At 43.1% G+C, this 72,089-nt stretch overlaps 1 protein-coding gene across 1 annotated transcript; it reads right to left on the reverse strand.

Moving 5' to 3' along the window:
- Positions 1 to 9,115: 9,115 nt before the first annotated feature.
- Positions 9,116 to 48,402, reverse strand: LOC142008287 (glutamate decarboxylase 1-like). The gene is made up of 15 exons (XM_074985469.1): positions 48,234 to 48,402; positions 46,528 to 46,692; positions 44,821 to 45,063; positions 43,060 to 43,150; positions 35,250 to 35,362; positions 34,189 to 34,304; positions 31,899 to 31,978; positions 26,428 to 26,482; positions 24,524 to 24,640; positions 22,934 to 22,998; positions 18,458 to 18,536; positions 14,888 to 15,037; positions 12,404 to 12,511; positions 10,964 to 11,053; positions 9,116 to 9,289 (listed from the first exon to the last, which is right to left on the reverse strand). The coding sequence occupies exons 1-15, from the start codon at positions 48,400 to 48,402 to the stop codon at positions 9,116 to 9,118; spliced, it is 1,815 nt and encodes a 604-aa protein (XP_074841570.1).
- Between the last annotated feature and the right edge of the window lie 23,687 nt (positions 48,403 to 72,089).

The raw sequence follows: 72,089 nt of genomic DNA on the forward strand, positions 1-72,089 counted from the left end.
CTATGCTGCTGAAATTAATGAGTCTAGCCATAGGCTACAAGAGAGGGAAGCCACTTGCTGCCTTCAAATTGCTATTGAAGCAGAAACACAATCTTCTCTGATGCTACTTCAAGAAATAAAATAATGGCCTGATAGCTTTTCTCTAGGGCTAAAGGGTACATAGTAATACACCACACCATGACAATAACAAGAGTGCAGGAGGTGAGTTTAATTTTTAAATGGGTAGCTTTTGTTTTGAGCCTCTTGGGTCACCATGAATAAAGTTTCCAGACGATGATGACTAATGTTACAATTTGGAAAGGTTGAACAACTTAAGAAAAAGAAAAAATCAGCTGAGGGAGCAACACAATAGCTGTGTCTACACGTGCACGCTACTTTGAAGTAGCGGCACTAACTTTGAAATAGCGCCCGTCGCGGCTACACGCGTCGGGCGCTATTTCGAAGTTAACTTCGACGTTAGGCGGCGAGACGTCGAAGTCGCTAACCTCATGAGGGGATTGGAATAGCGCCCTACTTCGACGTTCAACGTCAAAGTAGGGACCGTGTAGACGATCTGCGTCCCGCAACATCGAAATTGCCGGGTCCTCCATGGCAGCCATCAGCTGGGGGGTTGAGAGATGCTCTCTCTCCAGCCCCTGCGGGGCTCTATGGTCACCGTGGGCAGCAGCCCTTAGCCCAGGGTTTCTGGCTGCTGCTGTGGCAGCTGGGGATCCATGCTGCAGGCACAGGGTCTGCAACCAGTTGTCGGCTCTGTGTATCTTGTGTTGTTTAGTGCAACTGTGTCTGGAAGGGGCCCTTTAAGGGAGCGGCTTGCTGTTGAGTCCGCCCTGTGACCCTGTCTGCAGCTGTGCCTGGCACCCTTATTTTGATGTGTGCTACTTTGGCATGTAGACGTACCCTCGCAGCGCCTATTTCGATGTGGTGCCGTGCAACGTTGAAGTTGAACATCGACGTTGCCAGCCCTGGAGGACGTGTAGACGTTATTCATCGAAATAGCCTATTTCGATGTTGCTACATCGAAATAAGCTATTTTCGATGTTGGCTTCACGTGTAGACGTAGCCAATATAGGATAATTAACAAAACAAAAACCAGTATGAAAGCAGCAAAAGAAAATTGGATCAAAAACTGCTGTTTAGAGATTGAAGACAGCCTAAATGCAAACAACAGTAAAAAAGCTTTCAAAACTATTAAAGGGTTAACACAGACTATAGAACACAGAATAAGCACCATACAAGACAAAACTGGCAACTGCCTCACTGAAGAGAAAGACATTATAAACAGATGGACGGAATACTGCTCTGACCTCTACAACTATAACTCCAATGGAGATCCCAGTGTTCTGAAAGTTAACAACCCAACACAAGAAACAAACTTTTCCATCCTACGGGAGGAAGTTGAAGCAGCCATTAAATCACTAAAGACAGGCAAATCACCTGGCATAGATAACATCCCATCTGAACTTGTAAAAAATGGAGGCAGCAGTATGGTTGACATACTCATGATGGTTTGCAACAAAATATGGCAGAGTGGAGAATGGCCAACAACTTGGACTAAATCACTGATTATAATGCTTCCTAAAAAAGGAAACCTACAGTTATGTGAAAATTACAGGACCATCAGCTTAATTAGCCACCCTAGTAAGGCGATGCTGAAATTCATACCGAAGAGACTAACACCCCAGGCTGAGAAGATAATTTCTGAAGTATAAGCTGGTTTTCAATCAGGCAGGAAGTACCACTGAACAGATTTTCAACCTATCTGTACTCTGTCAGAAATATAATTTACATCAGCAAGACCTGTACCTCATTTTTATTGATTTTAAAAAGGCCTTCGACAGAGTTTGGCATGCAGCACTGTGGGCAACAATGAAGCAATTTAACATCAACAGCAAACTCATTGACATAATTAAAAATTTATACAAAAAGGCCAGTAGTGCAGTATTATTCAATGGTGCCATTGGTGCCTGGTTCCGAACCACTGTAGGAGTACGACAGGGCTGCATACTCTCTCCTACACTTTTTAACATCTTTCTGGAATGTATCATGATAGATGCTCTAGATGACCACTCCGGAACCATAAGTATTGGCTGTCAATCTATAACCAACTTACATTTCGCAGATGACATTGTTGGACTGGCAGGGAGTGAAAAAGAACTAGATAACCTTGATAAATGCCTAGATAAAACTTCAACAAAATATGGCATGGAAATAAATGCAGAAAAGACAACACTCATGACCAACAATCCTAGGGGTGTATCTGCACAAATATCCATAAAGCAACAGAAACTGGAATAAGTAAAACAATTTAAATACTTAGGGTCGATCATCTCTGATGCAGGTACAAAACCAGAACTACTTGCCAGAATAGCAATAACAACCGCATCAATGGCAAAATTAAAACCAATCTGGAAAGACAAAAACATATCCCTAAAGTCAAAAGTAAGACTGATGCAAGCTCTTGAACACTCCATCTTTTTATATAATTGTGAGACCTGGACTCTGACAGCAGAACTAGAGCGCAAGATCAAGGCCCTTGAAATAAGGCTATACCACAAGCTTCTTAACATCCCCTACATGGCACATATTAGTAATGAAGAGGTCAGAAACATCATCAACTCAGCAACAGGACCTCATAACAACCTACTATCCAGAGTGAAAAAGAGCAAACTAAGATGGTATGGACACACAACGAGATCATCAGGCTGTCCAAGACCATACTGCAAGGCACAGTCAATGGCAAAAGGAGACATGGCAGACAGAAAAACAATGGATAGACAACATTAAAGAATGGACAGGGATGAGCTTTGCCGCAACTCAAGAATTGGCACATGACCACCAAAGATGGAGGGACACTATCAAGGACGTTGTCATGAAGGTGCCCCAACGACCTCAGTCAAGGGACTGATGATGACCATAGAATCATAGAATTATAGAACACTAGGACTGGAAGGAACCGTGAGAGGCCATCGTGTCCAGCCGCTGCCCCAATGGCAGGACAAAGTACTATCTAAACCATCCCTGATAGACATCTATCTAACCTGTTCTTAAATATCTCCAGCGATGGAGATTCCACAACCTCCCTTGGCAATTTATTCCACTGTTTGACCACCCTGACAGTTAGGAACTTTTTCCTAATGTCCAACCTAAACCTCCCTTGCTGCAGTTTAAGCCCATTGCCTCTTGTTCTATCTTCAGAGGCCAAGAAGAACAAGTTTTCTCCTCCCTCCTTATGACTCCCTTTTAGATACCTGAAAACTGCTATCATGTCTCCCCTCAATCTTCTCTTTTCCAAACTAAACAAGCCCAATTCTTTCAACCTTTTTTCATAGGTCACATTCTCTAGACCTTTAATCATTCTTGTCGCTCTTTTCTGGACCCTCTCTAGTATTTTTGTACTGCGGTGCCCAGAACTGGACACAACACTCCAGCTGAGGTCTAACCAGCGCGGAGTAGAGCAGAAGAATGACTTCTCGTGTCTTGCTCACAACACATCTGTTAACGCATCCCAGAATCATGTTTGCTTTTTTTGCAACAGCATCACACTGTTGACTTATATTTAGCTTGTGGTCCACTATAATCCCTAGATCCCTTTCTGCTGTAGTCATTTCTAGACAGTCTCTCCCCATTCTGTATGTGTGAAACTGATTGTTCCTTCCCAAGTGGAGCAGTTTGCATTTGTCCTTATTAAACTTCATCCTGATGATGAACAGCTCTGAAAAACTGAGCAGAGGAAGGCTACACATAAAAACCAAGATCAAAATAAAATTTTGAGTGAACAGTAAAGCGGGGTCAACAGTAGAAAATTAGGTTCATTTAAGTGCATTCACTGGATGTGTGGAAAAATCCATTCTCCTGAACAGCATAGGTAAACTGGCTTAAGTCTCCATGTAGACAATATCAGCTATTACCCCTTACAGACATGGATTATCTACACCACCAGGAAATCTTTCTCCTTGGGGTAGGTAGTATCTACATTGAAACCTTGCAGTAGCACAGCTGTAGCCAAGACCCAAGAGGAGGAAAGAAAGCAAGTATGCTACGTAGTTTGTCTTTTTCTATCTTTGAAAACTAGAAAAAATAGAAGTCAGTTTGACCAGCTATGAGTAGAAGAGTGAAGAAAAAAAAAGAGGAAATTATAGTATTCTTGATGTAAAAGATCAGAGTTCTAGTGAAGTTTATGGGATTTAAAGACACTTCAGTACATTTTTAATGAGGTAATCCAGACAGGAATCCAGGAGTAAGGAATTCAGGAAAGGGCCCAGGGCCAATGTAATGTAGAAAAACCCTCCAAAAACTCCTTGGGAACTACTTTATGGAAACACTCTGTCTATAAGTTTCAATATTGTGAAGATTTGTTCAGTTTTCCCCAGGCAGTGAGTGATCTGTTCCCTTTATCTAGCTGGCATATTTTTATTAAGAAAGAAAATGTAATTAACCTTAAAACACAAGGTTTGTTGTTCTGTCTAATTTCAGTAAATTTAATTTATTCTTTTGTTGCTGTTCAAACACAAATAACTAGGTTAGTAAAAAAAAGTGTCAGTGTGAAGGATATTGAATTAACTTGATGCTATAGCAGAGGCATAACAAGATCAGAAGAGAGACCTATTAGATGCTAGATGAGTGTCCCATGGGAAGCAGTATAAATGTATCATTTTGCTAAATTCAAAACATACTGGCAAATATGTGTGTAGGGCACCAGGCTATACAGTCTCTGGGGAATGCAGTAAATGATGCCAGGTCAAATATCTATTATTCATTATCAACATTAAAACAATTTAACAAAGACTTACTGCACACATACACACCTAGCTTAGGTCACAAAACATACTTCTTCTGAAAGAATGGCCTATAGTCTTTGAAACAGCCTTCTGATATTTAAAAGATGAGGCGTAGCACTAAGACACCTCATCTTTTATTTTGACATTAAAAAACAAAAACCAAAACAAAAAAAAAACTATGAATTTCTCTGACAACTCCTCTACCCATGCCTGTGTACTCATGTGTCATGGGAACTGGTAGCCATTGCCTCTGTTTCTTTGTCAGTATTGCTGGTGGGGGCAGGGGTGTCCCAACAAGTCCTGTAGCATTGTCACCAGCATTTCCTGAGAGGAGACTGCAGTAGTGAGGCATCAAAGGCTCTGCACAGGGTCTTAAGAAGTGATAACGGCTCTCATTGGTGCAATAGGATTTGATCTGCCTGTCAGGCACAAACTCTGAGAGAATCTCTTTGCCTCAGTGTCCTCAGTCTGAACAGGACAAGGATTTTGCTACCCTTTCCTATCAGAGCCTCACTCAGTAAAATGCTCTCTTCCAAATTTTCCTCAGCCAGGCCTGAATGACTCTTCCCAATTCACCTTCCAAAGTAAGCCAAGCAAACCTCTAGGATAAATTAAACTTTGTCTCCTTCCAAAAAAAAGAAAAAAAAAAAAGCCCACACATCACCTCTCCTCAGTGCTATGTCCTTCTGTATTCAACATCAGTCTAGACAGTTCTGCTTTTGCTACACCTTTGTTACAATGTACAGTAGGTTCCCCTCTCTTGCACACTCACGCACAGTCCACTGTTTTAAACGGGTTCTCTGCTTAACAAAGGGAGCAATTCTCAAAGGCTGGGTCTACATGGCTCTCCACCCAGTGCTGCTGCCAGCAGAGCTTTGCAAAATGAGCTTCTTGGGATTGCAAATGGCATGCCATTTGCATACTCCCAAAGCTCATTACCATAGCCCTGTGAGAGTTCGGTGTCAGCAGAAAGGGGTGCTGACCCTGCAGAGGCTGTGTGGATGTGCCTTTGCTGGCTAAACCCCCCCTCTGTTGCCAATCCCTTATGCCTCAAACATTTGACACATCTGCCTGTGTGTCACAAATGTTTGAGGCATAAGGGACTGGTGACAGAGGGAGGATTTAACTGGCAGATGCACATCCACATGGCCTGTGCAGTGCCAGCCCTCTTCTGCTGACACCGAACTCTCACAGGGCTATGGTAATGAGCTTCAGGAGTATGCAACTGGCACGCCATTTGCAATCCCGAGAAGCTCATTTTGCATAGCTCTGCCGGCAGCGGCGCTGGTGGGAGCGCCATGTAGACATAGCCAAAGTTTTATATCAGATATAATTTCAGCTGCAAATCTGATCTTTCATTTTTAGTGGATTCCCTATTCTTCTGCACACTTTAAATGCACAGTACTATTGGGTTAAAATAACGCAAACAAAACAATACAGCACAAAGCTAAAAAAGTATGAAATAAATGCTTGATGTAAAACTAGAAAATTAAAAAAATCCTTCATAAAAATCTTAGAAAAGTGTTGTAACTAAACCTGTTACCAACACACACTCTATTAACTTCAGTGTTATCCCTAGTTTAAAATGAAAACAAAATTAGAAAGGAATAAAACACCCTGTTAGGTCATTTATTCCTCCCCAGGGGACCAGTGCGGGGTAGTTCTCTAGTGCAAATGCTCCAAAGTATTATTTCCACATGTTGATCCACTCACCTAAAGGTTCTCATGAACACTCATAATGGGGGAAATAAGTAAATCTGTAGCATTCCTTTATATTTACTTGCGACAGAGTCAGAGGGAAGTATAGCTGAATAGATCATAATCACTAAGGGCTAGACCATGACTTTGTCACAAGACCCAAGTTATTAGTAGCACGTAATTATTTGGCCCTAGTTACTCCTTGTTTGGATAGTGTGCAATGAGTAATCTGTGCCAGCCCTATAGACTGTGTAGAATACTTCCCTCTTGGCACCAGCTCACCTGGCATACTAGGGAACAGGACAGGACGGACAAGTCCACGCTAAAGCTTTAAGTATTTGCATCAGAGGGAGTGGTGAGGCTCTACAGAACATATTAGACTATAACAGCAATCTGTATTAGCGAGCAATGCCTCTTTAAAACAGGGAAGGAGGAGAATCCAGGGAACTACAATCCAGTCAGTCTCATCCGAGTCCCTCAAAAAATCATGGAGCAGATCCTTAAGGAATCCTTTTTGAAACACTTGGAGGAGAGGAATATGAGGAGGAACAGTCAACATGGATTCACAATTGCCTCGTGACGACTAGCTCTGTGGATATGGGGAAAGAGGTGGATGTGATACATCTTGACTTCTGCAAAGCTTTTGATACTGTCTCCCATAGTAGTCTTGCCCTCAAGTTAAAGAAATATTGACAGGGTGATGTGAGTGGTTCCCTCTTGGCTGGTCAGCCCTGAACTGAGCTAGCTTCCCTCCTTTCACCTGGCCTCCAGGCCTGACAGTGGCAGCAGGTGCAATGGAGTGGGGCTAATTGGGCAAACAGGCTCTGTTTAACCCCTCCACTGCCAGGCCTTCCTTTCACTCCATTACAGGTGAATAGACTAAAAGGTGGATAGAAAGCTAGTTAGATGTCAGGCTCAACAGGTAGTGATCAAGGACTCAATGTCTAATCAGCAGCCAGAATCAAGAAAAGTGGCCCAGGGCTCTGTCCTGGGGCTGGTTTTCTTCAACATCTGCATTAATGATGTGGATGATGGGATGGATTCACCCTCAGGAAGTTCACACATGACCCCAAGTTGGGGGTAGGGAGAAGTAGACACACTGAAGGTTAGGGACAGGATCCAAAGTGATCCAAATAAATTGGAGGATTGGGTCAAAAGAAATTTGATGAAGTTTAACAAGGACAAATGCAGAGACCTGAATTTAGGAATTCCACACACTGCTACAGGCTGGGGCTGGATAGGCTGAGAGACAGTTATTCAGAAAAGAATCTGGGGATTCCAGTGGACAATAAACAGGATATGAGTTAACAGAATGCCTCTGTTGCCAAGAATGCTAATGGCATGTTGGGCTGTATTAGTGGGAGCACTGCCAGCAGATCAAGGGATGTGCTCAGTCCTCTTAATTGAACATTGCTGAGGCCACGTCAGAAGCACTGGATCCAGTTTTGGGCCCTTGCTACAGAAAAAATGTGGACAATTTGGAGAGAGCCCAGCGGAGGGCAAGGAAAATTATTAGAGCGCTGGGTCATAAAACTTTTGAGGAGAAGCTGAGTGAACTGGGTTTATTTGGTCTGCAGAGAAGAAGAGTAAAGGGAGCTGTCAGAACAGCCTTCAATTATCTGAAGGGAGATCCAAAGAGTATGGTATCAGGCTATTCTCTGGGATGGCAGATGACAGAAGAAGCAACAATGGTCTTAAGTTACAGTGAGGAAGTCTAGATTGGATATTAAGAAATACTCTTTTAATGGGAGAAGGTGAGGCACTGGGTTACTTAGGGTGGTGTAAAAACTTTAGAGGTTTGTAAGGCTTGACTTGACAAAGCCTTGGCTGGTATGATTTATTTGAAGTTGGTCCTGCTCCAGGCAGGGAGTTGGACTAGATGACCTCCTGATGTCTCTTCCAGTCCTATTAGTCTATGATTCTGTCCTTTTGCTCCATTGCATGGGCACATAGGATGAGTTAGGCTTTTGCTCTAAACTGGAGGTGTAAAATTCAATGTAACAAGAGGAGAGTGAAGGAAAGTCTCTGCACAGATGTGTTGACTAAGGTCAAAACCAAAGTGAGAAATAAGAAACAATAAAAAGTGGAAGCCTCCAGACAATACTTCCTGTTGAGGCTATATTCTAGGATAATCTGCCATGAGTAGCTACAAAGTTTCACACACACTGTGATGAAAGAATCTGTGAGCCAAAGGCCCTTCTGGAGCTCCTGCCTGCATAATCTGAGCTCTTTAACTTCGGAAAAAAGAGTGCTTTATGCAGGTGCCCTAGGATCTATCAATGGAGCTGATGAAAACAAAGGTAAACCTTAATTTCAGTTCATCATGCTTCAGCTCAGAAGGCATATGTGACCCCAACACTGCTCTGCTAGAACATAAACATGGGGAGAGAATACACAGATAAGAAGAATGCATACAGTGACTCTCAAACGCTGTGAAACAATGAGATCTCATATGTGAAGAGTGTTGCATTGAAAATGTTGAGTTTTCATTACTCCAGGTACCTGTAGTATCTTCCTATCCTCAGAATAGGAGATGTCATAACACATGAAATTAACATGGAATGGCAAATATAACATTTGTAATGGTGCCCACTATATCTGCATAAAACTGATTCCATTTCATAGTACAGCATCAGTCATCACAAATCCTTGCCAAGCCTTTCAATTTCTTCAAGGAGGAAATCAACATCTGATTTCTTAGTAGCTGGGTTGGAAAAGACCATCCTGAAAAAATTCACTTTGTCCCCATGTGGCTGATAGTTAAGCATTGTCGTTCCTTCTTCTATCATCCGTGCTTTTATTTTTGGAGCAATCTGTATACCAAAAAAAAAAAAAAAAAAAAAAAAAATCAGCCATCGTAATTATTTTCCTTCTACATTTGGAAACTTTAACCATCCCCATGCCAGAAAGCCTTTGCACATGCAATGATTGAAATTTCACAGGACTTGCCATTGATATCAGTGACATTTCTGCTTGAGTAAAAAGACTATTTGTCCTTCTGTTTTTAATTTTATGATAAGATATGATATTAATGTTTCATTAAGTAAGACAAATTCTGAAGTCCTCACACTGCTTTTACTCACTCTGAACACAAGGAAAATTCTCATTCATTTCAATGACATTGGTCTTGTAAAGTTTTATTCATGCTTGTTCATTTGTTGTTTTGTGCTTTTAAAATTTTACATGCTTCTCTTCTGGGGCTTGTAAATATTGGTTGGTAACATGTCCAATGTAATAGATGAACAAAAATGTTAATTTGCACAAAAATATGTAGACTTTAAACTTGCTTAAGTTAAGGATGTTATCAGAGATTCTCAAAACCCATATGATGTGAATCCAAAATCAGAGGTTAGATTACTCTGTGCTTTTATTAAGAGGTTTTCTGTTGGTAGATTGTAGATTTACAGAATTGAAAAACAAACATACAAAACCCTGCCATAAGGATTAAAAATGGTTGTCACCGGAACAGCATCTCTGAACAGCCCCAATGAATGAGATTTTAAAACTGAAATTTGAAACAGAAATAACCCTTATTGAGGAAGAGTGCATAGCCTCATTTTGGATGACTGCTCAATTTGACCAAGATGTGAGCATTTTAAAAATCATGAAATGATTGTGCACAGTAGATTTTTTTTTCCTTTTAAGTGTTCCACTACATCAAGTTGCCTTGTGTATCTAGGTTCAGTAAAGTTAGCTTTGGTATCAATGAACACCATAAAATAGGTCAATTGCACCGGACAACGACCACCTCAAATACTGCAAATTCTGTAATGTGGGCAAGGTCAGAGGAATAGATTGCCTAGACTACACTATACAAAATGAATAAGTTATTCAATTAATGTAGCCCCTTTCTCTGTTTACAAAGGGACTTCAGTGAAATTTTCAAGAGTGATAAGTCATTTTAGTACTTTCAAATCCACCCTCTGAGAAGTCAACCCCATTACTTTGTCTAATGTTGGGCACCAAAATATTTAGGTCTGCTAGATTATTAGTCTTTTTGTTGTAAAGCAGCCTTTTATTTTAGTATATTGGAAATTATTTGATGAATGATTTCTGCAGCCATGCTTCAAACTGTGGAGTCTAACTGTTGATTTAGGTTCCATAATTTAATATTTGTGCTCTGTGACTTAGGTTTCATGTCATTGTCCTGAATCAGTGATTTCAAAACCTGAAAAGAACGTTGAAGGGGTCTGTGCTGATTCCTGTGAATGGAAAGTCACTCCTACAAATGTTTTTGAGAAAACAGAAATTATCAAAAATACGTTATTGGAATGAAGGTACATAATTTTTTCAGAGCTTGCTGTGCTCTGTTTCTGACACTAAGGACAAGGAAATGTCCATGACATTACATTTTTTCTTCTTTATCATTTGAGTCCTGATTAAACAACTAGATTGCATGAAAATATGGAATGTACAAAGGCTGAGAATCACCACTGGAGTCCTTATTAGTCACACTAGTCTCTGAATGTCAATACAAGAAATATTACCTGATGAAGTAATTTCTGTCGTTCTGGCCCATTTGCTACTCCTCTAAGACTTGGTGAAATGAACCAGAAACACACATTGGTGAGTTCAGGCTTTAAAAAAAAACCAAAACATTCATTTCTCAGTAAATGGTAATCATGATTCTCCTATTAGGTCTGAAGTCAACAACAGTTTATCACAAATACTATCTAAGTGATATAATGACAAATGAGGATAAGTTCAGCAGTCTGTGATATAATTTAGGGCTTATTGATAAGCACATGAATAGTCCCATGACTAAGGGTGGTACCGCCCCTCCCAAGATTGTTTGTGAGTGCCAGGATTTCAGTGCGGACTGGAGTTCTCTCATGAAATTTTAAATGCGCTGAGAGCCATTTCTCCCTCAAAGAAGGAGATAAGACTGGGCAAAAAGCTCAGCAGACCAGTGTGGCTCCACTCCCTTTTCCCCACTCTGCTATGCATGAGGGATCAAGATGGGGCCTCTACTCCTTTCCCTTCCCCCTGCATTGCATGGTGTGAGAAAGTGGCATGACAGGTGAAGACCTTCTGGAATTGCATCACCCATCTCAATCCTGGAAAGGGGGAGAACCCTGCTGCAGTCCTCCAAGGCTTGGGAGAGAAGGACAGATGTGAGCCGAGGGAGAGGGGAATTGGAGGGGAGATGAACTGTTGCGGTTGATGGTGGCTGAGAATATAGGAGATAATATTAACTACTGGGCAAGGAAAAGGCAAATGTAGGGGGTGAGACCTGTTGGAAAAAGGGCTAAAATAACCTTAGCCAACAAATTTCTGGGAATGAGCAAAGCTATTTGGTCACATACCCTGTGAGTGGGCTGGAGGAAGTCAAAACTCAAGAGGGAGACAAAAAAATATTTCCACTGGATTCATTCACAAATTCTACAGCCAGTTCTACTTTGCACCTTGCAGATTCAAGTCCTTAATTGCCCAGTTCATTGTTCACAACTGTCCATATTGTCACAAAGAACATAATTTAATTTCAGTTTGCAATCTTTGTTTGTAATGCCAGAGGAGCTTGATGAGTACAGAGAATTTAAAAATACTCTTTTCAATCAGCAAAATGGATACTATGGCAAGACTAATTTCTACTGTCTATTTCAATTAGATTGGGAAAGTGACAAAAAGAAAATATCAGGGGGTAGCCATGCTGGTCTCTATCCACAAAAACAACAAGAGTCTTGTGGCACCTTATAGACTAACAGATATTTTGGAGCATAAGCTTTTGTGGCAAAGACCCGCTTCATCAAATGCATGAGTGGGACGAAAAGAAAATATGTGAACCTTTCTATATGCTACATCAAATGAAAGACATGTACAGTAGAAGAGAACATTTATAGAGCATGAGAATAGGAAAGATCAAATTAAAAGCAAGTAGAAGAGAATACACAATGAAGAAGCAAACAGAGGGATATTTTGATACTTACTTCAGCATCGAATACAAGCTCAAAGTTTTCTCTTGAATTCAATTCTTTGTAAAGATACTCAGCAAGTTCAAGGGACTTGTTGACAAGAATCTCAAAGCCTCGAGTGCCCTGTAGAATATCAATGTAAAATATACAGAAAGGGAGCTACCAGAGTGACATGAGTCATGCAGGGAAAAAACCCACTAACAATAACATTATTGTACAGAATTGAGCTTGAAGGAGAGAAGCTGGGGTACTGTCCTTAGGAATTTTATTTTATTGTTTTGTGGGACAGAACTTCTCAGTGCTCATTCCACAGAACACAAAAACTCATTCAAAGAAGGTATCTTTTTAAAATAAATACATAGCTACATAGTTATTCATCTTAAACCAAACACCACATTAAATGAAGTCTCATTTGTCTGTGTGGTAAAGATTGCCCTTGATATAACTCCATTACTCAAGGAAACAGTTCAAAGATAAAGCAATAATATCTTACTGTTTTTGAAACATTTGGGTTCTGTCTAGATTACAGCGATTTGTTGACAGACATTTTTGTCAGAAGATATCTTCCGACAAAACTTCTGTCGACAGATTGCAGCCAAACTGCCTAGAGAAACTCAAGAGCGATCTGCCCTGTCAACAGCAAGTGGCCAGACTTCCTGGCCACTCTATCAGAAAAAAGGTCAACCAGAAGCACAGCAGACAAGGATGCTGGTGTCCAGAAAGCCCTGTCTGTTGACAGAAGGTCCCCCAAACATCCAGACTGGTTTTTCTGTCAACAGATCTGTCAACAGAGTTGTTATGCCTCATGGGGTGTGGGATACAGCTGTCCATTTACTGTCCATAGAACATCTTGGGAATCTGGATGCTCCCTGGGTTTTGTTGACAAAACCCTCTAGTGTAGACATAGCATTGGAGCACAGCAAATACTACCCCCTCAAAACAGAAGCTTTGTTGTATTATTTGTAAATCCCTTTGGTGGGTTTCAAAAATAAGGCACCGCAGAAACGATCCTACTACAAATCTTCAAGGGTGTAATTGTGAGAGGGACAGAAATCAAGGGGTACTTGGAGCACTAATCTCCATCCAGAAATGAGTCCTAGAAGGCCAGAAATAGGCTTTAAATAGTAATCAATGAGCCTCAAAACGATCTGGAGATCCAGATCAGTACCAAGAACTCCACAAGTCAGAGTCTGATCACAGTTTCACTGTATAAATAAGCAAGAACTCCACTGACTTCAATAGAGTTATGCCACTGTAAACCAGGGTGAGAAAATGTATCAGGCAATATATGCTCGCGGCTCTTGAGTCTGCAAAACTGAACTGGAAATGTCATAAGCACTCGCTCCCGGTGAGATTTCTAGTGTGTATGAATCAGAAATAATGCAAGAACAACCTTTTTGGTGATATTTTGGCATTTACAGACATTGCTCTTATACATTGCAGTATTTACACTCTGGTGTGATGTAACAATGAGGTACATATGCAAACAAAGATTTAAAAAAAGTTAATCCTTTTGTACCTTAAAAATAATTTAGCTCTTGTATTGTTACGCTTGTGTAACACCAACAAACCCAGGTTATTGGTAGGAGGGATTGAACCTCTAACCTTGGGGCTCAAGCCCTGTGCTCTACTGCGTTAGCTAAAGTCTAGCTGCTACTCAGCCTGGCCTCTAGAACACAGACTTCACTCTCCCTAGTAAAGAGAAGATTGAGGGGGGACATGATAGTGGTTTTCAGGTATCTAAAAGGGAGTCATAAGGAGGAGGGAGAAAACTTGTTCTTTTTGGCCTCTGAGGATAGAACAAGAGGCAATGGACTGAAACTGCAGCAAGGGAGGTTTAGGTTGGCCATTAGGAAAAAGTGCCTAACTGTCAGGGTGGTCAAACAGTGGAATAAATTGCCAAGGGAGGTTGTGGAATCTCCATCGCTGGAGATATTTAAGAACAGGTTAGATAGATGTCTATCAGGGATGGTTTAGACAGTACTTGGTCCTGCCATTGGGGCAGGGGGCTGGACTCGATGGCCTGTTGAGGTCCCTTCCAGTCCTAGTACTCTATGATTCTGTGATTCTAATATGTGGTCTCAGTGCCTCTGGGGTTGCATAAGCATTTCGTAGGTTCTCATAACAAAAATATCTATTCACCACATGCATAGATTAAATCAATATCGGTAGTTTATAAAGAAAAGGATCCAACTCCATCTGCTCTCCATAATTTGTCAGTTATTTACCACTAATAACGTGTAGATGTTGGTCCTGGTAGCGTGCTGCTGGAGCTGTTTATCTGCTCAATGCAAATAGAAGAGAGGTTTAATGCTGCTCTAAAGCCTGAAAGATTTGAACTCGGTGTGGTTTCTACAGTTTCGTGCTTGAGAGTGCTCCAACAGAACTTCCTGATACTCCTCATCTTAAGTTAACTAAATACTTAAAGTTCGATGTTCAGGCTTAGTTTTCATTCCACTTATGCATCAATAAAGCTACATTTCTGGAGCACTTTCCTACCTTAGCTTTCCACATCAGCCAAAGTTTGAAGACATCAACATGCCGGCCACACTGAATGGTCTTGTCCCCTGTGTCATAAGTTGTATCATACTGTTTGTCTGGTTGGAACAGATACCCAGCACTCATCTGATTACAGGCTTGCAGAAGACCCTAGAGCAAAATACAACCATCAGCAAGCCTGATATATTTATGAACCAGGCTCAGCTCACAATTTCCACTTTAACTACTGAATGTGGGTGAAAAATGAGCAAATGCTAGGATAATTAAACTGGAACATAAACACATGCTCATTGAGAATAATGCTACATTAAGGGCTTGTCTATAAGAACAGTTAGTGCCCAGCAACCTGGGATTGTAAATCTCTCTCTCTCTGACCTGCCACGCACAAATTATCTACGTAGACACTACTTCTGGCTACTGAAAATTCCTAGTGCACTTGGATCCAAACGTGCCACAGGGGTGATGGGAGAAGGGACACAGGGAGCAATAGCACCAGGACTGTGGCAGCAGTGGTGGCTGGATCCCAGGGACCCTATGAATTGCCACGAGAGCCCCACTTCCCATGGCTCTGAGGGCTGGAGCCAGGGGTCATGTCATAGTTTGGGCAGTGCTGAGGGCTGGCTGCCTGAGGCCTCACCCCTTTTGGAGGTGCAGAGCCAGACGCCCTCCGACACCTTGTCCCAGGGCCCCCAGAGACTGTCAGCCCTGATGTTAGTCTGTGTCTTCAAAAACAACAAGAAGTCCTGTGGCACCTCATAGACTAACATATTTTGGAGCATAAGGTTTTGTGGGCAAAGACTCGCTTCATCAGATGCATGAGTGCGGGCGGGGGAGGGGGGTTTCAGAGGAGGATTTAAAGAGGAGGTCTCAGTCAAGGGGAGGGCCAGAGCTGACAAGGTCTATTCAGTCAGGGTGGATAAGGCCCATTATTGGCAGTTAATGTGGAGCTGTGAACATCAAGAGAGGAGAAATCAAGTCAGTTCAGTGAGGGGGGATGTGGCCCATCGTTGGTTGGTAATGTGAAGGTGTGACCGTCAAGAGCGGAGAAACTGGTTTTGTAAGGGGACAACAACTCTCAGTCTCTGCTCAGTCCTTGGTTGATGGAGTCAAATTTGCAAATGAATTGCAGCTCTGAACTCTCTCTTAGAGAGTTATACTGACACCCCACCTTGCGGTGCACGAACTGTTGTACAGAGAAATCCTTTGTCCTTCTCTGAAAATCTTATTAAATTGGCCTCTGTACCCAGCATATGACACTGAGCCCCCACAGGAAAGAAATGCAGAACTAAGTCTTGAATCAGTAAAATGTCACTGAATTACTTCCTTCATTATGCAAGAGTCGCAATATTTGTACGTTTATGGACACTGACTGAGCTACCAATGTTTATAACCACTGTTCATAGCTGATGCAGTAAACAAGAATACTGACAGCACTACATACATCTGAAGGGGAGAGAGAGTTTATGTCTTGGTAATAGATACACACATGATAATGATTTATCTATAAGTTATCAAGACCATTGTCGGCCTCTCTCTCTTCCATATAGCCTTTTACTTTTTTAATGCACTTGACAATTTCTTCAGCCTTGGTGGTAAAGATTTCTGCAAAAAGCAGTACAAAATTTGATGTATGTGTCTGTGATGAAGCAAAGTACTTTTCGTTTTCAATCCAGATTTGCAGGCAGACAAATCATAGTGCTGCTGAAAACTGTTTATGCTCCGAAAAGAGACTCTACTATAGACATCAGAGATAAAAGACAAAATGTAACAAAAAAAAAATAGAATACATAACTTTATGTCTTAGAATAAAGATAACTTACCTAATAGCAACCAAACAAGATCTTAGGAAACTGTGTAAATTGTACAGTGGTCTATAGTAAACATTGACTTTTCAATGGTATTTGATTTTCCTGATGAAATCATGGGGTTTCCTAACTTGTCACTGAATGGAAAATAAAGCAAATGGAATGGAAAATTTATAGCTGATAAATGCTGACTTTTTTGTGATAGTTTCCAAGGGCTGTGTCTACACGTGTCTACACGTGTCTACACGTGCTCCCGACGGGGCTCCTTTTCGAAAGGACACCACCTTCTTCGAAGTCCCCTTATTCCCATGAGCTCATGGGAATAAGGGGACTTCGAAGTAGGCGGGGCCCTTTCGAAAAGGAGCCCCGTCGGGACGCGCCGCAGGGCGGCAAGGCTCGTCAATTTCGAAGCGCCGCTGCCGCCCGCATGCTAATGAAGCGCTGAATATGCATTTCAGCGCTTCATTAGTAAACTTCGAAATGGCCATTTGCATGGCCATTTCGAAGTTTGGGGCACGTGTAGACGTAGAAGGTGTGCCTTTGTTTTTACATACCATGGGAAAACCTTATTGACACAATGTTAAGATTATAAAAAAGTAAAACTCAAAACTAAGAAAATTCAAGGATTAAGGTCCCCACTATAATGTCAGCTCAGCCACATCACATATTATTGTATGACACGTTAGAGTATACATTTATGACAAATGGTAAATCTAACCTTCTGTTAATTTGCAAAGATGCATTCCATTTGTCAATCATTAGAGTGACAGATAACCTTGGATATGAAAAGATGGTTTATCTCCATAAAAGATATTTTCATGGCAAACAGGAAAGAACAAATTGTTTGCTCTGCTGATTCAAATATCCAGAGAGAAGATATTCAGAGGAACAACTTATCAAGGGATGTGGTAGGTTTGCCATTGCTTGAGGTCTTTACATTTAATACTTCTTTTCTAAAAAAGCTATGCTGTAGCTGGTTCAAGGCTCACCAAAGTGGAATGCTATGTGTTATGCATCACTTAAAAGGAGATGGTTGGAATGGCCCCTTCTCCCTTTAAAATCAATGATTATGTATTATGAACCCAGAGTTGAATATCAGCATGACTTACCCTCCCCCAAGGGCTCAGTAGTGTGTTGGACCCTAGCAAATTCTTCTCCAAAGCTGGCCCAGACACATCTTTTACATATGGAAGATTAGTGAGGAAACATGCTTAAGGTAATGAGCATCTTTTTTAATAAAAATAAATAAATTAATTAAATAAATAACAAAAACCTTGCTAGTCCCAGCTGTCTTTGGGCCAAGATGACCACTAACCATCTCATTATGTGTTGAGTTATGGCCACCTTCTTCCAGCATCCTGCTTCTTAAAAGAGTATGTAATTGGACAACCTACTGCCACATGATCTTGAAGAGGTTTTACGGTAGTCTGTTTCCTTACCAAGCTTCAACAGTGCTTAACGTAATATTAAGAAGGATGAAGATCTTCTGCTGGTGATTCCGTGCTTCCGCAGCCAGTTGACCTCCATTTACCTAACTAGTAGCTGACATCTATACCCTATAACAATGGGCAAGTCAGAGTTTTTGGATCATTAGAAAATTCAAAGGTAAAAGGGTACCACAACAACTGTTGATGATTTTGTGCTCTGAGGTTTCTGCTGGTGGCTTTTGTCAACTTCCTCATTTATTTTAGTAGGCCTACATACTAGCACCTTAAACCATCATCAGAAGACTGTTTTGGTGTATAAAACACATCATTTACCATACCTTTTCACAAACCAGGAAGGCAGAGCATTGAAGTGGAACACCCATCAATTTGTGTGGATTCCAGGTAACAGAATTGGCCCTAGTGGAAAACCAAACTATAATGTAAAGAACATCGGGCGTTAAGCCTCCCAAAAGGATCTTATACATACATACATGCTACTTTTTAGACATATTATGCATCTCTATCTTTCCTGCTCTAAAGAGCTTACATTCTTACAGAACGAGGACTTGAGATAATGTTTCAGGTTAGAGAAACTGGGAGAATTATTAATGAAAATCAAAAGATCTGTTTATAGGAAGGAAAGAAAAGGTAGATGGTGAATGGGGAAGACAAGACTGTTCCTTTTGAAGGGAGCTACATGTTAAAGGTATGAAGCTGAGAATGAGAAAAGGAGGCAGGAAAAAGGAAATGGGGAGAATGTATGAAGTAAAGGTAGGGACAAGGGTAGAAAGGGAAGGTTGGGCAAGGCTATTTAGGGTTTGGTAGATAAGGCAGTGTGTTATGTGAAAACAGAGGGATTCAAGATGGGGGATGGCAACATGAGCTGTGTCTATATGTGCATGAAATTTCGAAATATGTGGCCCTCTTTTGAAAGAACGGGGAGCGTTGACACGTGTAACATGTTCTTCTGAAAGAAAATTGAAGGAACGGGGCACAGACTTCGAAATCTGTACCCTGATCCCATAGCAGGAAGACCCAAAAGAGGGGTCTGCCATGGCACCGGTCAGCTGGAGTGCGGGGCCACTCCAGCCTGCAGCAGCAGGGCTCTATAATCCCTGCGTCTGGCTGCCCTTAAAGCAGCATGGATGCAGGAACCCCATGGCAGGAAGCTGAGAGCGTTCTAGGAACAGCCCCAGCACGAGCTCCAATTGCACACCCTCTGCACAGTCCTGGAGCAGCAGCGGTGAGCTATGGCCAGCAGCCAGCCCCCACAGGAGCACCAGAACCACGCCCCCCCCATGCCCCCAGAGCTGGCGCAGGGCTCCCAGGGTCCTGGGACTGAGAAGGCAAAAAGGCTCCCTCCTGGACGGAGTGGGAGCTGAGGGACTGCTTCAGCTTATGGAAAGAGGAGGAGGTCATCCATGAAATGTGGGTGAAGCAGCAAAATGCTGCTGCATTCACCCGCCTTGTGTGGGGCATCCTCATGAGGGGCTACCCTGCGTGTACTGTGAAACAAGTACACAGAAGGACTGTGGCAGGGCTATGCCCAGACCTGGGACCAGGCCGGCTGCTCTGGGGCAGCTCCAGCCACCTGCCCCTATTTCCTGAGCGATGGGGCATCCTGGGGCCCCGGGACAGCTCCCCACTCCTGGTGGTCTTTGATACATCTGTGGACGAGCCACAGCCAGAGGGGGGAGGAGCAGCCCAGACTATGGACCCAGGAAGCTGAGGGCACCACTGAGTGGTCGAGTAAGGAGGGGGACCTGACAATTTGCATCCCCTCCTGCTCGTCCATCCAGGCAACTGGGAGCTGGGCATCCCCGGATGTCACTGAAGGACCCTCGGTTACATACACAGCAGGGTGCACGCACTGGTCTGTGAGGTGGCGGTGACGCACCATCCAGCTGGCAGCACACAGGACCAGTGGTCCCAGTTCACACACTTCCTAGCCCAGGCATGGTACATGGCACCCCGTGATGGCCCACCAGCGATGGCCAGCACCCGCCCCTGGCAGACAGTGCCATAAGCCACACATGGGGCAGTGGGCAGTCGCAGCTGGACATCACCTGGAGACCACTCACCCAGGGCCAGGAACCCCCACCTGCCCAGGACGACCCCCCACCCACTGCACTATCAGATCGGATGCCAGCCTTGGGAAGGGGGTGGGTGCCCCGGAGGGGGGATGCCAGCCCCAGGGAGGGGGCAGGTACCCTGAGGGGGGATGCCAGCCCTGGGAGGGGTCTGAGGAGGGAGGCTGAGGGGTGGATGCTGCCTCATGGTCAGGCCCTCCCAGGTCATAATACAGTATCAACATGCTGTCCCTCTCTCCATACAGCTGCACCATCCGAGGTCTGGGAGAGCCCCTTGCCGTCTCTAGTCCTGAGGAGATCCACAGTGGATGTGGAGGGTCCCTAGGCCCCACCCCACGTGGCACACCATCAAAACCATGACTGGAGAGCCCCTTGGTGGGTGAAGAAGGATCCAACCAGCCGCTGCCAGGCCAAGGTGGCCAAGCAGCACCTCTAGCTCGCTGAGGCCAACCTGGATTTGCAGAGGTCAGTGTGCAATAGGCTGCTGAAAACCCAGGAGCATGCAGCTAATGTGGCCCACCTCCTTGCCCCCCCCCCCGCCCTTCCAAGTATGCTGCTGCTCCCCCGCTGAGCCCCTTCCATGGCCTTACCTGCTGGTTCTCCCCACTCCTTCCCTGCCCTTCTGAGGACCCTGTACCTGGGGGTACAGGCAATCCCGGGGCCAATGGGGTTCACAGCCTACCACCCCAGCCCTGGATTGAGCCCTCCTGCCCCCTCCAGGTTAAGAGCCCTCCTCACCCACCGATACACTGTTGTTGCCCCCCGCCCCAGCTATAAAGTTTCAAGTTAGTTTCCGTAGTGTTCATGAATGTTTATTTGGCTTTCGCCTCCATGTGTCATGCTCTGTGGGGAGGGATGGTGAGTGGAGGATGTGTGGGTGTGGTGGTGTTGGTGGTGGTGGTGGGGATAGTGCGGGGGGATGTGTATGGGGAATGAGTGTGGGTGTGGGTCAAAGGTGGCCATCCGCAAAGGCCTCCTGAGAGCCTCCCTAATTTGGAGGTTGTCCTAGTGGGCCTGGTGTATGGGAATGATGCCTGGGTGCTCATAGCTGGTGCTGACCCCGCCGGCCCCCCCAGACATAAGCATCTCCCTTACCTTCCACAATGTTGTGGAGGACGCAGCAGGCACCCACCACCTGGGGCACGTGAAGGACCCCAACCTCCGACCTCATGTGGAGGCACCTCTACCACCCTTTAAGGCACCCAAAGGCCTGCTCTGCAACATTGCAGGCATGGTTGAGGCACAGGGTTAGGGTGGGGTCAAGGTGGCCTGTGTAAGGCCACATGAGCCACAGCTGTAAAGGGTAGGCCGCGTCTGCCACCATGCAGAACATCGTGGTGACATCCCCCGCGCCATATCAGGATCTCCTGCTGTGGGATGAATGTGCCAGCCCCCATGTGCCGGCAGAGCCCCGAGTTCCGGAATACAGGGGCACTGTGAGTGTGGACAGCCCAGCTCACATAGATGTCCATGAACAGGCCCCTTGCATCCACCAGGGCCTGGTGGACCACTGAATGGTATCTCTTTCAGTTCACATAGTGGGTGGCATTGTGTGCTGGGGCGCAGATGGGGAGGTGCATGCCATTCAAGGCACCAAAGCAGTTTGAGAATCCCAGTTCTGTGAAGCCCACAACAACAGCATCTGGCTCACCCAGACAGATGACCCTGTGCAGCAGCATCACGTTGCTGGCTCGGACAACCTATGTAGGAGGGAATGGGACATGTACTTCCGAGAAGGCGTGGTGGGCCATCCACAACTCCTGCCCCCTGCCTCCCAGCACTCTGTCTGCCCCCTGCAGCTGAGGGTTCCCCTTGTTCTGCCCCCCCACCCTTTGGTGGGGGGGTCATATGACCCAGGCCTGACTTACCTCCATGAGTACAGCCCCAACAGTGGCCTTGCCCACCCTGAACTGTTGTCCTATGGAGCAGTAGGTGGTGAGGGTGGCCAGGTTACAGATGGCAATTGCAACCATCCAGGGTAAGAGCAAGCTGCATACAGATTTCTGGTGCCAGAGTGTGGGTGTGAGCCAGTGGCAGATCTCCTTGAAAGTCTGCCTGGACTTGTGGAAATTCTTGAGCCATCATTCATAATCCCACTCACCCAGCACTAGGTGCTCTCACCAGTCGGTGCTGCTGGGGTGGCCAGAGGCACTGGGGCGCCCAGGAGCGGGACCAGCAGTGTCCTGGGTTGGGGGGCCTCACAGCTGCAAGGGGGCTGCTCAGCCACCCAAGTAGTTCAGGGATGGCTGCGGCAATGGTGCAGAGCATGGCCAGAAAGTCTCCAGGATGTGGGTACCCTCAGGCAGGAGCTGCTGCTGAGACTCCATCCTGGAGCATGAGTGGATTCTGCCAGGCTGAGGACTGCTGGGCAACACTCAGTTCATGCAGGGTGGAGGGAAGGTCCCTTTAAGGGAGTGGCTGGCTGTGGCCCCGGAACCATATCTGTGGCATTTCCTGCCCCTCTTCTTTCGAAAGAGTGCCTGGAGCCATGTGGACGTTCCCTTTCAAAAGAACACAGTGGACCTTCAAAAGGGCAGATCGACCTGTTGATTTGTTTTTAATGTGAGGTTGCTGCCCTTTGAAAGCTGTGCTTTCAACTTCCCTCTTTCAATTTTTGCCCTTTGGAAGGCATGCTTACATGTAGACCCAGCTATGGTGAGAACAACAGAAGGGTGAGTAAAATGACTTAATCTGAATAAAAAACACACAGTGCATTATGCTCACCTTTGAATGCCATTGAGTTTAAAGGAATGTTTCCTAGACATCAGCAGCCCACCTCCCCAGGATGCCTGTAATAATGAGAGACTTTGACTTTATAAAATAAAAAGAAGAGAAAAAAGTTCAATGCTTTATAAGATAGTTACTAAAATATATCTCTTCTAAAAGATATAAACTGTTAAATGAACAGATCAGATATTAATGTTAACAAGAAATCCAATTTAAAAGAAATATAGCAAAGACCAGCCATACTACACACACAATGAGCGAACAAACTGGATATAGTCACGAAGATTTCCAGCTTGTTTGTTGGCATATAATAAAGTATTGTAAAGTGCCATGCTTTTGCTGTCGTTTTATGCAGCTTTCTGAAAATAACAATTATGAATAAAAATGGGCCATAATCACTGTGTCTTACTTAAATAGCCCCTGGGCTTTAACGTGATTTCTGGCATCAGTAAGATCATAACAGCATTTAATAAGGATGAAGAGTGAATTTCTGTCCACAATGAAGTCAGTTGGAACTGCTGGAAGGCAGTCATGTCCTAAGCACTACCTGTGGGCCACAGCTAAAAGCCTGTGATCACTCACATTTAATTAATGGCATACTGTTTTATATTCCATGACCAGCTTTCCTTTTTAAAATAGCAAACAGAAGCCATCAATTATCTTGATCCAAAAAGCCTATTCCAAGAATTGATATGAAAGTCCTCTTTGGGTTTACCAGGAATTGGACTGTATGGTTAGTGTTAAGTACACTGAAATGACTGCATTTAAATTTAATGTGATTATAATAGCACAGCATTATACCTATTGAAAAAGAAACACTTCAAATTCAACTTATTTTAAGCCAAAATTTCCAAAAAAAGATTGTCTAAAATTAGGCCTAAATCAACATTTAGGCATCTAAATAGAATTCATTTGGTTTTAGGAAGGGCTAAGAACTCACAGCTCTGATCAATTTAAAAATCTGAAAATCAGGCCACCAGTTTAGGGAAATAAATATGTAGACAGGTGTCAACCTAAATTTAGGCATACATTGCTGGGAATTTGGCTACAATTCAGTTTTTACTTACTTAGGAGTGAAAAAAAATTGGTTTACTTACTTATTCATCCAATTATATCAGAAAGAAGAATTTGCCCTAAATAATTGCACTGATCTTATCTTGCCAGGAGCTGTATTTATGTACGTGACTCTGTACTACTAAGGTGGAATTATATGCAGAAGAAATAACTATTCATAAAAAGAAAATAATTCAATAAAATCATCGTATGCCCTAGAGGTGTATTAAGGTATTTTGCATTGCTTTGGTCTGACACAAAGAGATTACGTTTTGAGGCAGTACTGTTGTATTATTCCAAGACTTGAATGAACATTACGAAATGCTATTTACTTAATTTCCTTTCTAAACAGGCACACCCTTCAGTGCAAGATTGTATCTTGTTCAAGTAGGTCTATTCAGCAGAATCCATTTATACAGCTCATTTGTATCAGAACCCTTCAAAGGAGAGATTCTTTTCCCCAGTTAAGGAACAAAATCCAGATTTTAACCCCATAAAAGAATAATTGTGAGCAGTATTTCTGAAAAGCATTACATCCACATGCATCCAGAGTCCATACTTCTCACAGATGTCAGCAATGTTGTCAAGAGGATCAAAAGCTCCATATACTGTTGTACCAGCTGTGGCACAGACATAGAGTGGGATATGCTCCTGAAAATAATACAGGATAATTCAGGTCATATTAGATGAAGAATATGTCTGTTTTTCTTCTCTTACCAGTCATCAGTAGATCTACTTCTATAATTAACATTGTGGTACATTTCTATCGTCACTAATTTTCTTCACATTAATAACTTTCCCAGAATTTCCACTTGAGACTGAAATTTTCCGTGTTTAGTTTCTTCCTGAAGGTGGTGAATGTTATGGAAAACTTGGTCAGTGCCATGATAATGAGACCAGAAAAGATGTGCCATTAGGAAGAGGTGGGAGCCACTTGGGGAAAAAAAGGAGAAATACCATCTCATGTTCACTGACTCACAAACCTAGTGAAGAACAGTGGGGCCAACAGCTCCCGCGGGCGCCAGGATAAGATGTGTGCATGGGGATTGGCTCCACTTCCTGGGAGAGGCTGAGCCTCATGTGGAAGGGGTGATGCTGAGCACCGTCAGCCCTTAACAGCATTCACACTGGCATAACCCACTCCCAGCCCTGAAAGGCAAGCAGTAGCAGTGGCTGGGAGCCCTGGGCCGCAGAGCAACCTCCTCTTTGACCAGTGTTTAAAAAGGAGCAGGATGACACAGCCCATGGGCAACCATAAAAAGTGACCTTAATAGTCATCTAAATGCTGAGAGCAGGGGCAGCAGCAAAATATAATGGAGTCATAAGAGCAATAAGAGGAAAATCAGTGGGGGAATTTGCTCAAGATCTTAGATGTCTACACAGATACAAGTAGTATGGGGAATAAACAGAAAGAAATGGAAGTATTAGTACACAAGAAAAGATGTGACTTAATTGGTGTCAGAAACTTGGTGAAATAAATTTTATCACTGGAATATTAGTATAGGAGGGTACGGCTTATTCAGCAAGAACAGGCAGGGAAGAAGAGAGGAAGTGTTGCATTTTACATCACTTATATATACTCTTTTTAAGGTCCAGAAAGAAGTGAAAGGCAAACTAGCTCAAAAAAGCATCCAGATAAAATATAAGAAAAAGCAATAATGGACTTAATTTGAAGCAAGGATGACTTAGGTTAGATAGTACGAAACACTTTCTAAGGTTAGGTAAACTCTGGAATAAGCTTCCAAGAAAAGTTCTGTAATTCCCATCACTGGAGTTTTCTAAGAACAGGTTGGACAAGCACCTGTCAGGTATAGTTTAGGTATACTCAGTTCCTACTCAATGCCAAGGGCTGGATTTAATGACCATTCAAGTTTCCTCCCAGATCTACAGGTCCATGATATTATGACTTCCTGGGAGAATCTACACTAGGAACTAACTTTGAAGTTAACTTTGAAGTTAGGGTCTACTTTGAAGTAGCCAGCAGAGAGTCTACACACATTTTTCTCTTATTTCAAAGTTAACTTCGAAGTAAGGGAGCTGAACATTGACGACCTTACTCCATTCCCAGGAATGGAGTAGTGCCCTACTTCGAAGTTTAACTTTGAGGTAGGGTGTGTATAGATGCTCAACTTCAAAGTAAGCAACTTCTGAGTTATTTTTATAGTGTAGACATGTCACCTATGTTTAATTATAAAATAATTTTCTAACTCAAAAGATAACTTCTTCTTTATAATCTAGGCAAATACTGCAGTCCACACTAAAAACTGTCATGAATTAATCTAATTAATTGCATTTGGAGCTCTGGATGCTAAATTCTTTTGAGAATGAGGTTCCTACTATTAACTTCAATGGGAATTGCACATGGATCTGGAGTGTTAGATTTAGCTCAATATAAATATCGCAAGGCTATAAATAAAAAACAAAACCAAAAACCAAACCTGTCTCTTGGCTTTGAGTATTTTTGCTTCCAAATCTGATGGGATCATCTTCCCCCTAGATGGTAGTAGAGTGTTGGGATGGGGAAATAAAATAAAGTTTAAGTTATTTTTCCTGCTATTCTTGGCAACCTGCAGCAACTCAAAGCCCAGTGATGGATCTTTCCTTGACATTTACCAAACTGCTCTGTTAACTCTGTGCAGTGATGTTTACTTGTATTTTCAGCCTGGATTATTTTGAGAAGGTTATTTTGTAGTTATTGTTACAGATCAATAATCCTATAACCTTTCAGTAAACCAGTGGTGAAAGTCAAGATTCGGGGTAATGGAAAATGAGGCTCCTTTACAAGGAGTGTGTAAAGTGGGTGTAAAGCATTGCCAAATGAGAAGGGCAGCATTTTAAACCTACTTTTACATTAGTATAAATGGCTGTGTGAGGTTCAGGGCAGTGGCAGATCAGTGCCAATGCTGTAACTAGTGCATTTGTGGTCCTTATCACATCAAAATAAAAACTTGTCTGACAAAAGCAGTTTCTACCCACTTTTTACAATATGTCTGATGTCAGGATTTGGCCTATAACATTTAGAACACATTTATATGAGATAACACCACATATCAATTCTACTCTGTCAATAGTTTTTTCTCCTTGTATACTATCCAATTTTATGTTCTGGGTGCTACTGGTGTGTTATCTTCTTTGATGTCCATGTTATTGCACTGCACACTAGTACGCTGAAATGGTGGCTTTTTCTGTCTAAATTATTGACATCTTTTCTTTTCCTGTACTGCAAAATATATACTTTTACTGCTGCAGATTTTTCATTACAAGTCTACAGAAATTAAGGAAGCCTTTATAATATTGTAATCCAGGAAAGGCTTAGGATCAATTTTCAAATATGTCTGTCCACTGTTAAGCTCCTAAATGCATACTTAAGTTCAGTGATTTTTTTTTGTATTATATATTAGAAGTCATCTGAGTACAAGCTTCTTTTATATATATATAAAGAGATTGAATTCAGATGGCTTTTTGCCTCCCTCCCCCAGTGTACTGGCCAGCAGTGGGGCAAAAAAAGCACTATTTATGTTCCTAAACAAAAGTGGCCTGATATGCAGATCAGGTCAGGAAATGGGGATTTTCCCACTACAAAACTGTGACCCAACTGGGAAGGGAGTTACAAGAATAACCTCACCAAACAATGTCACCTGAGGCAAAAGTCAAGGTCATGCCTCTCATTAATGTATGTACAGACATTCAGAAAGCAGTTATCTGATGTCTGCATCAAGGCACACTTAGCAAACAGGTTTTCTGCCAGACAAAAGACATTTATTCATCTAGATCTCTATTGGCATGTAAATTAAGCTTCGTAAACCTATACAACAGAAACCACTTTTTGGTATGAAGTCAGGAGTATACAGAATGTGAAGTCACGACAGAGGCAACACACAGAAGAATAATAACAGAGAGAAAGCTATGCTAGTCTATATACAATCAAAACAAAAAAGCAGTAAAGTAGCACTTTAAAGGCTACGTCTACACGTGCACGCTACATCGAAATAGCTTATTTCAATGTAGCGACTATTTCGATGAATAGCGTCTACACGTCCTCCAGGGCTGGCAACGTTCCGTCGACGTTGGGCAGCACCACATTGAAATAGGTGCTGCAAGGGAATGTCTACACGCCAAAGTAGCACACATCGAAATAAGGGTGCCAGGAACAGCTGCAGACAGGGTCACAGGGCGGACTCAGCAGCAAGCCGCTCCCTTAAAGGGCCCCTCTCAGACACACTTGCACTAAACAGCACAAGATACACAGAGCCGACAACTAGCTGCAGACCCTGTGCATGCAGCATGGATCCCCAGCTGCAGCAGCAGCAGCCAGAATCCCTGGGCTAAGGGCTGCTGCACACGGTGACCCTAGAGCCCCACAGGGGCTGGATAGAGAGCGTCTCTCAACCCCTCAGCTGATGGCCGCCATGGAGGACCCCGCTATTTCGATGTTGCGGGACGCGGATCGTCTACACGTTCCCTACTTCGACGTTCAACGTCGAAGTAGGGCGCTATTCCCATCCCCTCATGGGGTTAGCGACTTCGACGTCTCACCGCCTAACGTCGAAGTTAACTTCAAAATCGCGCCCAACACGTGTAGCCGTGACGGGCGCTATTTCGAAGTTGGCGCCGCTACTTCGAAGTAGCGTGCACGTGTAGACGTGGCTAAAGACTAACAAAATAATTTATTAGGTGAGTTTTTGTGGGACAGACCCACTTCTTCAGACCATAGCCAGACCAGACCAGACTCAATATTTAAGGCATAGAGAACCAAAAACAGTAATCAAGGTTGACAAATCAGAAAAAATTACCAAGGTGAACAAATCAGAGAGCAGAGGGGCGGAGGGGGAAGGTCAAGAATTAGATTTTCTGGAACACTATAGGGGCTCTTTTGCATACTTGGCTTAATCTAATTCTTGACCCTCCTCCTCCACCCCTCTGCTCTCTAATTTGTTCACCTTGATAATTTTTTCCTGATTTGTCAACCTTGATTACTGTTTTTGGTTCTCTATGACTTAAATATTGAGTCTGTTGTGGTCTGGCTATGGTCTGAAGAAGTGGGTCTATCCCACGAAAGCTCACCTAATAAATTATTTTGTTAGTCTTTAAAGTGCTACTTTACTGCTTTTTTGTTTTGACAGAAGAATAAGTTACAGGGTCAGAAGGTGATATAAGTAGAAGGCAAGGAAGATACCCCTTTACCCTGTGCCTAGGAATAATGACAGTGGATTACAACTTGCCCTGGGTGAAAAGCTGCAAAAGACATTTTCGGGTGAGATAATCTACTTTAGATAGAACATGGGCCAATTAAGTTAAAGTGAGTCTTTAGAAATTGTGTTATGATTTTATGTGTACTCCTATTATTTATTTCCATTATCCGCTCATCCTCACTCTCTCTCTCTCTCATTAGCTCTTCAGTCTTTCATATAATAAAAGTGTTGTTTTCCTTGTAAATCTAAGTCCCATGGCATGTTATACAAAGAGCTGATCCTGGAGCTGAATCATTCAAGCTGGAGTATGCACTGTTTCCTGCATGGGGGGGCGGGCAGCAGAACTGGTATTCCTGTGAGAAGTCAGAGAAAAGGAGGCTGACGGTAGATAGGGGTGTTCACAGGCAGTGGGTATAACAGGTCAGGGAAGTCTAAACCTCCCTGCTGTCAACCCATGGCTCGATGCCCCTCCATCTCTCCCCTCCACTGGATATCTCCACACTGCTGTGTCCTTCTTCCTCTTGGTGGAGGTGGGGGATGAGGTGGCATGTGGCAAGCCAGCAGGCAGTTGGCTGGGTGCATCTGTTGGGGAAATGAGGCAGTTGACCTTGGGAGGCTGGTGGTTCTGGGGAGGCGAGGTGCCTTGGCCCAGGACTTGGTAGGACAGAGCCATGCTGGCTAGGCTCAGCTCTGGTGCCAGACTAACAGACTGGTGGTGTCAGGAAGCTGATGAAGCATCAGCAAGTCTCCCTCTCACTGGAGGGTTTGTGAGCATGTGTGTCCCTGCATGCATGTATACATGTGGGGGTGTGGGGAGGCAGTAACAACAGGACTCATAGCTTGGAAACCCTGAGAATCATACCACAATCCTAAAACTTTTTTTTTTCCAAAATATTCATGCTTGTGCCAAAAACGAATTGAAAAACATTCTTGAAAAAGAATAATTCCCATGGAAATAGCTGCAAATTTTCTATATATATTTGCATTTGGTTTTAGTAGCAAGCACCTGTAGCTCCCACTGATTTTGGCCAGAATGCTGACACTCAGCATGTCTGAACATCAGGCCATTTTTACTTAGGCTCTTACATTCCTGGGTCTACTCCTACGTTTAGGCCCCCAGACTTGAGACTTGGCTTTTACATATTTTTTTATGAAAATACAAGCATTTTTCTCTTTTTGAGTCTGTCACAGTCTCTGATGGATTGCCAATTTTCAGAGTAAATCATCAAACTAATTTAGACAGTGATGTAATTTCGGGAGAGTTGTCATGGGATCCCTACTGCCTTTAATGACAACAGAGCAACAATAGGAAAAATATGTATTTTAAAGATGAATCAGCTGCCCAGCTGCCAGAATAAGTATATAAAACAAAAGCTATCCAGGTAAAGAGAAGATGGTATTATGAATAACAAGTTTAAAGGTGTTGGGGTAACCGTGTTAGTTTGTCCCATCAAAAAAAACAGGCAGTCCTGTAGCACCTTAGAGACTAACACATTAATATATTAGGTAATGAAATTTCATGGGTAAGGCCCACTTCAGAGTTGAGTGCTTTTATCTCAAATCTGAAGAAGTTTGTGAACTTTAAAGGTGAACCAAACTGTGGTCTAGGCAACACAGATCTGAGAGGGAGTAGGATTTATTTGTCACTATATATGTTTCTCTGTATTTGATATTGAGCATGAAGAGGAAAGCAGGTGTTCTGTGCCTGTTACCACTCTTCCCTCAGCAGATGGGTGGAAAATAGGCACAGAATGCAGGAATATGTGGAAACTTGTCTCCATCTCACAGTGCACTAGCCAGCTTAGTTGTGCGGGCAGTAAATTGTTATTGGCATAGGCCAGTACCAAATGACCACAGTTTCATGGAGCTAGGTTCAAGAAGGGAAGGAATCGTACCTCTCTAAGGTCCTATTTCATGCCCTGCAAGATTCTTGGGGTTGCTCAGCAATGCCTTGCTCCTTACATAGGGTTAATGGTAAAATTTCAATCTAGCCCTACATATGCCCCCACTCTTGAAAGTTTCTGCCACTTGTACTCTGGTTAAATAGTATGTTGTTCGGCAACTATTCAAGTACTGGTTAAACCTCTCTAATCCAAAACTCTCTCCTACAGCAACATCTGTAATCTGGCATGATTTTTGTTAGCTGGATAACCACTCGTCATGAGTGTGGCAAAATTTCCCATGATCCCATAAAGTTTGTTTCCGACCACACAGTCCTGGCTCTCAGTGTTCTGTGTTATTACTTACCTGTAGTTTACCCCTAAATGTCTTCTAAGAGCCCAGTAAGCAGTGAAAGTGCTGGCACTGTGGTAGACAATACTGAACTCCCATGGTCTGGCAAAATCTCTCGTCCGGGCACTAGTCAGGTCCCAGGGGTGATGGATTAGAGAACTTCAACCGATAGTATTACTACTGGGAGAAAGTTTGTAGAAACTTGTGCTTAAGTTTTACTTTGTTCTTGCTCAGATACAATACCCACTAATTTCAGCAGGAGTTTGCCTGAATAGGGACTGAATAAACACTGAATAAGGACCTACAAATTTGCCTCTGTAGTCATAAATGATCCATAGTTTGGCATTTAATCAATTCTGCTTTGGCTTTAGGTGAAAATCATTTTATAAAGTACAATTCACCTTAAGGAACAGACACAAGAGCAACTGGCACAAGAGCAGGTTAAATTCAGCAAGACATTTACAGGAAGACATTAAGAGTCATACCTTTCATCACACTTTACTGTAATTACATTATCTGTCCCAATTCCAAGGACTGCTGCAGCTTTCTTTACTGAATAATGGCTCTTAAAAAAATAGAAAGGTTTTAAGGGAGTTTTGTTAGAGAGTAAACAAAATATATGCAAGATATAGATTACATCATTATTTTTTTCTGCCCTAGAGATACAAAAGAGCATACGAATGGGCACTCAAACTTTCCAAGAGTCCTATCTAACAGTGGTCAAAACCAGATATTTAAAAAAATATATTACACCTGCCATAACGTGCTATCCTGTGTAGGGAATTTATATCCTGATCCCATGTGGAGATAATGATTTGCCCTGATGACTGATGATCATAGGCAGGGTTATTAAATACACCTCTCAGTAACATACTAAGTCACTATTTTCACTAAGACAAAGAACTTTAGGAACGTGTACAATTATGACAATTACGTCAATCAATAGAAGAATCGCATGTTCTTCAATAACTATTTAAGTTTGGGGTTGCATGGTAACTATTTTGCAGCTTGACCTCAAGCTTACTTTTACAAAAGGAACCACAAATCTGAACCAACATACAACTACAATGATAAATAGAATTTGAAATTTCACCTGCCCCATTTTTGATATTTCTGCTTATTAAATAAAACTTTAAAAACAGTCTAGAGTGTTCTCTGTAACATCCACATAACAGATTATTTTATAGGAAAAAATGACTGACATGTTACAAAACAGTGAATGCTCAGCCACTTTAACTCTGTTCCTCCACAGTAGCAAAGTGAACAACTTTTGCAGATATATAACACACCACAGGGAAATATCACAAAGTCACACCTGAGCAACCAACATCAATATTCTGTATTTACATTTTGTCTCAGTTCCATAAGCAATAGTGTTAATACACACAGTTAAAATTTCAGACAATGACAACATTCAGAGACGTGTTTTTAAATATGCATATTTGCCTGTGCAAGTCAGGGAAGAATAGACATTTCAGGCCTGATCCACAGCCCACTGAAGTCCATGGAAATAGTTCCACTGACATTAATAATCAGGCCCCTGGAAAGTTGTACTTGGAGATGTACCAAGGCTCAGACTGTGGCTTGTACGACAAACCTGCATAAGGGTGTAGGAAGAAGGTGCGAACTTCTTCCAGATACCTCATGGGTGTGAAATCTGGACTTCGTGTATGTGCATAGCAGTGAATGGGTGCTGCTTGTCCAGTGACTTGCCCATCCTCTTACCCAAAGCAGTGGGTTGGAATGGGGTAGGCTGTGGTTCCATCACCCCAAAGTGCCAGGACAGGGAATGGGGGAGATCAGCAGGAAATTACTATCTCCCCTTCTAGAGCCAGGGGATAACACGGCAAGGACTGCAAGGGCAGATATACATGGAGGAAAAAGTTGAACTAAGTTATGCAGTTCCAGCTGAATGAATAGTATAACTGGATTCAACGTAATTTGGTTCAATTTTCTGCAGCATCCCTAGTGTGGGGGATTGACAGGAGAAACTCTCCTGTTGACTTCCCTTACTCTATAACATCCCATGGAATACTAGGATTGATGGGAGTGCAGGAAGTGTATGATTTACTAGACCCACTAAATCGACCCTCAGGAGGTTAGTCTCTAGAGTGTTGATCTACCCATAAATGTAGACAAGCCCCGTGAGATCTATTTTTGAGTCAAAATATTTATGCCTACGCTGAAATTAGACGCCATGAGCTGGCCCACATCAAATAATTAGGGCTTGATGGCCTAGTATGGATATTTGGGCTTGGGCTGCAGCTTGAACTCTGGGATTCTCCCCACCACGCAGATTCCAGTCTGAGCTTAAACCTCCACTGCAATTACACTCCTTATACGAGTTCTGTGAGCCCAAGTCAGGTGACATAGGCTAACTGGGTCAGAGGAGGGTGGAGGAAGGAGGGACGGAAGGAGCATTATCTCAGTGTAGATGTACCTAGTGTTCTCCAGGACTAGTCCTGCTGCAGCTTACATCATGCCACTTACCCAGGGCTGTGCCTAAAGTCACAAGATGGCATTTTCAAAAGAGCCTGTGTCACTTAGAACATGAGTACAAGAACCAGTGGCCTACAATGTGACTAGGTGACCTAAATCATGTAGGCACTTTTGAAAATCTTAGCCAAACATTCTACAGAAGTATTACTTCTCATTTCATTTTCAGATCATTTACTTCAGCAGTCTGAATATTTAAATACTGATTTTTTTAAATTCATTACCGAGTCTAGCCCAGACAAGCTATTTCACACACACTTATTGTAATGCTGGACTTACGTGTTCAGAAACAAAGAGTGCAATGTGTGGAAGGGCTGCCATGCCTTTGGTTTTAACCTCAGGAAACTGTTTATAACGAGCCACTAGAACACTGTAGAGATTTGATATGGTCCCACCTAACAGCATGGAAGAGAAACAAATATTTCTGTTTTGGTTTGAACAGCTTATTCCTATTGCAAATTTAAATTTTGCATCATTGCTTCCATCACAGAGCCAGATTCTCAACTGGTATAATTTAGCATGCATCCCTTGGTTTAGTTCTGATTTTTTAATAATCAATGATTTGCTGTTCTCAAAATGACTGCTCATTTTGACTATAGGATATGTGTACAGAATACCAGTCAAACCTTGGCCATAGAATTTTCTCCCCACCATTCAATACATGGTTCACTTTTTTAGGCTTCCACAGATTTGATAAGATTTGCCATTGGGAGTTCCAGTTTTATGGACCTTTTAAGATTTGCACTTCACTGTAAGTTTCCTTTTCTTTTCTGCAATCCACCACATCGCAGTCGCTAACAGAAACAGAGGGAATTAAGCAGCTTGACCCATAATTGTCCAAATTCCGATTACTGAGAAGTTCCCTTCTTTCCTTACTCTTATTCTATCATTGTAGTAGAGGGTGCTTTCTGAGAACTAGCTTCATATAAAATTGATTTCTTGTACTTCCCCTATTCGGAGAAGCTTTGTGGACGTTTATTCTGAGAAAGTATTCTTTTATTACTCTGTAATATTGCAAAACCTTCTTTTTCTTTAGCCTGTCATTTTTATTTACATGATAGCTATTAACAATATTCTGAAATTAAAGATAATGTTTTAATCAATTTAACCATATCACCTCAAATTGCAAAAAAGTTCAGTTCAAGTTTGCTTTTAGGTTAAAGTGACAGTTGACATTGCTGATATTTTATTTAAGCTACTTTGCTTGTCACAAAACAAACCTCATGCAGTTTTCGTGTGGTGCCTGATTTAAAGTGAGTGAACTTAAGGGAAAGACCGTCATTGACTTCCTTGAGCTTTACATTCAAGCCTATAGCAAGGATAATTTCCTGTCTACTTACCAGGAGAAAATATACCATCGACTTCCTTTTCTCTCCATCCAACCATTTCATGCATTTTCTTAAGAAGGATCTCCTCCATGACAAGGAACACTGGAGCTATCTCATATGTAAACCTAAATATGTTTAAAAAACAGCAACAGGCTGTTTTCAGAAATTCATTTCTATTATACAAAAGATGTGCAAAAGGAACTGGGACAACTTGATTTCAGAGTGATATAAGGGGTGAGATTAGACTACAGGCTTCCTTTGTTCCACCCTTCCCCACTAACTTCTCTCTCCTCTGGCATAGTAACCATTTTCTGACTACATTCTGAATGTTCAAATGTTCAGGAAAGGTATGGTTTATCTGCTTGGGATGGTATTTAAAAGTAAATATATTAGCTATGTCTCTTCAAGTTATTTTGCATGTTATGGTGTGGAAAAAAACTGAAAGACCTATCATTTTACAGACCCATTTTTTTCAAATTTACCTTAAATCAGTGGGGAATGACATCATTTAAAGTTGTTCCCAAATTTTAGGAAGCGATATACTGTGAGTGTTACTAAGTGTTCAGCATGTGACAGTCTACAGCGACTGCATTTTCCTGCTACACTAGGCAGGGAAGGACATTATGATTATTGTTGAAAACTGAGGTGGTGAATGTTGAGTGTTTCATTATGCCCCATGAATCTAGAAATGGTGTTCTAGACAGCCTCACTTACAGCTGTGTAACTGTTGACTTCATTGGACTGATTTGTAGTTTGCCCTGTGATGGCCCTAAACATCATAGTTTAAGTGATGAAAGTATTCCAGCATTTCAGGGTCATTCCTCAAGTGAATTTTGCTTAATATTATGACAATGAGGCTGCATCTCATTGCCTGTTTTGAACTCCAGCACATCTCAGGCGTGCTTTCTATTGTCATGTCCTGGGCATCAAGGAGGAAGAGCGTTTAGAAGATTCCCTCAAAAGAGCCATGTATAATGTAGAGTCAAATTATGCCTGTTAAATGCTGGAGAGCTGCTGAGCTAAAGGAAGAGAGCTGTGGATACAGTTGGCAAAGGCTCTCACATCAAGGTGACCAAATGGCGTGGAGCAATATACAGCAAGCTAGTGCTATGAGAGCAAAGGACTAGAGAGACCAATAGTCCATTTATTATGCACACTTGCATCTGAATTCACAATTCAAACATAACACCAAAGCAATTGAAAAGGAATCTATTCCCAAAGCTCCCCAGTCACTCAGATGAGCATTTATATGTACTATTAAAAATACAAAAGAAGGCAGGAAGATTTCACAATTGACTGAATTTAGGAGTGGCACAGTGTTTTTTATCGGGCAAAACTGAATTATCTAACAAGGTCAAAATACACTCGACTGTTTGCTGACTTATACACATTACTTATTGACTTTGTGTAGCTAATGTTGCTTTGTATTACAAGGAAAAGATATGAATGTTCAGTTGGCAAATAGTGAATGAAGGTAATTGTAACATACCATTGCATTATTCTGATACACCCACCGTATCATAATGTATAAGACATATAAGGGTATAGCCTGTTCTTTCTTTGACTGACACTGCTCATATTTTTTGTGTCCGATTCTTCCTTAGAAGTGTATTTGTTTAAAAAATATGGGTATAGCTAATCCAGTGGTATTGCTACCGAATTCACTATAGACCTACCAGACCTCCAGCTAAAACAGGTTACAAAAAAAAACTGGATTAAGAGAATGCTTAAATTTAGTTCAAAATGCCCAAGTAAAAGACTATAATCTACAGTAGCCAGCCAGGACAATTTTACCTAACTATACACAGCTGTCCATGCAGTTCCAACTCAAGTTTCAACATAAACACCCCAGCTCTGTTGTAATAGAGCAGGAATTTATACTTTCCGAAGAACACGCAACTAAAACTGCTGGCAGAATTGTGCAGTTTTTAACACATACTGTAATCCACGCATGAACAAGTACAAAAATTTTGGCTAATGAACATGAACTACATTTGCATATCAGGCTGTCAAAGTGATAAGCCAGTTAATACTAAATTACAAGTTTCACCTCTGAAATCCATGGTCTGGCAGGACCGCAGATGTTGCCCAGAGGATGCCTGAAGCAGGGGCTAGCTGGGAGTCAGGCTGGAAGAAGGGGCTAGCTGGGACCAGAAGTCCTGAGGTAAGGAAGCTGCAGCTGGAGCTGGGGAGCCATTGCCACGGCTGGGGAGTGGTGGCCCAGTATTGGCCAGGGACCATAGGCATGGAGCTATGGCTGTGGAGAGGCCTGGAAGCAGTGGGGGGAGCAATCACTGGGGCTGGAGAGCCACTGCTGGACCAGGGAATAGGTAACCAGTAGTGGTCGGGCAGCTGCAGCCAGGAAGCCACAGCCAGGGAGTGGCAGCCTAGGTCCCACCTTCTACAGTGGCCCCAGCTCTCAGCTCTGCTGAGGTAACCCTTTCTCCCAGCTCTCTCGTAGTAGTCCTGGCTCACAGCCCTGCTGTTGCAGCCCCAGAAATGCTGTGAGCTGGGGCTGCAGCAGCCATGGCAATGCTGGAACCCAGGGCCACTTCAGGTAGGGAAGGTCTTTGAGCCAGGCCTGTCATAGCAGAGTGGCGGGGCCAGGGCAGACTGGCTGGACCCTGTGTTAGGGTGCTGTCCAGGCCAGAAGTGGAGCCAGAGGGAGGTTGAAGGGCTGTCAGCAGGAGACCACTCTTTGTCCAGTATATTCTGTCGTTCGGGGCTGGTGTGGTCCCATGGGTGCCAGACCAGGGAGGTCCAAGCTGTCATACTTATCTAAGTCCTGATCCAGCACAACGGTTAGGCAGATATTTAACCACACAACTAATACCATTTCAGTTGGGCTCTTTATATAGGTAAAGTTAGGCAAAGTGAGGTGATTAACTGGACTGCATCCACAAAGTTCTTCCTAGATAGTTCTGAAAGTACTTTGAAAAGATGGAAAAGCATTATTATCTCCATTTTAAGCTATCTGACAAATACAACTATATGTGAATTAACATATCTGCATGCTTCAAAGAGTGAAGAAATTATCTTACACATAAGTTCTGCACACTTTTCCCATATAGTCATTCGTAAATACATTAGAAATACATGCTCTTTTTCTGAAATTTCTTCACAGAGATGTATTCCGGTTCTCTTCTGAATAGTAGAACTCTGCTAGGACACTTTAACTGGGGAATGGGAACAGAAATACAGTTTGGCAGAAAGCTGTTCAGTCACATCATTGTGGATCTCTGGGGACAGTAGCTTCTGTTCCAGTATCTTTAATAGTGTTGCCCTTTCAGAAAAGATAAGTTTGATTATTTCCCTCCATTTCATAACAACTGTAGTGAGCTGCATCCCTTTGAGTGCATGTCTGGAAATTATGGATAGAAGACACTGGGATTTAGGCACATGGCTAACTTTCCTACACGTACACTTCTTTTCTAATCTTTCTACAGTGTTTGTGATGTGCTCCTTTCTTTGGTTTTGTGATGACTTTTCAGTAAACACATGCACTTTACAGCTTAGCCCCAGTACTGTTCAATCTCTCCTGCTCACTAAATCCCCATAATCTACTGTATATATTCCCCATAGACAAAGATCTTTAAATCTGCAGTCACTACCCCTTCTTCAAAATTATCCCCAAGGTCCCAGAGCAGAAAAAAGCATTTAGTCAAAACTATTTTTAAAAAGTATTCTTCAGACTAAATTAATTTCCATTTTGGTCCAATTTTTTGTTTAAAATAGAAAATATTTTAATAGATGAAAACTAGTAATGGTATTTTTAACCCAAAACAATCTTTACAGATTTTTTTTTGTGGGGGGGGGGGAAATTTATTGTCTGGTAAAATAAAAACTAAACTTCCCCTTGATTCCCCTTTACTCCACCCTACACAAAATTTGTGATAATGAAGGCACAAGATAGAATTTTGCATATGTTTAATTCAGTGAATTCTGCTGGATCCTGGATCCCTTAGATAAGAGGTGTGCAAAGTGTGGGACAGAGCACAATCAGCTGCTGGGTCTCAGGCTCATCCATTTCATTAAAAATGTTGAAACATGTTTATGTATGTGGATTCATATTTAGATACCAATTAGTAATGTTTTTACATTCTACCCACTTATTGTCTTACATAAATGTTTGGTTTTTCTTTTTTTTTTTTTTGTCAGTTTGGTTTACATTAGACAGGTTGTTGTGGTGGTGGTAGTGGAGGGGGGCTGCTAATATCAGGGATGTAAAAAGCTTCCTCACCCCTGCCTTAGATGAAGCATCCAGTTCTTAAATTAACTTTCTTCACCAAGTTCCTTTTCTCTGTCTCTGCCTTCCCTTATCTCAAACACCCTCCTCTGATCATTTAAGCTCCTTGCACAGTAATATACAAACATTTTACTAGGATTATTAAACTCTGTCAACGGATACAAAGCCAATTAGAGTTTTAAAAGCTCACTATCATTTTCCAAAAAACTGCTTATTTTGCAGATACAATTTGATGCACTAAAAAGTTTTCTCATGCAGTTCTGCCATTCCCAACCTTTAGCATGTTCACTCCTTGTATTTATAAATCAGGGAGTTGAGCACCTAATTTCCATTATGTATGCCATTTCAAGGGTTTTTTTGGTTATTAAAGGGACTTGAGTGTGGCCATAGTAACTGGGTGTGCAAAATTGCACATGCCAATTAAGAAGTATGGTTTGAAATCCCTTTGAAAATACGGCACCATGGGCCAAAATTCTTGTTTTGGCCATTCAGTCCGACAAGCGGTGTTCCCTGTAAGCTGTGTGCTTCTGCAGCTGCTCAGGAGAAGTTCAAATGCCAGTTAATTGGTTAGCAGTGTGCCCTCAACTGGGTTTTGTGTGACTATTGGCAGTGCACATTTGCACGCACCTTGGTGCACATATACTTTATTCCACACATGGATGGACAAATCCATCCACGGTAAAGATTAGAGGGACCATTGCCTACAAGTATCAAATACAGTAAGATTTTGCTGTGCTAGTTATGCTGGGCATTTTGCATTACTTAACTTCTTGGTGTTTTATTTCAGCATTTCTTCTAGTAAGAAACTGACAGCTCTGGAATCTTATTATATTTTATGATTAACTGTAAGATCCTCAATCAGCTTTAAGTAGCTGTTTGGATTTTGTGGGAACCCCTCTAGCAGGGGTTCTGGCAAACAATCCGTTCAACCTCTGGTTGGCCAGGTTGGCCTCAGCAGTCATTTTGGGGCTATTTTGGTCCTAGCTCCCCAGTGAAGCAGGGGTTGTGTTGTGTCTGTGTCCTGCAATCCCTCTCCAGGGATTTTCCAACATCAGTGTTCTTGCACTCTTAGGCTATGTCTACACTGTGAGATAAATTTGAATTTAAGGCAGTTAGCTTGGTATTACAATGTGACTGTCTTCACTGTAAATACCACTAGCTCAAATTAGGGAGTACTAATGTGGATACTATCACATCATCAGAACTGGCTGGGTGTAGAGTCAAGTTCAAATAAAGGCCAGCGTGGAAAAGGATCAAATCGGATTCATTAGCCTCCAGATGTGTCCCATATTTACCCCACAATGCCCCACTGTGCTCCATTCTGTTCTCTTCCATCTCTGGTGCTTTCCAGGTGCACAGGAATCAGGTAACAGGAAGCCTGTTAGGTAACAGGAAGCCTGCAAATTTGAGTTCAGCACCAGGAAGCCTGGCCCCATGGGGTCATGCTTGTGTGAGAGGCTGAGAAACTGCTTTCTTTCTTTGCTATTAGTTCAGCTCTCGTTCTGTCTCTACCTCTGCTAGCTGAGCACTTTTTTTTTTTTGTTTTTTCTGCACTGATGCCAGCCCCTGCGCCACCGCACCACATGGCAGCTAGGCTGTTGTGGGGGTCGTGCTTGTATTAGAGGCTGAGAAACTTCTCTTCTGAACTCTACATTTGTGCAGGGCCCCTCCTCCCTCCCCCACAGGCACCATGCAGCTAGGGTCTTTCCCACACGCAACCACATCATGAGGCTAGCCCCGACCCTGTAAAAAGGACATCCCTGTTGCTAACTGAGGACCATGCTTACAGGTAGCACCATGTCCTGGCTTGCATGCCTGAGGGCTTCAAAGGAAGGAAAGATTTTTGGGGGCTTGCTGTCACCCAGGGGACCTCTTCAACTGGCTCTTCACTTACCCATCCCACACTGAAAATATATATTTGGGGACCTGCTGCTACCAGGAGAAAGGCTTCCCTGGCAGCTAAGACTTGCAGAGTCTTGCAGACACTGCAGGGACCCCTTCAACTGACTCTACAGCCACAGACCCCAAACCTCCCCAACAAAAATATTTTTGGGGCCTTGCTACCCATTGCAGACACCTGCAGCTTTTTGCAAAATCTTTGATATTTCAATCATAAAATCTTTTTCCTAACCTTTCCTAGCTTCTTTCTTCATGTTTTGCCCCCCCAAAAACACAGGGAACAGTGGGTGGAGGGCCAGTTGAGATTCCTATTCCCATTACAAGTTCAGTGTAAAAGACACAGTGCCATCAACTTTTGGAAAGACATTGTAGCAGGAAGTCCAAAATCTTTTCTCTGAACCTTTCCTATCCTCTTTCTTCATGCGTTGACCCCATGAGAGCACAGGGAATAGTTGGTGGAGGGCCAGATGAGAAAACTACAAACATATTGCTGCCCACTGCAGACACTTGCTGCTTTTTGTAAAATCTTTCATAATTCAGTTTCAATTTTATATGGAGATATACCTATGTCATAGAACTGGAAGGGACCTTGAGAGGTCATCAAGTTTGTTTTGCTGCACTCTCAGCAGGACGTATCACCATCCCAGACAGATTTTTTTAAAATCTATTTTCCCCTGATTCACGCATGCCCCCCTTAAGGAGGAAACTCACAACGCAGGGTTAGCAGGCCAATGCTCAAACCACTGAGCTATACCTCCCCCTCCCTGTTACAAAAACCAATTCACTTACAGAAGCAAGAGATTTCAGTTAATTTGGCAATCTTTGCAGATGCCTTGCCCTACTCTTCCTTTCTTCCTCCTGGAAGAATGGCCATTTGCTTTCCATTGGAAGTTAACAAGGGCAATGCAATGTGGGAGGATGACATCTCATACCCACAACCATTTGAATGCTACGGGGTTGAAGGAACTGTGGGATAGGTTCCCAAAATGCACTGCTGCAACAGTTGATGTTTGGCAATTCAGTGTGGCAGCATTTTATTGGGAACCTTGAGGAAGGTGAGGATATTTAAATTTGAATTTACAAAACCCAGCACCATAAAATCAATGTTAATACATTCAACTTTATCTTGTAGTGTGGACATAGCCTTAGTCCTGTGGATGTTATCTGGAACCGAACTAATTTCTTTAATCATAACAGTAATGTTAGTGGTTTTGAGTTTCTAATGTTCAGTGCTGATGTGTTTTGCAGCCTGGAAGTTATACTTGCAAGTGAATCCTGTCATTCCCATTACTCAATACATCTGTATATATTTTACCTCAAAATAAGCATGGATAATTATTAGAGGCTATTAAGTTAAATTAAATGGCTGACAGTTTTAAGACTGCCATCTGGCTTATATCCTGCTTGGAAGAACCAGGTGAGTTTACAGTGAAGGCTGTTTAGGAGCCACTGTCACTTCACCATACAACATGGTTTAACCACCTCAGTTTTCTGTGACAAACAGATTCTTGATCCAGGGCCAACACTATTCAGGTGTTCACTCGCTCATTTGAAAAATGAGCAGTCTGTGCTTGCTTGTATATAGATAGGTACTTTGCACTCCTAAAAGTAGGAAAAAGTGTCTGGCTTTTGTTAGTATTTGACTTGTAACTAAAGACTGAGATTTGCAATACTTACATGTTTGTGTTTGCAGTAGCAGTCAGCCATTCTCCAGCTAGCCCAACAATGTCAAGGCCACTGGAGAGTTGGTTGAAGTAGCGAGGATGTCCTAAAACAAAAGTAAACCAGAGTCAAGATAAGAAATAGAAATACATCTTCCTTCAACTCAGATCCCAGTTAACTTGTGTTGATAAGGACCCTGAAATCCATATGTAGCACAAAAAAGAGTGTCTTTATGGTAATGTTGGGAAAAGAAGCTGTCCTTCACAATGGGTATGAAGTAGAACCTAGGGTGTTCAACTTTTTATTGAGCAAATTATATAAACAGTATTTACCAGTTAAATAACTTATTTTCTACTTACACCAGAATTCAAATCATTCAGAACAGCTGGCCCCTTATATCGGAATGTAGATAATATTTTCAAAAGCATGCGGATCAGCAAGAGTTACGTGCTTTAGGCTACGTCTACACGTGCAGTCAACATCGAAATAGCTTATTTCGATGTTGCGACATCGAAATAGTCTATTTCGATGAATAACGTCTACATGTCCTCCAGGGCCAGCAACGTCGATGTTCAACTTCGACGTTGCTCAGCCCAACATCGAAATAGGCGCAGCGAGGGAACGTCTACACGTCAAAGTAGCACACATCGAAATAGGGATGCCAGGCACAGCTGCAGACAGGGTCACAGGGCGGACTCAACAGCCAGCCGCTCCCTTAAAGGGCCCCTCCCAGACACAGTTGCACTAAACAACACAAGATACACAGAGCTGACAACTGGTTGCAGACCCTGTGCCTGCAGCATAGATCCCCAGCTGCGGCAGAAGCAGCCAGAAGCCCTGGGCTAAGGGCTGCTGCACACGGTGACCATAGAGCCCCGCAGGGGCTGGAGAGAGAGCATCTCTCAACCCCCCAGCTGATGGCCGCCATGGAGGACCCAGCAATTTCGACGGTGCGGGACGCGGATCGTCTACACGGTCCCTACTTCGACGTTGAACGTCGAAGTAGGGCGCTATTCCTATCTCCTCATGAGGTTAGCGACTTCGACGTCTCGCTGCCTAACGTCGAAGTTAACTTCGAAATAGCGCCCGACGCGTGTAGACGTGACGGGCGCTATTTCGAAGTTGGTGCCGCTACTTCGAAGTAGCGTCCACGTGTAGACACAGCTTACGAGCCTCTTTTCCGTTTGTGGTCAGAAAACCATTTTACTATCCTGAACCAGATGTCTCTAATTCAAAAGATGTTTTTGAGCCCCAAGTGCAACCGCTAAAATCTCTGTAATGCCAAGTCAATTCACATTTCAAACAGCTAAATCACTAAAGAGGTGTTAAAATAGATATATGGTTGGAGGAAATGGGAAAATATTTTAGAAACTGCTAAAGGGAAAAAACAGAAAACAAACAAAAACACTCAGCCCTGTCCAAAATGTTCTCAGTTCCTGCATATATCCGTCTTTAATGAGTAATTACATTCAATTATTTGAATAAAGAATTAAACTAGTGAATAATTCATGAGAACTTTAACTGGTTCCTTGGAGAAAGTGAATCCACCTCCCTCCCCCTTGTTTCTTATTTTACCAAAACAAGCTTAGAGCAGAACACCACACACACGACTGGAAATACAGGGTAAGGGAAAAAAAATTCAGGAGTTATACAAATCCGGCTCAGCTAAGATTCCTGAACAAATTTATTCCATCATAGAGAAATGTCACATCCCTAAACAACCTCCCTGTGAAGCTATGAAACAGATACATTTTTGCTGTGGAGAGACACTGTTACCTGTTTTCACGCTATATTTTAAGGTATCCCTGCAGTCAACAAGTATCTGTTCCAAAGGCTCTGGTTGATCATGTAGCTCCAAGCTGAACCCTTCCAAGCCTTCCAGAAACTGATGGGGGTGATGAAAATCCAGAACTTTGCTTTTCCCATCATAGGTTTTCTTAATATAATTTAGGAGAATTTCTACCACATCAAGCAGGAACTGATCTGTCAATTCCTCACCATTTCTAGTAGGCAAAAGGTCTAGGAAAAAATGAAGAGAATGTGACAGTAATGTTAACAAGCTCTTAAGAATCAGGTTGCTTGGAGACAAGGCACACACTTTTATTGACTTCGCCACTGTGCCGCTTAGTCTCCCTTAGCACAGGCTTCAGGAAATACCTGGTTCCCACTGAACACACTCAGGCATTTAGTGGTGTTGCTTCTATCTTTGCAACATGTTGTGGTATTCAGTGAACACACAGGCCCAGATCCTCCAAGGTATTTAAAAGCTTAATTCCCAATGCTATCTGAGAAGTCTTAAGAGTTCATTTTGAGGAAATGAATCCTCACCCCACCCGGAACTCAGTAGCAGTTAAGCTCCTTAAAACCTCTGAGGATGTCGGCTTAATTTGTGCTTAGAAAAGATCTGCTTTATTCAGTAACAAACTCAGTGTGTCTGGCAACAAAATAAACTTCTGCAGTGTCCTACTCAGACTCTTTTTTGAGGAAGTTCAGCTGCTAAACGTGGAGTTCCCATTACTGCAGTATTTATCTTTGTCATTATCATTTAAGGGAGTGGCATGTTACCCCTTTTGTATCATTCACAATATATTCCACTTCTACTGGACCTTTAACGCGTGGAGCTCAGAACACAGATGCACATAATGGGAAAACTAGCATTTTGCTTAGTGACCCAACTTTCTAATGCGGTATTGAAGGGCCAGATCAGATTGCGTGAGTCTAGAGGGGAAAGGATGATTTCCTACTGGTTAAGAATGAAGGAGATTTACCATGCTATTGTTTTCAGGTGACACCACAGCTGCTCAGTATACTAGGTAACAATGCAATTGATAGGATCAATATTTCCCTCGTGCTAGTCCCCCTGGAAAGGAGGGGTAAGATCAATCAACAAATGTTGGTTCTTTGCCTCAATACCAAAGTGCCAATATCCCTTGAACCCATTCTCTTGTACTCAGTGGCCTCTGAAGTAGGAAGAGAGAAACTCCTATGTCTTTCTTGGGTAAAAATCCTAATTGTTTAGCTATCCCTCCTCTGACCTATGGATAGGAGCTATAGGAACTGTTGGTTCCTCCTCCGAGTGTGTGTGTGGGAGGAGGAAATTGCTGGTTCTTGACCTATTCATCCATGAAAGGAGAAGAAGGGAGGGAAGATTCTACTACCAGTTTTCCTGATAGTTATTGAGAAGGGTCTGTTATCCAGTGTATGAAGATGACAGAGAATGAGGAGTAGAGAGGGAGAGATTTGAAACACAGAAGATAGGTCTTTTTATTTTCATTTTACTCCATCTTTCCCCGTTGGCCATATAAAAAGTGATCATCAAGCTGAACCATGACACATATTCACAACAAGCTATTCAGAAACTGGGAATCTTTCCAAGAAAAACACCAGATGGTATTTGTGCACAAAAACAGATAATATCACAAAAATGAACAATTATAGAAATGACTGGTTATTCTGTTGTTTCATTGTTCCATGTAGACTTACCTGATGCATAGATATTTGAAAAATTTGTCAGAAGGTGCTCAGAATGAGTGTCCTTTTCTTTCTCTTCATTTTCTTTCTTAAGGCTAGAGATATGTTTCTCTCTCAGCTGGGTAGGTTGACGATGGACCTGTTCATCTGGGAAAATGCCATCAGACTGAAAAAAGGCTTTAAATGAAAATAAGTATGCAAAATGTAACGTCTTTATCAATTGATATATAAATGTGAATATACACACATAAAAACACTAACATATTTTAACATATTGAATGAGATGGATGAGCCTGAGACCAAGCAGCCATCATGAAATTCAATCCCCGCCCCCACACACACACAAGGGGGCCTGCCCCCAACTTTGCTCACCCTTGCACTAGTCCACTAGTCAGTCTGTGACATATACCAGAGTCACAGTTTCAGGGTAGCTACACCTATATCACCACTCCAAGGTCTACTCAAGAAGTACCCAGTGAGACATCACCTGCTCAGTCAGCCTTTTTATATCACAAGCCATCTCCTCATCTGTTGGTCTCTGGATAACCCACTTTGAACACAAATCCTTTAGCCTCTCCAGGGGGTGGTACCTCTTTTGAGGTAATAACAAATAGTGATTCACCTTAATCCACCCATACCACTTCTCTCTTCTCGCACAGTATTTCGTTACTGAAGGAGTTGCCATAACCTTCCCCACCACAGATTTGAATACAATGGTTGGCCCATAATGATACATAAGCTTGTGTTGGCTTTCAGTATCAGTCACCATCTGTACCAAGTGCTTCAGTGGAAGGTACAAGAAGCCAAGAGAAGAAATTTCCTTTTACAATAATCTCCATCAGATAGTGACTGGATTATTCTTGGAATCATTTATTCCTTATATTTCACTCTGTCTAATAAAGATGGATTTTCTCATTATCCTTATGAATGTCTAATCCTTTTCTGAACCCATTTAAGCCTTAGGGTTCAATAATATCTGGTGACAAGGAGTTTCATGGGTCCCTTTACAAGTCTCATTAAATTCCTCTTTCTGCTGTGCCCCTGTGTGATTTATCTGTGCCCCTGTGTATATATTGTTCTGCCTCTCAATTCTCAAGTATGGCCCATTAACAGAGTTTTAATGTTCTGAAGGCATATAGAATAGATGTGGACAATTTCCAAAGCACCTTGGCATCTTATCTTTTGCTTGCTTAATCTTTTGGGCCAGGTTTTGATACAATGAGATGGCTTGTGTGGAGGTAATGTGCTAAAGAACATGAAATCTGATGAAACTGGCCTCTACCTATTCACATATAATTAAAACCAAAACCAAAACCAACAAATATTTAACTTAATTTCACAAACTCTTCATACAATCCTTTAAGCTACTGCTTTTGGTCACCATAATTTAAAATTTCTGACAGATTCATACTGAGCATGTTTTCCATATTTCTGCATTTTCCTAACGAAATATCTGAAAAGCATTTCCAAACTATCTAACTCCTTAGAATTGATTCCAAGATAAGCCAACAAAAAAAGTGGAGTTCTGAAGGAAAATACCTGAGGAGGTAAAAAGAAAAAAGGAAATGAGGCCCACTTGACCGAGGGTTTGTCTATGCTCCCAAGTTTTGCCACCAAAACCTGCCTTTTGCTGTCAAAAAAGTGAAAACATACATATCGCAATGCGCCTCTTGCTGGGGAAAATGTCCAGTTTCGGTGACAAGATCTCTGGCCCCTACAAGAGACTTTTTCTATTTCCTTTCCCTTTATTGTCAACAAAGAGCCAGAGTAGACATTGCTGATTGTTTTGTCCACAGAACTGGCTTTCACCAGGATCCCACGATGCCTGTCCAGCTGGCTGTGCTCAATGTTCTGATTTCTGATGCCCTTCAGGCATACACCGCTCATCTTTCACACTCCTGGAAGTATCAAAACAAAAAGCAGTCAAGTAGCACTTTAAAGACAAGCAAAATAATTTATTAAGTGAGGTTTCATGGGACAGGCCCACTTCTTCAGACCATAGCCAGACCAGAACAGACTCAATATTTAAGGCACAGAGAACCAAAAACAGTAATCAAAGAGGACAAATCAGAAAAAAATTATCAAGGTGAGCAAATCAGAGTGTGGAGGGATGGCGGGGGAAGGTCAAGAATTAGATTAAGCCAAGTATGCAGACGAGCCCCTATAGTGACTCAGAAAATTCCCATCCTGGTTCAAACCACGTGTTAATGTGCCGAATTTGAATACAAAAGACAGCTCGGCTGTTTCCCTTTGAATAGAGGTGCGAAAATTTTTTTTCAGTAACACGCATACTCTTAAGTCGTTAACAGAATGGTCCACTCCATTAAAATGTTGACTAACTGGTTTGTGGATCTGAAGAGTTTTGATGTCTGTTTTGTGCCCATTAACCCTTTGTCTAAGGGAGTTAGAAGTCTGTCCAATGTACAAAGCATCTGGGCATTGTTGGTACATGATGGCATATATGATGTTAGGAGAGGAGCATGAGAAAGTGCCCGTGATTCTGTGAGTAACCTGGTTAGGTCCAGTGATGGTATTTCCAGAGAAGATATGTGGACAAAGCTGGCAGCGGGCTTTGTTGCAGGGAAAAGTTCCGGGACTGGTATTCCTGGGGTATAGACTGTGGCTGTTTGTGAGAATCCTCATAAGGTTGGGAGGTTGTCTGTAGGAGAGAACAGGCCTGTCACCTAGGACCCACTGGAGTGTGGCATCATGATTAAGGATAGGTTGTAGGTCTTTAATAATTCGTTGCAGTGGTTTGAGTTGGGGGCTGTAGGTGATGACCAGTGGTGTTCTGTTCTTGGCTTTTTTGGGCCGATCTGGGAGTAGCTGGTCTCTGGGTATTCGTCTGGCCCCGTCGATTTGGTTTTTTTTTACATTTTTTTTCAATACACACAGAACACCCCTCCACACTCTGATTTGCTCACCTTGTTTTTGGTTCTCTGTGCCTTAAATATTTTGCTCATCTTTAAAGTGCTGCTTGACTGCTTTTTGTTTTGATATTATATAGACTAGCACAGTTCCCTCTCTGCTACTATACATCTTGGAAGCATGTGATAGCAGAATGAACTGCTGCCTTTGGGGAACACAGTGGCAGGCAGGCTGCTGTTGTGCTGCATTGCAGGAAAGAGGGAGCAAGTGTGAACACCCTCCAATGAATTTTGTTTTGTCATCTTCTGGGCATTAACAAAACTTGGTAGTGCAGATATGGCCTGAGCTATTTTCTGACTATCCAGTTAACCTTATTTGGCTTTGGCCTGTGCACATTCTGAAAAGAATTTGGACTTGGGGAAAGATTTTTAAAACCTCTGGTTGCCACTGAAGAGTGTCACAGGAGTTAATGTGACACTTTTGACATCTTACGCAGGTAAACTGTCATCACAGCTTAGCAACCTTAGTTGGACATGACTGTAGCATAAGTAATCATTTCCATTGAGCTAAGATATTTAGGCTATGTTTTCATTGCAGAGCTGTTTCAGGTTTGGGATACTGACGGATTCTAAAAAACTACTCAGTGTCCATGAAATATGCATGGTATTTTGAAATATTTTTTGAAATACCGGGAGCACTATTTCAGCATCCCTCTGCACCTCATTGCAGGAGGAGTAAGGGATACCTTGACATAAGGCAGTATTTTGCCATTTGGCACATAGCGCAAATTGCATATATTATTTTGAGTTAAGGGGGCAGTATAAACATAACCTTAATTTTTATAAAGTACAAAGCTAAATCCTAAACTCTGTTTCTTTATCAGACTGAGTTAATACTTAAAAAATTGAGCATATGAACATAAGAACGGCCATACCGGGTCAGACCAAAGGTCCATCCAGCCCAGTATCCTGTCTGCTGACAGTGGTCATTACCAGGTGCCCCTGAGGGAATGGATTGAACAGGTAATGATCAAGCAGTCTCTCTCCCGCCATCCATCTCCAGCTTCTGACAAACAGAGGCTAGGGACACCATTCCTTACCCATCCTGTCTAATAGCCATTAATGGACCTAACCTATATGAATTTATCTAGCGCTTTTTAAAACTCTATAATAGTTCCACTGTTCACAGCCTCCTCTGGCAAGGAGTTCCACGAGTTGACTGCATTGTGTGAAGAAGAGCTTCCTTTTATTTGTTTAACACTTGTTGCCCATTAATTTCATTTGAGCTGTGTCTACACATGAGCGCCCTTTCAAAAGGGCGAAAATCGAAGTTCAGCTTTCGAAAAAGTGGCCATCAAAAGAGAGCACCCACTGCCATTTTTCAGATCAGCGTTCTGATCTGCTCTTTCGAAGGGCCGTCGAGGTCTTTTGAAAGAGAGCGTCCACACAGCTCCAAGCTCTCTTTCGAAAGAAGGGAGGCAGGAAACTCCGCAGACGGGGTCCCATGGCTGACAAGCCCTTACGGGGACACAGCCAGCCGCCTCCTTTAAAGGACCCCTCCCTCCGCCCTCCCCTCTGCACAAGCTGAGTTCTGCCCAGCCTGTCCCAGCTCGGCAGAGCCCACTCGTGCCCACTATGGATGACCAGCGACAGCTCCTGCAGGAGGACACCCTCACCATGGACACCCTGCTGGCAGTGCTGTGCACCATCACTGCAGCTGCACCCGAGCTCATCAGGTGGTTGCAAGGTCCCTCCGGGCCACGGGGCTCCCCCCACTGGGGCACGGCTGGGCACCCCCCCAGGTGCCCCCACGCCTCTGGACACACCCCAGCAGCACCGACTGGGGGGAGCACGTGGTGCTAGGGGAGTGGGGTGAGGAAAGATGGCTGCAGAACTTCCGCCTGTCAAGGCAGACCTTCAACGAGATCTGCCACTGGCTCACCACTGCACTCCGGCAGCACCACACCTGCATGCAGCCAGCCCTCACCCTGGAGAAACAGTCAAAACAAAAAGCAGTCAAGTAGCACTTTAAAGACTAGCAAAATAGTTTATTAGGTGAGCTTTCGTGGGACAGACCCACTTCTTCAGACCATAGCCAGACCAGAACAGACTATGGTCTGAAGAAGTGGGTCTGTCCCACGAAAGCTCACCTAATAAACTATTTTGCTAGTCTTTAAAGTGCTACTTGACTGCTTTTTGTTTTGATAGTGTATAGACTAGCACGGCTTCCTCTCTGTTACTATTCAACCTGGAGAAACGGGTCGCGATTGCCATATGGAAGCTGGCCACCCCAGACTCCTATCGCTCTGTGGGACAGCAGTTCGGAGTGGGCAAGGCCACCTCCAGAGCTGTACTTATGGAGGTAAGGTGGGGCTGGTTGGGTGTGGGGGGGCTGGGGCAAGGGGAACCCTCCCCTGCAAGTGGACGGATGGGGCAGGGGCTGCATGGGCCAGGGGCCGGATGGGAGGGGGGCAGAATGGACCCAATGCGGGGGGCAATGGCTGCGACACCCGCACTACAGCACGTGTCCCCCTTCCCCCTCTGCAGGTCATCAGGGCCATCAATGCGATGTTGCTCCATAGGCTTGTCCGCCTGGTGGATGTGGACAACATCGTCACCGGCTTCCAGAACCTGGGCTTTCTGAATTGTTTAGGTGCTTTGGATGGCACACACATCCCCATCTGTGCCCCGCCACACAGCGCCGGCCAGTACGTGAATAGGAAAGGCTACCATTCAGTGGTGCTGCGGGCCCTGGTGGACACGAGGGGCCGGTTCACCGACCTCTACGTGGGCTGGGCTGGCCGCACCCATGATGCCCAGGTCTTCCGGAACTCTGGCCTCTGCTGCCGCATGGAGGCCAGCACCTTCGTCTCCCAGAGGGAGATCCCTGTGGCGGAGGACATCACCATGCCGCTCTGCATGGTGGCAGATGTGGCGTACCCCCTGCAGCCATGGCTCATGAGGCCCTACAGGGGACACCTCGACCCTACCGGGGAGGCATTCAATGAGTGCCTCAACCATGCCCACAATGTAGTGGAGTGGGCTTTTGGGCATCTAAAGGGGTGGTGGAGGTGTCTCCTCACATGGCTGGAGGTCGGGGTCCCCAGCGTGCCCCAGGTGATGGGTGCCTGTTGCGTCCTCCACAACATTGTGGAGGGAAAGGGGGATGCCTATGTCCCTGGGGGGGAGCCCTCCAGATGGCACTTTCTATGAGCAGCCAGGAGCCGCCCCCATCCGCCAGGCCCACCGGGACGGCCACCGCATTCGAGAGGCCCTCAGGCAGGCCTTTGCCAATGGCCACCTCTGACCCACACGCACTCCCACATCCCATGCACATCCGTCACCCACCATCCCTGCCACCCCACCCCCCACCAGCACCGCACCTGCACATCCACCACCCACCAGCCACCGAGGAGCACAGCATGGAGTGGTGAATAATAAAGAAATGTTTATATAACTTGGGTGTTTGTAATAATATGTACGGGGGAAACCTAACTTGGAGGGGGGGAACCGAACTTGGTGGGGGGCGAGGTGCTCATTCCGGGGCGGGGTGGTGGGCCGCGAACCTGTTGGCCCCTGGAGCCCCTGCCCTCCCGGGTGCGGGGTCCCCAGTGGATGGGGGGAGGGTGACGGTACCACCAGCAAATATTGCCAGCTGGTGGGCCTGGTGGGGGCAGAGGGGACAGACTCGGTGAGAATGGAGGGGGCAGGCCCAGCAGGGGGAGACACAAGAGGGCCCAGGAGGTGGGCCACAGTGGTCGTGTGCTCCCGCACAGCATGGCCAATGCCCTCAAGGCTGTCCAGCAGCCTATCCCAGGCCGCCCTCCACCACTCCATGTCGGCCTGGGCGAGCTGGAGTTGCTCCTCAGCCACCTCGGCCTGGCACTGGATGGCTGGATCTTCCTCGGCCCTCTGGGGGGCCTTTTGGCCACGGCCCCGACGGCACGCTGCCTGGGGTGGAGTCTGGACACCTCCGACAGCTGCAGGTGGGCTCTCTGGGACAAGGGATGGCGTGGAGCTCTCCCGGCCCATAGATGTTGCAGCTGTGTGGAGAGGAGGAGACCATGTCAGTCGTGTGCCTCAAATGGAGGGGACCCAGCTGTGGTCTACCCGCCTGAGCCCACCCCATGGGGCCCCCGCCCCTACCCCCGCAAGGGACACTGACCCCTCTAGGGAGCACTGACAAGCCCCCACCACACCTCCCAGGACCGGGCCTCCCAGCCTGGGTGTGATTCCAGGGGTCTCTTCCGCAGGTGGCCCTTCCCAACCTGCTTTGCGCAGGCCCCAGGCACCATCCGGCACCGACCAGCCGCCACCCCTGTGTGGCTTACGGTGCTGTCCACTGAGGGTGGGTGCTGGGCCTCGCTGGTGTGGCACTGCAGGGTGCTGCATCCCATGTGGGGGCTGGCCTGTGTGCAGCCCGGGACCACCGGTTCCATGTGAGGGCACCTAGCCTTTGCATCACCCTCCACCCTGTAGTGTAGGTGTGTGCCCCTCCCTGGACGTACCTGAGGGTTCCCTGGCGACATCCGGAGATGTCCAGCCCTCAGTCGCCCAGCTGGAGGAGCGAGAGGGTATCACAATGGTCAGCTCCCCCTCTTCGCTGGACTAGTCCGTGGTCCCCTCAACCTCCTAGGTCCCTGATCCAGGCTGCTCATCCTCCTCTGGCTGCAGCTCCTCCCCGGAGGTGTCCAGGAAAGCCAAGCGGGGGAACTCTCCTGGGGCCCCAGGATGCTCCGTAGCTCCCTGTAGAAGGGGCACGTGGCTGGTCCTGCCCTGGAGCATCCAGCCTGGTCCCTGGCCCGGGCACGTCACTGGCGGAGTTCTTTTACTTTGGAGCGTACCTGCTCCGCGGTACACTCCGGGTGGCCCCTTGTGTGGAGGCCCATTGCCAGGCGGCCGAAGGCTGCAGCATTGCACCGCTTTACGCCCATGTGGCGCAGGACCTCCTCATCCTGCCAGAGGCCAAGGAGGTCCCGCAGCTCCCGCAGCTCCCGCTCCATCCAGGAGGGAGCCCTTTTTTTTTTCTCCCTTTGGGAGTCCTGGGAGCCTTGTGGGGGCTCAGAGGTGGGGCTGTGGGGCTCGCGGGGGGGCTGGCTGCTGGCCATGAGGGCGCTGAAGTGTCAGGCTGGAGTGAGTGTGCAGGTTGCTTCTAGCACACTCTCAGCTTTCTGCCATGGGTTTCCTGTGTGCGTGCGGCTTTAAGGCAGCCCAATGCAGGGACCATAGAGCTCCACTGCTGCTGGCTGGAGTGGCCCCGCGCTCCAGCTGATCGGCACCATGGCAGACCTGTATTTCGAAATAGCGGACTGGGGAGCATCTACATGTGTACCCTTCTGATTTATTATTTCGAAAGGGAGCGATCTTCCTGATACAGGATTGGGGCTCGCATTTCGAAGTCTGCACCCCATCCTCTCAATTTTCTTTTGAAACAGGGGTTTACACATGTGAACGCTGCTCCCGCTCTTTCGAAAAAGTGCCATTTATTTCAAAGTTTTTTCCATATGTAGCCACAGCTTTGGTGTCCTCTAGTTCTGATATTATGGGAACAAGTAAATATTTTTTTCTTGTTCAATTTCTCCGCACCACTCATGGTTTTATATGCCTCTATCATATCCCCCCTTAGTCTCCTCTTTTCTAAAATGAAAAGTCCTAATGTCTTTAATCTCTCTTCACATGGGACCCATTCCAAACCCCTAATTGTTTTAGTGCCCTTTTCTGAACCTTTTCTAATGCAAATATATCTTTCTTTAGATGAGGTGACCACAACTGTACACAGTATTCAAGATGGGGGTGTGTCATAGTTTTATATAAGGGCAATAAGATATTCTCTGTCTTACTCTCCATACTTTTCTGATGATTGCTAACATCCTGTTTGTGTTTTTGACCATTGCTGCACACTGCAGAACTATCCACACTGACTCAAAGATCTCTTTCCTGATGAGGTGTAGCTAAATTAGCCCCCATCATACTGTATATATAGCTGGGGTTATTTTTTCCAATGTGGATTACTTTACATTTGCCCACATTAAATTTCATTTGCCATTTTATTGCTCAATCACTCAGTTTCTTGAGATCACTTTGATATTCTTCACAGTCTGAAGAATGGCTGAAGAGTCATCCAGAGAGACAATTAAATTAACACAAACCTTATTTTTATCAAATAGACATCTGTTTATGTTAATAAAAGTAGGTGATTTTTTTTATTTTGGATGTTCGATAGAATGGACTGATTTACTTAGGCTCTTTAATTTTCTTTTATATGATTTTGAATTAATAATGGGGGGATGCAAAATACAAAGATCCATGTTGGGGGTTATGATGGAAATAGTGGAAGCAACCTTTTATTTCTGGTGGGGGTCTGCACCCAAACATTAAAATTTTGCAAAATTTTGCATATTTTGTTTGTCAAAATAACATATTCACAACAGTCCGTTTTGGTAAGTGATTCAAACTATAGCACAGAAAGGAGTCTCAATAAATATTCAGCATTTCGGAAACACATGAAAATTGAGTTACAAAGGCTTGGTAACTAATACCCTGCATTCCAGTTCTCATATTTTGTTTTCATTTCAATTACTTACATTACAGAACACCAAACAGAGTGGAAAAAGTAATTTTTAATTGTTCAGACTGTCACACATGAAAGTCATACAGTTTTGTTAATTATTATCTTGGACCTAGCTGGGTACCGTGGGAAGTGTTTGGTTCTGATTTTTTTGACATTTTATTAAATGCTTGGTAAATGTTTTGTGTCCTCAAAGTAGTTTTTTAAAATGAGCAAGAAAAATGCATTCTGAACTGTAATTTAAACCCATTGTGCTACTTGAACAATGGAAAAAAGAGAAAAAGCACAGAAATCTCCTTAAACAAAGGACTCCCATACTGTCATTTATAAGTAGGAAGTCTCCTTCACATCACTCTGGCAATGTAGGGGTCTTAAAAGTTTCACAGATTTTATGTTCCTGGGAGAATTGGTGGACGTTTTGCTTATACTACCAAATGTTGACATCAAAGACTGCTTTTTGGTGAGAAAGCAGTCAAAACGTGCATTCTTTAATGCAGCTTTTGTTTGGAAAAATGCCCACTTTTACCAACAAAAAATTCCCAACCTTATAAAAGACTTTTTTTTCTTTATCTTTCCTTTTTTGTTGACAAAGCGCTGGTGTTTGTTTTGTCCACAGAACTAGCTTCTGCCAGTATCTCACCATGCCTGTCCTGATCACATGTCAGTGTTTTGATCTCTGCTGGTCTGCAGACATGAGCTTTTCCCCTTTCAGAGCTCCAGGAAGTATCTGACAGATGAAGATGCTGCTCCCTTTGGGGAACAAACAAAGAGCAAACCATTGGAGCGCTCTTGTTATGCCCTGCACTGGGAACACAGAGGCAGGCAGCTACAGTGTAAACCAGCTCCCTGCACTATTAGCTACTCCCCTCACGGAGGTGGTTCACATAGAGGTCTGGGAGAACTCTTAAGTGCTGCTGTGGCTTCATTTTAATATTAGAAGTGTAGACAAAGCCTCTCTCTCTCTCTCCTCTCATTGGCACATGCATATGTACGCTCAGCCCTGACCCCCACCCCTCATTTATGAGGCTGATCTGGCTGGCAGACACCCTGCCAGGGCTGCCCAGTAAAAGGCTTGTGTCCCTAGCCCATGTAGATTTAGGTTTTCATTTTCTATGCCATCCTTCACACAGAAAAAATGTGGGCTGTATTAATTATGCACCACAGAATCCACACCCCCCACCCCCTACCTGGAGAAAGACCTTTGCTCTCACTGCCCTAGTGCAGCATGGCATAGGCACAGTGGATACCACAGCTCTCAAAGTGAGATTGCCTTTCCGCTCAGTGTTCTTTGGGTCTGTGTTTCAAATAATCACATTAATAATAATAATAATAATAATAATAATAATAATAATAATAATAATAATAACACTAATAATAATAACAATAATAATAATAATAATCATCATCATCAGGTATTTGCTTTATGAGAACAGCAACGTCAATTATGTTGTTCACTGGCAAGTAAGGGTCAACGGATGCAGGCCTTGGAGATCCACACACAGGGTTCCTAAAAATGGATGAGACTTTCTTCCACTCACAGCATTAATACAAACTAGTCTTTGGAACTTATCAGTTCCTCTGGAACTCTACAAACTTCTAAAGAAGGTCCCAAAGGTCCGATTTGTCTCATCTGTTATGATACACTTCAGTTTTCATGATTCATTTTTTTTTACCAGAGGGAACACATTAACAAGCCATTTTAAGTGCTTAACTGCCTATTAGAAACAGCACATAGTCACTGACAATTGTCAGGCAGCAAGCTTTGTTGCACCTTTTCAGTTTATAAGCAGGTACTTGTTACTATTTTTAGTCTGTGTTTTGTAGTTAAACAAAAATATTGTTACTTACATCAAATAAGTTATAAGATTTGCTATTTAAACAGATTCTAACTTTGCAGTGCTGCTTTTCAGACACAAAAAACAGTCACATGTCTAACTACACTATAGTGCTTAAATTTAGACAGGACCAGGTGAGCATCTAACAATTTAAAATGCTCCTGCAGAACTGAAGGCAGTTATCAGGCCTGTTAATATTATGTCCAGAACTGTAGTCCTTACTTCATTAATACCATTGTCATGTGATATCAAAAAGGGTTGTACTCCCATAAATGTAAACCAGTCTGTATTTTGTTAATTATTTTTTTCCTTAAACCACAGCCCAGAAGGATGAGACATAACCGTACTTGTAAAATTGACTGCTATCATGCATTGTTTGGCTGGCCACATTCCTTCTGAGACATTAGTGAGAGAAGGTGGGTGAGATAAACTTTTATTGGACCAAATTCTGTGAGTGAGAGAGAGAGAGAGAGAGACAAGCTTTCAAACCTACAAACAGTTTGTCTGGTCAGGAAAACTTACTCAGAGTGCCAGGCAGTTGCTCCGGGTTCCTCTGAAACCCTGCCAAGTGCTGTGCTGCTGCTCTGTGAGCAGTGTAGTGAGGGGGGGTAAGGATGACTGCCTTAAGCACTGCTCTTTCCACCCCAGACCTCCCTCTTCCAGGGGTGGACAGCTGCGTGCCCCAGCCATTCTGTCCCCCCCTCCACACCTGCAGCAGCTGTCCGTGCCATTGCAGAGGGCCACAGCTAACACAGAGTACAGTCTGTGTTTACATATTTACATATTTTACATATATTTACATACATAGTTTACATATTTTGCAATGAAGCTGGAATAATTAAACTTTCCCCAATAAGCTACAGTATCTGTGTCTATGGGACGTGGCTCTTGTCAACATAGCACTCTCCACACCAGCACCTCTGTTAGTGAAGCTTATGTCAGTCACGGGTGGGTTTTGTTCTCTGTCACATATACATTGCAGCACACACTCAATTTGTGTCACAAACACAAGTGTGTCTCTTTCACACACACACTTTTCTTGTGTCTCTGTAGACCCCAGCCCCACCCTACTTACTGAAGCCCCACCCCTTTCTGGGGGCCCAGAACCAGCCCACAGCCACTGCCAAAATTCATGGAGTGGCCCCTTTGTGAAAGTTATTGCCCACCCCACATTTAGCACCTAAGGTCACTCTGGCTGATGGACTCCAGTTGTCGGAAGAGAGAATGAACCTGTGACTTTACAGGCTAAAGCCATGTGCTCTATCTACTGCATAAGGTAAAAGCCAGTGGAGCTCAGCTAAGACTGTAGAGCGGAGATTTCACTTGCCCTTGTCAGAGACCTCAATGGCTCTAGGGTTACAGATACAGGTTCCAAAGCTTGTCTCTTTCCCTAACAGAAGCTGACCAATTAAAGATATTACCTCATCCACCTTGTCTTGATTAACTACAAAGACATATTTTCCAGTGCATGTTTACCAATGTGCTATTTTACTTATGAAAGGCATGACTTGCTCTAATACACTGTAGTAAGTCTTTGAAGTTATATAAATCCAGTATCTTTAGTATTTCCTAGATGATCTGCAACACATTTAGAGAGCTTGTCTGTCTGCCTGTTCAAGAACTCCTAAATGGTAAGAACTAGGATGGCCAAATTCAGTACATAGCTTCCTCTTATCCAATGCTTTTTTTTCTACACAAAAAGGTGCTGGAACTCAAGCCCCAGACCCCTGCCCCAGCTCAACACCCGCCTCTGCTCAGCCACAAACCACCCCCCTACAGCCCCACACCACTGTTCAACTCCCCCCACACCCCTGTGTGGCTGCATGGCCACGGCTCAACACCCCCACAACCCACCCCCTTCTCCAGCTTGACCCTGCTCATGGCCCCGGCTCAACCCATCCCTCCCCCGGCTCAACCACCCCCACACAGCCGAGTGGCCCTGGCTTAACGCGACCCTCTCACTCCCCTCCCATAGCCCCAACCTCCCCAGGCTTAACCCCCTTGCTGCCCTCCCATGGCCCCAACTCACCTCCAGACTTATCCCTCCCAAACTGCCCACCACCCAAAACCAGGACTCAGATTTCAAAAGGAGTTTCACATGCTCCTGCTACTTCCCTGGCTGCACGGCTCCCCCCATGTACAGCGGCAGGAGCAGCTCCCTGACCTGCGCGCTGAGAAAGCAGGAGTCAATGTAATTGGTCTAGTGGTGCAGCTGGCCATTAAGCCAATGAAATCGAGTCCTGCTCTTTCCCCTGCCGGCAGGGAGCTGGAGGCAGAGCAGCGGCAGTACCTTTTAAAAATGGTCCCAGAACAGAGTCCCACTGTGTGCCACCAGAAAAAAAAGCCCTGCTCTTATCGTAACTTAAAGCAAGGTAAGGGGCTGGTTGTGCCAGGAAAATGGAACATGCCTGGAATGGGATTGCTTCTCATAAAACCATACACAAAAGAGACAGAATCTCCAGACAGGTGAAAGGGGCTGGCTTGGGTATGCCACCTCCATGCAGGACTTCCCCAACCCCTAGCCTCCCAATCCCTAGCAAGGATGGTGGTGAGGGCTGAAGTTCCCCCTCCTAGTTGTATGGGAACATTGCTGGCTGTTCCCCTTTGTCAGAGGGCAAGGAGAAAGTGCACAATTTGCTGCATTCCTCAGTCTGCTGGGGAGCCCAGGGATCAGAGAAACCTGGACCTGACCCATGTACCCCTCCCTCAGCTGTGCCCACTGACCCCCAGCTGGCCCCAAGCTGCTGCAGTGAGAGAGGGCTGGAGTAGTCCTCTCTCCTTAGGGCAGCCGGCATACTGAATCCCCAGGCCCAGCTCACCCCAGAGCAATGATTTAACTGAAGCACACACATCTACTTTCTATAGCGCCAAAATGCAAAAGTTACTTGAGTTAAGGACCTGAGCAATGTCAGGTAAATATTCTAGTCTTCAATATTTTAGGTGACACCAGAATTCCAATAACTGCAGAATTGCCATGTTCAAGCAGCAAGTATTAGACACAGTAAAAAGACCCTGGGTGTATTTTCAGATCTGAATTACTGTTGCATCACAGCTAACATCAAATCTTCATTACTCAAAGGGTATATTTGTTTCAATATACTGGACGTATTGTAACTTAATTAAACTATATGATACCTTTTTATATTTCTGTCTATACTAGTGTGTTCCATTGCTGAGTCCTCCATAGGACCATAGCTCCTGAGAAGCCACTGTAGTTCCACTGATATAAAATACTTAGGGCTTGTCTACACTTGCCCCCAACTTCGAAGCTGTTCTCTGGATTGAGTAAGAGAACATTACAGGCATTCCATTAGCTGTAAACTAAGATTGTCCTGTTGATACAAGTCACAGCAAAGCAGCTCAAAAGTCACTTGGTTTTCTGTGTTTATCCAAATCTGTCTCCACCACTTACAACAAAACTGGGGCGGGGACTTTTTCTTTTTAATGGAGGAGTAAGCTCTATATAATCTATATGAGATGGGCAATCTGTGGCCCACCAGCCACACTGAAGCTAATCAGAGCAGTCACTCATGGGTCACCACACATTTTGATGCTGAGTGACCACAAGCACAGCACCCCAGAGCTCCCACTGATTCCAGTTCATCATTTGCAGCCAATGAGAGCTGCAGAAAGTGGTGGCCAGCACATTCCTGCAGCCTGTGCCGCTTCCCACAGCTCCATTGGCCAGGAACAGTGAACTATTGCCAGTTGAAGCTGTGGGGAGCTGTGTATGCAAATACTCAACATCAGCATAATATCTCATGACTAAGCAATAGATTACCCTGATGGGCCACATATGGCCCACAGACCGCTGGTTGCCCACCACAGCTCTATGCCCATATAACTTTATTCTTATAAGTCTGGGTCTACATTTGCCCCCAACTTTGAAGGGGCCATGTTGATCAGGGTGATGGGAGATTACTAATGACGTGCTGCGGTGAATACACAGCACTTCATTGGGCTAATTCCTCATGGCAACTTTTCAAACTTTGAAGTGCTGGCATGTGTATAGCTGTGGGCACTTCGAAGTGCCCTCACTACTTCAAAGTGCCTATAGTCCCCAAAATTTTGAGGAGTAAAGGCACTTTGAAGTAGCATAGGCACTTCAAAGTGTCCACAGCTATATGCATGCCGGCACTTCGAAGTTTGACTCTTCAAAGTTGACACAGGGGACAAGTAGCTTAATGAAGTGCTGTGTGATCATTAGTAATTTCCCATCATCCTGATTAGCATGCCCCCTTCGAAGCTGGAGGCAAGTGTAGACAAGCCCTAAGTATTTTATATCAGTGGAACTACAGTGGCTTCTCAGGAGCTACTCCCCATTTGCACTTGTGCAAATGACACCAGAATCAACCTCAGAAACTTTGCCTCTAAATGTAAACCATATTTTCTCATTAGATATTTTCTCATTAGATATTTTGAAAGTGCTTACTAGTGTAGAATGGGCTGTTAGACAGTGTTATTTTCAGACACATTGCTTTTTTTCCCTCTTTTATTCTGATAACCAGCTAGAATCCAAAAGAGGATGAATGTCAGGACAGAGAAACAAAGATGCAGAGTTTGAAGAGAGAGTTAGTGCTGATTTGTTTTCATCTAAAAGCAGTAAAGTTTAACAACCTAATGAAATGAACACTACTTTGAGAAACAGGACGTTGCTAGGTTTTTTATACTCTTTGCCTCAACTCACCAAACATGTACTAACTTTAAAAACACATCGCATTTTTGTACTGTTTGAACACAAAGACTCCTGCTTCCCCATGTTTTTATATATCAGAGTCTCTCATCCAAATGTAATCATTCTCGTTAGTTCATTATATTATGTCAGCCCATACAAATCAGACAGTCAGAGGCATGATTCTAAACTCACTCAAGTCACCTTGGGTCTTTCTGTTGACCTCCAAGAGGTATGGAACAGACCCAGAATTGTCTGCCTTTGGGTGTGGCCAATGTGGTAATAGTTCCATATACCTGTGGCTAGTTAAAGTCATATCAAAGGCAGTCTCACATTTTAAATGAGTCACAAACAAACCCGATTCTGATTTTTTTTAAATGACATATAATTTCATACTCAAACTTCCAGTTGAAAGGTATTTAATGTCATCTTTGAACTTACTTGTCTTGTTAGCACCTGTCCTGAAATCCATGTCTATGTTTCTCTGAAGAACAGCAGAGTACAGAAAAATGCGTGGGAAGTAAAAAAGTACAGTTTTGCAAAAAACAAGAGAAAAGCAACACACTTATGCTTATCAAGCCTATGTGCAGCTGAACTGACTTCTCACAGGTACAGATTGATCTAGTGTTTATATTCTGTCCATGTATTGCTCAGAGCTTCTGGGTGTTCCCATTACTTCAACTAAATGGGAGGGGAAATAAAACTAGTGTTTCTCTCTTCTTTTTAAGTGGCCAACACCAGTTTGTTTTTAAAGCAATAACCACCTTTTTCAAAGCTTCCTTAAAAACCTCTAATAGGTACAGTCAGCTAAATTTATGTAGTTTGCAAGCTTACCAAAATTTCCCCTTAGCATTTTCAACTTCTTTCTGTACTTGTGGCCCAGTCCTGAAATGTGCAATGTACCCTGGAGTCCAGTGGGAGCAAAGTGTACTCAGGAACTTGGAAGGTCAAAGCTCTGCTAGACTTGAGAGAGGGGCTCTTAGTCTTTCTGTAAAATGTGGGTGATAATACAGGTTGAACCTCTCTAGTCCAGCACGCTTGGGACCTGTGCAGTGCCAGACAAGAAAATTTGCCAGACCACAGGAGGTCAATATTGTCTACCACATTACCAACACTTCCACTGCTTACTGGGCTCTTAGAAGACACTTAGTGGTAAATTACAGCTAAATAACAGCACAGAACACTGTGAGCCAGGACTGGTGACTATAAACAAACTTTATGGGACCACCAGAAACTTAGCTATACCCATGATAAGTGGTCATCTGACTAACTAAAATCATGCCGGATTACTGAATTTGCCAGACAAGAGAGTTCTGGATTGGAGAGGTTCAACCTGTAACTCTCTACTTCCTGGGGAATTGTGAAGCTAAACATCTTAAAGATTGTTATACATCTTTGACTACCTGAGGGCCTAAGATAGATACCATCACCAAGCCCCATCAAAACTCTTTGGGCATGTTCCATGTGGTCTTACTTGTCCACCTTCAAAACAAAAACAAATTTCACTTCAAGTGATGATGGCACTCTAACCAGAAAACTGAAAACAAAATCTAGTCCAAACTGGTCTGATCCACTTGTATACAAAACTACGGAGCTTGTGAAGCTACCAGTCAAGCCAAGTTTGCAAGAAATATTCTTTACCCTTAAAACTAAAGTGACCAGTGTTTAAAATTTGTAATGAAATGTGAAACTAGGTGAATTTTGCATCATCTGGAGCAAACATATTCCAGCATGCCAACCAGCTTTAAAACTGACTTGTTTTAAAAAGCCCTTTTAAATTTAGATTTGCTGTTGACATCTTGAATCTGTTTCAATATTATTGCTCCTTTTTGATAAAGAACACTAAAGACACAAAGAACAATGATTCCTAAGTAATATATTGCTATAAAAGACATATATCTCTTACTTGTGAAAGGGTTGGAGGAGGGGGATGGAGTGTGTACAAGAACTTCACATCTCTTGTTAAACATTAATAGAAAATACAAGAATACTTTTGCAAGGATGCTTTCAAATAATTGAGAAACAGGCTCATATATTGTTTCTGATTTACAAACAGTACAGTAGACGTCTAAATAATAGCGTATGGTGTCTCAGAACTGCTACTCAAAGATGAAAGACAGAGAACACACACAGCAATTAAAGAGGTTAATTGCTCCAATTGAGTTCAGAGCGATTTGTGGGTTATCGTCACTTCTAAAGCATGGGGCACTATTATTTGGTCACCCAAATATGGTTTTCAGAGCCTAACATTTAGATAGATAAGTTCATAAATTATGGCTATTGGATTTATAAAGATACATTATTTTAGAGATGGGAGATAGTCTTCTTTGAGCCATTTAATCCATGTGGGTGCGTAAAGGAGAATGACAATATTAGGCTTAGGTATGTTTAGTTAGCCCATGAAAGTTAAGTTTAACCAGTTAAGCAAGTAAACTGGGGGTTGCGGTGGCTAGGCTGGAGAGACCACATTCGCAATGCGCTCTGGCCTGCTGCAGATGAGGGATGCTCTGGCCACATTGGAGTGGCCATTCACCCACAGTGAGCATGTGGGGCTGGAGCAGCCCCCTATGTGTGGGAGACTGCTCCAGCCCCCTCCAGTTAACTGGTGCCAGATATGTAAATCTGTTCCTTATTTGCATTTTTTTTTATTTCCTTCATTTGCATGCCTGTTTCAAAAGAGGAATGCTCGGGTAAACACAGCCCTTCTGTCCTTACTATAGAGCCCAGTTTCTTAAGTCAGATGGTTTTAGGGGCTAATTTAGATAAGCATTTATTTACTTTAATAAGCACTGTTAAGTTACTTTATGATGGGTTAACATTATGTCTCAATTTCTCCGCTGTGGCGCACCAGTCTAGTGCTATACCATAAGCTAAACTGATGACATAAACGTAACAGCTGGCAGCAGGAGGACCCCCACCATAGAAAGATACTTTAGCTACGTGGTGTCCATTACGGTAATTATTGCAACCTCTTCCTGGATTTGAAAATAGGGTTTGTGTGAGGAAGGGAACATGGTTGGGATTGTTAAAAAAGTGCATTTGTGCATTCACATATGCCCACAGGTGTGTGCAGGTGTGTACACACACACACACATTGTGCAGATAGGTATGGTTTACACAGCAAAAATCACAGAAGAGAAAAAAACATCTGAATCTCCTATGAGGAAATCCAACTAATTTAATATGGACAATGTGTACTATAGACAAGGCCTTCTAATGTGGCCTTTGAAGTATTGTTGGCAAGAGGCCTGAATTCTTGTGGTTTCCTTGCAGCGTGCATAAGGTAAAATTAGAAGTTGAGATATAGTAAAAAATATACAACATAATATTTGTGTGGAAAATGTAAATATATTAGATTAATATTAATAAGGCTGAGCACTTGCGTAATTTGAATTTTTTTTCAGTTTATGCATTAATAACGGCAAAAATGTTACAAAGAGCAAAAAGGGTTAGATGTCTAACGTATACGTAGTAAGGGTGCCCACAGTTAACATATCAGAATTTATGAATTTGAAGATTCAACAAAGTCAAAGGTCAAAAACTTAATTGTTGGGTGTCTGGCATTCAAAGTATCTTTGTTACAATTCACCTGCATTGGTTCAATCACCTCACTCATATGCCAACTTGAAACCATCCAGCACCATAGTTTACAGTCAGTCAAAGACAAGCACCAGATCTCATGGTGGTCAATATGAATAGCAAAGACACAAAGTTAAAAGCATGTCCAACTGAGCCAAGTAAGCATGAAGCAAGAGCTCATGGCAGAGCAAGATTGCAGCAGAGTTGTCCTCTTGCTGTTAGTGGCTTTGAAATAAGGCACATCAACACCTCACATTAAAAAAACAAACAAAAAAAAAACATAACTGCACAAAGCAAAGCTACAACAGTCTGCAATGGAAGCCTGGCCTTAGGGCAAGGTGAGCAAGGTGATTGCTTTGGATCCCAGGTCTCCAGAACCCCACAATTCCATCGACCAGGCCCAGCTGTCAGCATGTCTTGTTGAGCCCCAGTAACTGTACGGTCATGGACATCTTTGTCTATCCCCTGGGCAGTTTTGGCTGCCGTGCACACATTGGGCTGTTCTCCCGTATGCACGGTCATTTATAGTGTTTGCTGAAACCTCATACATCTCCATGTCCTCATGAGACTCCATCCATCTTCCTTAGCCATGGGTCTGGGCCTTTAATTTTTTAACATGGGGATTATAGTCAACCTTCCATCAAGTTAATTGTCTGATAAAAATTTTATTTGGTAAAATATTAACTTTTGAAACTGCAATAACAGTGGCAAAACCAGCATTCTAGCCTCGTTCAAATGTCTCTGAAAAATTCACATCTGCTTTAAGCCCACAAGACAGGTTTTAAATTAAATACACAGTATACACATGCTGCTCTTTCCTTTTAGAGTTTTAGTTCTCTCAGGCTCACGTCTGTCTTCCCAGGATTGTCTGTCATCACTTAATGCCTAACAGATAAAAATTACATATTCACAATCTATTTTTTAAAAAAACCTGTAATTTGTGTTACCTGCCATACTCCTTTCCCAACGCACGATAGATGCAATTTTGTGGACACAATAATTCGGAATTGAAATACAATTTACACAATTGCCTCAATTATGGGCACAGGCACCATTTGTATATGCAAATGAAAGACCATTCACTACACTTTATTTAAGCTTACATTTACTACTGCTCAAAAATTATGCAATTGATGGCCAGAAGAGAGGGAGTCCCCTTTAAGAAATATGGCTTTTATGAAGTCATCAGAATATCTATGTGTGAGTCTGAACAAGCCTAACTTTTAATCACTATTTTGCACAGATGCTGGACATATCATTATAACACCAGAAGTGAACTCCTACTGGCTTATTCCGATAAACTATTTTCTAAATAGGAAAAAAACCGCAAACATTCAAAGTTTGAAATAAGGTAAACAAAGTCAGGGAATGAAAGTTCAAAGCCAGCTTTAGTTATTGATGACAACCTCTCATTGTCTGGTAGCTACTCAAACAAAAGTAGTTAATGAACATTTAGCAGTCCTTAATATTTTGCTATCTTAGGCAACCACATGACTGGCCAAACCTATAAAAGATAGCCATTCATATCTGCCTAAAATTAAAACGGCTTCTGTTATAATCATTAGATAATGCTTCAGAAACAAATCCTCTTTTAACAGAAACATTATACTCAGAATTACAGACAAAGAACCACATCACAGTATGATGTAACGAGCAAAAGCAATCAAAGATTAAAATGGACATTTGTCTAAAAAAGTAAGCAATCAAATCCAGTACACAAAGTAGAATGACAAAAGCTGGAAATGCACGATAAAGGAGCAAGAGTACAGTAAACAATAAGTATAATTATAAGGCTTATCGCAACAGGAGGATTAAGAACTGTAAAGTTTCAATGGATGTCAAGTATTTCAAAGTACCAGTAGATCAATAATTGCGACTCTATTATATGAAAAGAGTATACAATTCATAAATATTTATCTTACAGAGGTTATGCCAAGTCTGGATTTGGTGCCTAAACATAGGCAGTTTCCAGCATGAATCTCTGGTAGTCTCACCCTATGAGAAAATTCTTTCCCAATCCCAAATATGGTGATTAGTAAGACCCAGAAATATTAAGTAAGATTGGTCCAATGACAGATAACTGAGGAATTCCACTGGTAACCTCCTTCCAGGCTAGCAGCTTACCTTTTAGAATGACTCGCTGTGGCCTCCCCTTTAACCAGTTCCTTATCCATCTTTCAATTCTTATGTTAACCCCTGTGTTCTCCAATTTAACTAATAATGTTCCATGTGGAACTATAGTAAATGTCTCACAGTAAACCAGGTAAATTAGCTCTACTGCATTTCCTTTGTCTAAAACATCAATTCTATTCAGAAAGATCAGTTAGGTCTGGCAAAATCTAACTTTTGCAAAAAAAATCCTATATTTTATCCCAATTACTTTTTTAACTTCTGTGCCTTTTTCCCCAGGGATTGAAATTGTGTGTGTGTTAAATATGTACTGGGGGAGTCTCAAGGCCAATGGCAGGGTGAGATTGCAGGGGAAGGTGGGCTGTGTGATACATGCAAAATAATGCTCATTGGAAAACACAATTTCAAATGTACATATGAAATGCTGGAGTCTAAATTAGCTGTTACCACTCAAGAAAAATATATTGGAATCATTATAGATGGTTCTCTGAAAATATCTACTCAAAGCGCACCAATAGTCAAAAAGCTAATAGGATGCTAAAAACCATCAGGAACAGGAAAGATAAAACAAAAAATATAGTAAATTCACTATATGAATCCATGGTATGTGCACATCTTTAGTATTGTTTGCAGTCTGGTCACCCTATCCTCTAAAAATATATATTGACATTGGAAAAGGCACGTGAAAGGGCTAGTAAAGTGATTGGGGTAAGGAACGGGAGGACAGATTAAAACAACTGGGACTTTTCAGGTTGGAAATGAGACAACTAAGTTAAGATAGAAGTCTACAAAATCTTGACTGAGATGAGGAAAGTGAGCAAGTGAATAAGGAAGTGGTCTTTAATCCTTCCCCTAACAAAAGAACCCAGTGATATTAATAAGAAACAGGTTAAACAAAATAAAAGGAGGTATTTCTTCACACAACATACAATCAACCCAAGGAACTCTTTGCCAGGGGATGCTGTGAAGGCCAAAGCCATAACAAGGCTAAGACTAATCAGTTCCTGGAGGTTAGGTCCATCCATGGCTCTTAGCAAGGATGAGCAGGGATGCAACACGACGTTCTAAGTGTTCCTTGCCTTGCTTTGTCAGAAGCTGGGACTTGATAACAAGGAATGGATCACTTGATCATTGCCTGTTCTGTTCTTTCCTTTTCCCTCCAAAGTATCTGGCACTGGCCACTGTTGGAAGAAAGGATAGTGGGCTAGATGGACCTTTGGTTTGACCCAATATGGCCATTCTTACATAAAAATTTATTATTATACGGTTAGTGCAAAAACTTCCTAACATAGCAACAATATGAGACAAGAACCTCAGCAACACATGCATTTTAAAAATATTGACCTGCTAGTAAATGTGTTTATATAAGTTTCTGAGTCACAAAGGTAGTTTTCTGGAGCAAAATTACTAAGACATAGTCTAACAGAGAAATGTTCCCTTAACACACCCCTTGTTTTTCCTTCCACCACACCCTGCAGCTGCACTGTTGCCCTTGTTCAGTGGACACTCAGAGTTAACAGATGCTTTCATTTCCCAGAAGAGGGTGGAGGCCCCTGGCTTGTTTCTTCAGCCACTTATCACTTCCTCTGGCCACTGTTGTTCCTTGTGCCACTGTTTGCTCCAGCACTCTAGCCAGTGGCCCTGCACCATCAGCTTCTGCTGCTACACCTTTGCAAATTGTCTCGTGAGACTACAGTTCTCAGCTCTAGCTAATGCAGGCTAGGCTGCCTCCTCCATAGAGACAATGACCCTGTGCAGGTGCTATCACTTATACCTCATTATCAGTGATTTCAGCATTAGTGGTCACTGAACAATGCAAAATACTCCTTATGGAGCCTAATCAGCTCCGACTGTAGCTATTGTTTGTGATCGTTAGGCAGACCATCAAGCCAAACACCTGTCCTGATCCTCTCTCCCCACTGGGATCTGGCATCAGAACCCCCTGCTTAGCCAGTGCATTCCAAATGAAGGAGACAGAACCTCAGATAGGAAAGGCAAAGCACAGTTCTGCTGCCCTCTACTCATGCAATAGGGATAAAAGCATATCATTGTCCTGGCATTCAACTGATTTGTAACCCAATACCAGACAAAATTAATCACTTGGGCAACAAAATTAGTGTGTGTGTGTGTGTATGGTTGGTGGGGAGGAATATCCCTTCCTCTACAACTTTAACTACTTTTTATTTCAAAATTTATTGCAGAACCTTGCATACAACAGAGGCCAAACTAGCAGGACAGCAGTTTCACAGATGACTTTTCCCCTCTGCCTTAAAATTAGGAACTATATTAGTAATTACCCTGAGTTTACAGATTTATTAAAAATCCTTACTATTAGATTTGTAGGCCATGTCTATACTAGCACAAAACTTTGAAATGGCCATGCAAATGGCCATTTCAAAGATTACTAAGGAGGCGCTGAACTGCACATTCAGTTCTTCATTAGCATGCCACCAGCTGCAGCTCTTCGAAATTGCTGCTTTTTGCTGCCATGTGGCTTGTCCAGACTGGGGTCCTTTTTGAAAGGACCCTGCCAACTTCAAAATCCCCTTATTCCTATGAGCTATGAGAAGCAGTCTGTACTGAAAACTGAATTCTGAAGTTTAAATATTAACATTATTTTAGTAAGGCTGGTTCTGTCTTGTTATAATAACCTTACCTTCCAATTCAGTGAAAAGTTTTATTTTACTATTTGGATTTGTGTTTGAAGGCATACCTATACACAGTGGATGCTCCATGGCTTAAAAATCATTTCCCTTAGCCTTATCAGTTCTTACAAAGACATGTGTTACTTTTACACAGTAATTTCTGCTGGCATGATATCTTTCTAAGCAGTATGAGATCAAAAAGCTTCTGCATTTTTTATTCTGCAAATCTCCAATGTTATCAGATTATATTTTCTTTTTTTAAAAGCATAACAACCGACCCTTGATGAGCACAGAATGCTTTAGACCCTTTCATTTTCCTTAATTGCTAAAAATGAGATCAAGAGTTATTTATTATAGCCTAAAGCAAAGATCACATCTTTAGTTTGCTTACAGCTAGTTTTACACTACTGTGGGAAGATCAAACTGAGTCACACAACTTCAGCTAAGTCAACAACATTGTTGAAGTCAACCTACTTAGATCTACTTACCACAGTGTCTTCATTGCAGAGTGTTGAATGGATATACATTCCCGCCAATTCCCCTTGCACTTCTCAATTAAGTGGAGTACCAGAGTCAATGGGAAAGTGATCGGTGGTCAAATTATCATGTCAATACCAGACATAATTAATTGACCCCCACTGGATCGATTGCTGCCCCATAGCTCCAAAGCCTACAGAAAACATGCCCTTAATCACTCGGTCTTGTCATTGGAAACCAAATTGTGGTGTTTGGCTACTAGCCCAAGCAGGAGGCAGAGCACAACTGAATGTTACCATTTCCCAGTACTTCCCTGTTTGTCCCCCTTAGGAAAATCCTATACTCCCAGGAGGCAGTGAGGGAGCAACCTCCCAAGTACAGGTACTGTAGCTGTGACAGACCCTTGAGTGGTCCATGCAAGGGCAAGGAGTGTTGCAGGTATTGAGGGAGGTACTATGTAGACATTGAGGAGGTGTAATGGACTAGGTGGGCAAAACTGCAACTCAGCAAAACCTTGACATAATCTGCCCTATACACCACTAGAGACAACATCTAAAAAATGAACATTTGTTTTTGTGCTACAAGAAAAACAAAGTAGAATGACATGCAGAACAGCACTGCCTACTTACACCTGCCAGAAAAATAATCTTCAAAAGAGACATAAAGGTGAAGTAGAAAGAGCATGGAACAGATTCAGGCAGTAATTAACCAATAGCAAAGACTCTGAAAGAGAGATTAAAAGCACATAAGCATGAGAAGTGACTGAAATCAATAAAGCGAGCTTCAAAGAGTATAAATTCA

This window comes from Carettochelys insculpta, chromosome 2, assembly GCF_033958435.1.
Source record: "Carettochelys insculpta isolate YL-2023 chromosome 2, ASM3395843v1, whole genome shotgun sequence".
Taxonomy (NCBI): domain Eukaryota; kingdom Metazoa; phylum Chordata; order Testudines; family Carettochelyidae; genus Carettochelys; species Carettochelys insculpta.

Coding starts and splice junctions, on each gene's coding strand:
- LOC142008287 (XM_074985469.1), bottom strand. CDS start 48,402: ATGAGCGGTGTATGCCTGAAGGGCATCAGAAATCAGAACATTGAGCAC. Junction 22,999..24,523: donor GACTCTGGATGCATGTGGAT/GTAATGCTTTTC, acceptor TCATTATTACAG/GCATCCTGGGGAGGTGGGCT. Junction 9,290..10,963: donor GACAGAAATTACTTCATCAG/GTAATATTTCTT, acceptor TTTGGTATACAG/ATTGCTCCAAAAATAAAAGC.